Source organism: Chiroxiphia lanceolata, chromosome Z (assembly GCF_009829145.1).
Source record: "Chiroxiphia lanceolata isolate bChiLan1 chromosome Z, bChiLan1.pri, whole genome shotgun sequence".
Classification (NCBI taxonomy): domain Eukaryota; kingdom Metazoa; phylum Chordata; class Aves; order Passeriformes; family Pipridae; genus Chiroxiphia; species Chiroxiphia lanceolata.
In genome coordinates this window covers 49,100,945-49,173,033 of record NC_045671.1, presented here as the reverse complement: position 1 = coordinate 49,173,033, position 72,089 = coordinate 49,100,945, and the positions used below count along the sequence as shown (strand labels likewise).

The 72,089-nt window shown below is 37.7% G+C and overlaps 1 protein-coding gene across 1 annotated transcript; it reads right to left on the bottom strand.

Annotated features, from left to right (window-relative positions):
• Positions 1-13,007: 13,007 nt before the first annotated feature.
• Positions 13,008-68,965, bottom strand: ST8SIA4 (ST8 alpha-N-acetyl-neuraminide alpha-2,8-sialyltransferase 4). Its single transcript, XM_032676232.1, has 5 exons — positions 68,485-68,965; positions 64,027-64,158; positions 53,604-53,861; positions 42,864-43,157; positions 13,008-17,808 (listed from the first exon to the last, which is right to left on the bottom strand). The coding sequence occupies exons 1-5, from the start codon at positions 68,595-68,597 to the stop codon at positions 17,526-17,528; spliced, it is 1,080 nt and encodes a 359-aa protein (XP_032532123.1). The 5' UTR covers positions 68,598-68,965; the 3' UTR covers positions 13,008-17,525.
• Between the last annotated feature and the right edge of the window lie 3,124 nt (positions 68,966-72,089).

Genomic DNA, 72,089 nt, shown 5'->3' with positions numbered 1-72,089 from the left:
TACCCAAGGAAAAAGAAAATTAAAAAATAGATACATAATCACAGACGATTCTTGCATGATATCGCCTATATATCTGATCATACAAGAGTCAGTTATAGCTTCTTTAACTAGATCATTAGTTAAACAAAGAGCTTGTTGAGAAGAAAATAATTTTCTCTATATATTGGCAGAATATGTTTTTTTCAATTCATGGAGTTATCTGGATAATAATAGCAAGACAAAAAGACGTCATTTTTAGAAGAATCTGGAGTTTTGCTTTGTTTCTTAAAGTTCATACTATTATCTAAATACAGTTTTGTTCACAATTATCCCACAGAAAGAGGATCAAGTTAGAACAAAAATTAATTTGTTCTAACAAAAAGGAAATCTAAGTCCAAACTGTTTACTTTGTAAATATCATTTACCTTAAACTAAGGGTAAAAGAAGCAGCTTTTCTAGGTGAATTTTCCATTTCATTACTTTTGCGTGAGATGGAGAGAGAAGGAAGTAGGTCTGAGAGTGGGGAGAGAGTCAGAACATGAGGGAGAAAGGACCAGAGACAGGTGTGAGAGAGAGTAGGAGAGAGAAATAGAGAGGCAGCATGAAATGAGAAAAGGGTGAAAGAAAGAGGGAGGTATGGATAGATAAAAGGAAAATTGGGGGTGAGTAGAGAGAAAATGTGCATGAGGAAGAGAGAAGCACAAGGGACAACTCTCTTTTGTTTTATTAGTAAGACCGAGAAGGATTTATGACATCTAATGAAATGTAAACATAACTTCTGAAGAAAATTAAATTTTGTTTTCCTGCCATAACTTTTTCTATTTTTCTGAATTGGATTTCATCTTCATTTTTAAAATCTCCTTCAAAAGCAAAACTATTCCACTTTTTGACATCAGTGCCAACCAGCTGTAATCCCAAACCTTACACCAACTCCAAGGTGTTGTCAAGGGACCTGATCTACCCTGAGACTGGTAGATTTGTACTAGAGTACTGCAAAGCTGTAATATCAGATGATTTTTTTCAAAAATTCCTTTCTACAGGTAAGCAGGTGAGGACTTGTATTGCTACTCCAGGCACTGTGATCTACTCAGCACAAAAGCAGTACCTCTGTAAAACACATCTGATGATCATTCAGTATTAAACTGGGATGACAAGAATCAGAAGTTTTATTGTAATTTGAACCCAGAGTACAGAAGCAAGAAGGAAAAAACCAAAAATCCCCACAGACAAAAGCCCAGACCAACTCCCATATGTCACCTGCCAAAGATTTAGTCTGAAAGAGGCAGTTCATAATATTCACTCTGCATGCTAAATAAAATAATCTCTTCTGATTAAAATGAAAACAGTGTTTTAACAAGATGTCATCAGCTGCAGCACTTCAGCTGGGCTATCGCTGCTGTCTCTGAAAGATTTTGATTTGCCTCATCACAGGCGTTTTTTTGGCATGTTAACTACAGACTCCAAGTAGAACATGTTCATCTCTGATGGTGCCTCGCCATATGCAGTGTGGAGTAATACGAATGAAGGTCTGAAAACTGTGACCAATATGGAATTGAAAGCCTCTGTCAGAACAACTGCACAACCTGTACATTAGCAAACAGAGATGTGAAGGGTTATTGAACACTTCCCGGTGAGTTGTCACAAGCTCTGAGCAAGTGACCCTAAATTAAATGCTCCTTCAATAATTTTATTCATGTGATTTGCATACTCTTTTCTAAAGGATTTCTCTGATTTCATCTTAAAATATTTGCTAGGCTGAAAGCAGAAAAGACATGTAAGATGCCCTGAAAATGATAAAGAGATTATATTCTGCTTTAATCTAATCCGATGTCAAAACATGGTTAATAAAAATGAAAATGGGACAATTTCTCTGTCAGTGTTCATATACACCTTCTTTCATCTTTGTAGGTGGATGCACAGGCTATTCTGGGAAAAAGTCTTCCCATGTACTACTGTGCTACTGCTCTCCATGTTGATACATCACAGCAGCTTCTGAAGAGGCCAGGATGCAAGAGACCCATGATGCTCAGGCAGTAAAGCTCGGTTTGCTGTCTGTGGTTTATCAGCTCAACACTGCTTGAACTTCCTCTTCTCTGTGCTAATGGGGGGGGAGAGGAAAAGGGTGTGGGGTTACAACAGGGGCTGTGCAGTATCTTATCACTTGGATCTTGCATCATGCTAACCCAAACAAACTTAAAGTCCAAAATAATCCCCACATGAGATTAATCTTCCAATTTTTTTTCTATATACTATTTCAGACAAATTTCCAGTCAGGAGGAATGTAAATTTTTGAAAAACATTGCTAAGAATTAAGTATTTTCTTGCAAGCAATAAGAAGCATCAAGTCATGATGCATTCCTGTAATTCTTACTAGTAAATATGGTTATTTTAAAAACTACAAGAATGCCTGCCATGTATAAACCTGACACATTCACCTACAAAGCACCATGTTAACCTGAGGGCATTTAATGTCATAAATGTTTAGCCCAGAAGTCCACATCCAGGTACTTTTCAGAAGATATTAGGTCTCTCAGGTTATCAGTGCCAAGCGCTTTTCCTATAAGTACATCCATGTCAAAAGCAATTCACACTGTAGGTAGAGAGACCAAGGATTTTTCTAGGATTTGCCCAGGCCTCTGCATGCAGCTAGCTCTACAAAGATTTTACTTATAGCTCTCTGTTATATTTGGGTGATATCAGAAAAAAAAAATAAAAATCGGGTGTTGGGTTTTCCATAGTGATTCCCAGTTAGTTTATTGCAGATAGAGTGTGCACAGATGACAGGATTTCTTTTCTTGTAACAGTTCAGTGACTGGCAGGTCTCTCAAGGCCACTTCAGCTCAGCACAATTCTAATATTGTTGAAGGGCCACTCCACAGATCAGACAACACAGAGATGGACAAATACAACTTTACAGTTCATTGCTTTTATCAAACGCAAACTGAAGATACTAGAGCTACAGCCATCCCATTAAATGATGTACTTTTGAAAGTTATTGCCTTCTGAAAATTTGCATAAACATTCCATGCATATCTTATAGAAAAAACTGACAAAACACTTTCAAGGAATAACTAAATAGTTTGGGGAAAAAATATGCAGACAAATTATAATCACATTCACCTAATAATATAAGATAATGAGTTATAAAAATGGTGATATGAATGTTATCTGCTTTTCAAGGATAAAGTATGAGAAACCCATTAACTAGTTTTTTCTTTTTTTTGTAAGACCTTCAGAATAAAAAAGTTACAATTTCCCTCAATGATAATTGTTTAAAACATATATGCCTTGTAAGGACTATATTTTTCCTTTTCCTTGTGGGTTTGTATTGTTCCTTGAAAAACAAGCAAACATGTACAACTTTACCCCACTGTCTTCCCTTACTCAGGTATAAAGTAAGGGTTTAAAATAATTTTTTTAATAAAACGCAAAATAACATACCTTCCACTCTCCACCTGCTTTTTGTTATGCAGTTAAGTACTGGTTTTTTACTTTGTTCTTTAAATACTCAGAAAAATGAGAAGAATGTCAGAAAACATGACATTTCACAGGTCTTTAAAACCAAGCTTTATTTTAAGCAGCACTTGAGTAAGGAGCTCCTTCCCCATTATATTTGAAGCATTTAATTAATTAGTCATTTGCTTTTTTGCACAACCTGTGCTAAAATATGAAAGCAAAAAACAGATTTTACCTGAAATATGCATAAACAGCCAGAATGTATATCTACAATCCTAAAGTGGGGTTGTTTTACTTCCCCAGGAACGACTACTACAACAGCAGGAAGTGTTTTACATTCCTCCCGAAGATATCTCACTTTAAATATTGCTACCATCAACACACCTCTGTCAATGTGTGATTTGCATCTCTATTGGCAAAGTCTCTGTTACAACTCCTCTAGAAGGCAGATAGGAATGCAGGACTTGAATTTAATTGTCTAAATCCAAAAATCAGAAAACTCTCCACTCAAAACTCATCTAATTACACCTTACCTTCCTACAGAAGGAAACAGTATAGAAATCACACTGCTCAACAAACAGAACACACTGCTTAGGCAGATCTGGAGATGCTTTGTTCTGTAGTTGAGCATATATTGGGACAGCATGTTAATGACAGCTTAAATAAATTGGATTGGCCATTTTTGGTATCAATCTAAAAAAGAAGAAGGGTAAAAGATTAGGGCAATTGAGATCTTAAAGAGAGTCTCACTCAGGATGAAGCATGTAATTTTTAGACATTTCAGTGCATAAATTACAGTTACATAAGTTTTCGAGACTGCCTAGAATCGTGTCATATTCTCACTATAAAAGGTCTCCCTTCACCAAAGTGGAGTTTGACTGTTGAAAAAACAAAGGAGTTGGTGGTTCATTCTGGGTCCTATGCTGTGACAGTATTCACATTTCTTTCCCCTATCACTGTTAAAAATAATGCTACCTTCTCTGGTGCATGTTGTTTCCAAATATCAACTGCCTTTACATAGAAGTTTATTTATATTTTCCACAGAAGCAGTACAAAATATACTCATATGTCTCTTCACATAGTAAAATAATTCTTTGTCAGGAATGGGATTCTACTTAGCAGATGTTAATTTCATTTGATTGCAGATATAAAAATAGATGAGTATACAGACTTTTCTGAGAACTTTTTATTCATCTACAGTTGCTTTGAACTAAAACTTTCATCAGTCATTCTCTGTGAAAAATCATCTGAGGACATGACCATATGAAAGTTTGTTTTGCTCATATTTTCAGCTAAACAGAAGAAGCCTGCAGAAAATCAAGTTAATGAATTCTCCTTAGAGGCAGAAGATACTAATGGAGCAATGAATTTAAGCTAATGCAAGGTTTGAGGTTTAGGCTGAAATTTGACTTGGATTCTGTGCACTCAGAAAGTGGGTTGCAATGATGTAATTTCCAAAGGGTCTCTTACATTTCTTGCCTATGTATTAGGGCAGTTATTCTCTTTGTGAAGCTTTTGCACATTACAAATTTAATCCCCTTGGTGCTGAAAGTTTTTAACCGCTGTAGAAGATCTTGTAAAATATCAGTGCAGAATAGTCACAGGAGTAAGACCACAGCAGCCCATGTTTCTCACAGAGCTCTCAAGATGAAAGAACTCAGCAAAGCTATTTGGAAAACATATTAACTGTCATTTTTCATTCTCATTTAAAAAAAACATGTAATGTTAATTTTTTTATAATGGTGGTAATTTTTCTGAAATAAACTAGAGATTATAGTTACCTTTATTCTAGGGTGTTCAGTGTGATGGATTTTGAAAGGTCTGTATTTTTCATTGAGAAATGCCTCATTCATCAAATTCTGAAGAGCACAACTTTTGAAAACATTTCAACTTGAATATTAAACTTCTGTAACTGGTCAGTTTGGGAATATTTCACTTTGAGTATCTTTCTATATGTGAGTTTAAACATCAAAAGTTTTCTTAATTTAGCAAAAACTTTATACTATATGAGTGAAGTGGAATAGACTTTGCTAAGGCCTATGAGATTCTTCTAAACCTCATGAAAGTCTTATTATGATTGACATATTTTTCTTGGGAAAATAAATGTGACCATTCACTGTTCCAGACAAGCATATGTGTGGAATGATAACACTTGAAAGAAAAGAGGAAAGAAAAGAAAATACAGAATGCCAAGGATTATATGTAAAAATAAATGCAACTTTACACCTGAAAGAAGGAAGACAAACAAGTTTTATGTTGTAGACACTTATTTTCAGCAAGTGATGAACAACTTTGCTGGTTTTCTTTGCTGACCATTTTAGTTTGATAACTACTAGAGAGAATTTGTTTTAAAAGAATGAGGTATCCAAAAAAGGGAGACAACTATATATTTGGAGAATGACAAAAAAGTTACAGTAACTTCTTACTTCCTAAAATTAGGAGCGAGGTAAGCCTGCCACCATTATTTATTTCACATATATTTGACAGCTAAATAGCTTAACATATTGCTCTTTTACTGAAGAAATCATTTGTGTAGGCTTACAGTATTATGAATATAAGAAGCCTGAAAATCTAAATCATTGACCACTTAATCCTTGTCTAATATCTGGGAACGTCAAAAGGATTGATAAAGATTCTACTGACTTTTGAGCATTAAATGGTATCTTTGAAGAGATGTTCTATCTGCAACACAAATTTCATAGCAGTACTTTGCTAATTAGAGCTATTGTCTGAGACAACTTGTAAACCTGTCACATGTTTCCATGGCTCTTCTTTTCAGGATACAGTTACCTATGCCTTCTCTGATTTACCTCCCTGGTTGAAGCATTATTGGGTATGTGCATCTGGAACTTCATCACAGACCAGGTCAGACACCCATTAAAGACTGTTGGGCAATGGAAGTTACTCAAAAGCTCCAGTGCAGTAGCTTTAAAACATTAGTTCCCAATTTGCAGTAACTTTTGCACAATAATAACACTAACAGTAACATCCCATGCTCTGTAGTAAATCCATCTTATACGCACGTAAATTCATGAGGATTTTTGGGAAGTTCCCTTAAAATAAAGGGCAAGAATTTGACCACTGAAATATAACAGAATTGCCTGCCCATTTCTCCTTCATAAGTCAGATATGATTGGGAAAAAAAAAAAGCAAACATCAAAACCCCCACTTTATCCTCCTGTGTATACCTATGCAAATTAAGAGTAAATATTTGCATATGTATATATATGCAAATTGAGTAAATATGCTTCCTGAACACTCTAAAATTCAATCTAAAATGGCATATTTCATGATGGTAAGTATTTTGCAAGGTCAAGATCATTTGTTCTCTTAACCGAAGACTAATACGACATAAGAAATGTTGTATTACATGTAAAAAATATTCATCAATGTCATAGAATCATTCACTCAGAAATTTTTCCTAATACATATTTATTAGAAATTTACCATTAAATTAAAATGTTGTATTTCCTTCCCCTACTGACCTCACACTGAGTTCAACAAATACAGCTTTTAAAGGCACTCAGGTGACTTGTGTTTCCAGTTCTGAGATAAAATTTCACAGGGGATGGAAAAAAAGTAAAAGAGAAATCACTTCAATATTACGTCTGTAGTACTTTAGAGGTGGGATACAATAGGCTGCTGTTAAGCTCATGGCCCACTCCTAGTCCTGTGAGTGACCATGTAGCCCAGTAAAATCCCATTGCCATTGGAGGTAATAGGCCTTTTGTATTGAGCCTGCAAGTCCTCAGCACTGTGACTGTGACTTGTCTCAGGCTTGCTCTGTTTGAGTTCTCTTGACCTGCCAGCAGCTCTTTGTTGCCTGCGTTAGCTGTGGCAGCAATTACTCCAGCTGACAAGCTGTCCATGGCTAATTTGTTCTAACTGTTGTTTTTCTTTGCATGGCACAGAAATATCTTTTGTATTTATAGCAACTAGCAACAAGCAGTCATCTCGTGTAGCATAAGATTCTATTCTGACATATTGTGTAGACCAGTACTGGTCTAGTACAGCAGCGAGTTGCAGAGAATATGTTTAGATTAGATATTAGGAAGAAATTCTTTATCATGAGTTCCTTTTCTGTGAAGGTGGTGAGACATTGGAATGAGCTGCCCAGAGAAGCTGTGGATGTCCCATTCCCGGAAGCTTTCAAGGTCAGGTTGGATGGGGTTTGGAGCAACCTGGTCTAGTGAAAAGTGGCCCTGCCCACAGCAGAGGGGTTGGAACTGATTATCGTTAATATCCCTTCCAACCTGAACCATTCTACGAGCAGCAGAAGCTTTGTAAAGTGGAGGCCCAGGATCTGGCACAGTAGAGTTTGCTGAGAGATGAATCATTGGCTTGGCCCTGGAGACCCCACCACAACAAACATCTCACTTGTAGTCAGTTAAGAAATACAGACTTGTAACTGGAAATAAAATCTGATTTTAGGGAACAAAGAAATGGTGAGCAACATACACAAATGCATCCAAAGTATGTATATAGTAAGGTTGAGTGTAACATGGAGCTGAAAAATAATGAACAAAAGCAAGATGTAAAAATGTGTTAGCACATATAAAAATGACCCCAAGTGGATCCTTCAGTGAGAAAGAAATGACCAACATAATCAACACATTCCTCCTGGCAAAGGACACTGAATGCTGACAAACTCCTATAACTTACCATGAACCTTGAGAATGAACACATTGACATTAAACCAAATGGAGCACAGAACGGACAAGCATAGCACCAGAAAAAAACTCCCAAACAAACAGAAACTAAGTGTGTGTATTACAATTTAAAAGGTATTCTTACTTTTATTAAGGGTTTTTTTACTGTTTTTTAAGTCGATTGTTATTATTTTTCTGTAATAGAACTAGACTAATAATGGTTCTTGAATTACATTGTTCAGATTTTTGTGATACTAACCATATACTCTTGGATTTACGTGTAAAGCATGTTTCCTCTTTGCCCATAAACAAGATTTGAAAGACCTTGTGCTATTATATCTTTCAGCTGGATGAAAATTCAGGAAATTCAGCCAGCAGTAAAAGTGTCCCCCAGAGACTAGAAACATAAGAACAACGAAATCAGAACTACACAGGCAAAAAAAGGCAAAAAAAAAATAATTGTGAGAAGCCCCAATGATTGTGAAGACTTATTATTACATAAAGTTTTCTACTTTCAGATATACTCTGTGGATTTTTAATTTTATACTACCTATTAAGAAATATTTAAGTTAATGTTAAAAGGGATATTCTTAGAGCTGGTAAACCAAAATTGTGTCCATCATATGTTCTAGTTATGAACACTAACATTGGTTTTCTTTCTCCTCACACTCATGATCTGTTCCTAAGCTTACTTTCAGCACTGAAATAGCATTTTTTTTTCCTATGAGAGTAAAGCAGACAAGCAAAATGGTCAAACAGTCACGACAATGTAATTCAGTGCTTTTTATACAGCGCTGGCAAGTGACCTGGCTGACAAGTGAGAGGTTTAACATGTTGGCATCTCAAGCAGCTTAATGTGGACTGAAGTATGTTTTAGTGATCATTGCTTGGAAATGTTCTTTCCTTTTCAAGTGTGTTCAAATCTCTAGTCCACTGACTCTGTTGGGTTTTTTCTCTCTTTTTCTTTTTTTTTTTCCCCAACACTTATAGCAAAAAAAATGGTGTTGCCATCAGGCAAAAAATTTTTGTCACTGAACCAACCAGTCTCAGTATTTCACAATATTCAGGATCTGTTTAAAAAGTACCTAAAGGAGTAAGGCTGCTTTTCCATCACATCTATTTCCTGTCAGACTGCAATAGACATACAAACTGTCCTCAAGAATAATTTATTTTACTTCTTTCCACCTCAAAGCTTTTGTCTGTATTCTGGTAATATAAACAGCTTCAGCATCATCTCCTGTTCTTCAAGTTTGTGTAAGAAACTTTATGTCAGAGGCAGTGAACTGTTTCAGAGAGCATGCAACAGCAGAATTGCTTTTGGCTACCCATTTTCTGAATTATGTCTATACTGAGGTCAATAACGCTTCAGTATTTAGCAGTCATATTCCAGAAAACACCATGAGAAAGGGAGAAGACAACACAGAGGCAAAGACAATGGTGCTTAAATTTAAAGGAGCTTTTCTTTCTTAAATTTAGAGGAGTTTTTATTTCTTAAATTTCAGTTGTGTGTACACCCTTGTCCAGAAGTGAACTAAAATTACTGTTGCTCAAAAGCTAATTTTCCCTGCCTAATAAACGTACAGCCACTGGCTTAATACAAAACAAAGAAGGGTAGGTAAAAGGGGCTAGGAGACATTTCCAAATAATACAGTTCCATGACCCCAAAGCAAACCTTTAAAGCTCACTTCTCTGGGGAGGTGGCTCATGTTTACCTTCCTGTAGGAACACCTTGTCATCACTGGGGAACTGCCAGGCAATTCTCACTGAACTGCTGTGGCTCTTGGGCACAGCCTAGAGAACATAGAGTGACTTGTGAGGAGATTAAGAGGCTGATTTGTAATTAAGAGACTCCTTTCAAGGGGAAAAGTTTCTTGTTTGCTCTAAAACAAGAGTACTGAGACTCAAGCAACTATGTCTCCTCTATAAAGACTCTTCTAATTCCATCTTTGTAATTTTATGTTTCTCATTGCACTTCCCTTGGAATACATTTTAGTTTCCAGGAAGGAAGTATTCTTTTTTTTTGAGACCTCCACCTCTCTGAGGGGCAACAGCACAAAATGAAACACAAAAGTTCCATTTGAATATGAAGAAAAACTTCCTTACTTTGAGGGTGACATAGCACTGGAACAGGCTGCACAGAGAGGTTGCAGAGACTCCATCTCTGGAGAGATTCCAAAGTTGCCTGGACACAGCGCTGTGCAACCTGCTTGGGATAAACCCGCTTTAGCAAGGGGGCTTGACTAGAGGATCTCCAGCGGTCCTTTCCAACAAACTGCTCTGTGATACCGTGCTGACTAACTCCCTATGCAGTTGGCAAGCTCTTTTACCACCTGAGTACCGTAAAGGGACAACTAAACTGGAAGAGGAAATTACCTGCCTTTAGTGACAGTACTCCTTTTGGCAGTACTCCTTTGAGAAGCACTCTTGCTTGTTAATCAGGTTTCTTATGGCAGCGCTTGAATCCCATCAAATATCTTTGAAGTTCTGCAGTAAGAAAATGTTGAGAACATCTCATTGATTTATATTTGCATTTATTTTGGTACATAAAGAACCAGCAGAAGATAAAAAGGCATAAACTGAATATAGAAGGGAGAGGTCACTGTCAAAGGCAGCAGGAGAAAATATGGTTGAATACTGCCAGTGTGATCAGGTCTTCATTACAGTGCAATAATTTTTCATGAACACAATTACTGCTCATCAATTATATGTTTATATTTTTGCTGTAGTAAGCAATCAAAGACTGCACTTTTCCAATAAAAGTGGATGGCAATTTAAAATTATCTAATTAATATTACAGAGCTATAAGCAGAATTCAGCAAAATCTGGTATCTTTTATGTCTGTGCCATGAAAAAGAACACAGCTCAGCAAAATATTAACTGCCATAGAATTTTCAAAGACACACAAGCTCCAACAGTGTGTGAAGATAGAAACTGCAAGTATAGATTAAAAATATCAAATTCATTATAGAAAAGGTTGGGGATGATGTTTTCTATTTTCTATAACCAGAGTGGAGTTTCTAGTTTCTATAACCAGTGTGTATTTACTCTTGCACCATGGCTGGTAAAGGTTTAGAAATCTATTATTGATAAAATCATGATACCACTGGATTTAAATATATTTAAATAGGCTTTAAATATACTGTACAGTATTTGCAGTATTATGTATGATTTCTACGTTCTTTCAAGCAATTTTCAGGTGCACCCAGAGATGAAGCTGAGCATGTGTCCCTGTGACACACAGAGACACACACAGAGAGGACACCAACACAGCTGGACACTCATGCTGGCACTGAGGAAGTTCTGCCTCTGGGATCACCCCATAAAGGACTCCCAACCACCGGGGCAGACAGCCCAGCCCCTTCCTCCTCCTGCGCTGGCAGGCGGAAGGCCCCCAGTATGGCACTCATGGAACACTCTCCAGGTCCCCCTGGGCACACCAGCAGAGACCCTTTCCTTGTCTGACACCCTGCCCCGATGCAGGGTCCCTGACTAGAAGTTTGCTGGCGATGACAAACACACACATTCCAAGCACACCGGGTTTGGAGTGGAGGGAACACAAACACTCTCCCCCCAGCAGCCACCACCACACACATGGGCTGTGACCCATGGTCCTGCTGCAGCCATCTGTACTGAGCCCTTGACTCCCTCACTTATGCTGGTGCTACTCAGCAGCTAGTTTTGGGAGCACCCAGCATTCCCCTCCCATGACAGGACGTTAAAGACTGCCATTTGCTCCAGCTGCTGGCACTGAACCATAAGGTTGGAAAAGACATTTAAGATTATTGAGAACAACTGTTAAACCAGCACTGCCAAGTCCATCACTGAACCATTTCTGTCAGCATCATATACACACATATTTCAAATATTTCAAAGGATGGTGACTCCATCACTTCCCTAAGTAGGCTGTTCCAATGCCTAACCACCTTTTCAATGAAGAAATTTTCCCTAATATCCAATATAAACGTCCTCTGGCATTACCTGAGGCCATTTCCTCTTGTCCCGTCCCTTGTTATTGGGAAAGGAGGCCAAAATCCACCTTGCAACCCCCCCCCCTTTCAGGTAGTTGTAGAGGGTGACTGAGACCTCCACCACTTGAGTCCAGTAGCCAACACCACAAGCCAGTGGTATCTACATCCCTCATCTGACTAGCACAGCTGGCACCCACTCTTCTCCCAACAGTCACCCACTGTCTGGTACTGAGTCCTTGCAAGATGCACATGCATGGGACAGACAGTGAGATTACACAGAGGAGGTAGTAAGAGAAGATTTAATAGGGAGTTAGGACAGACTGCAGCAATCAGTCTCAGGACTCTACCAGACAAGCACACTGACCTGCCACGGTTTACACACAACCGGCCCCTTTTCTGTCTATTCCTCTTCTTTTCCTCCCCTACACTTTGCCCCATCACTTTGCAAAGTCCCACTGCCTCCCCTCCAACATTCCAGACCCCCAGTCTGCATCCCATCAGTCGCAGAGTTCTGTTTGTCCACAGTTTCTTGGTAGCTGTTCAGTGTGACTGATGAGGTTGGCTTCTTGTCCTTGTCTCCATTATGATTTGCTTGTCAGGTTTGGGTCTCCACATACATTGTTTCCCCCTTTTCCTTAGTATCCCATTTGAAAAGGTCCTTGATCAGAAAATCTTACTGGAATAAAAAAATCCTACATTGCACATACCCTTACCAGTTTGTGTGACTGATCAGTTTTGGTTCTCTTTGCTTCCCTTATCATTGGTCAGACAGGTTTGTGTCCTTCTGTTCATGTTTATGGCTTCCTTCTTTTCTTAATATCCCCTTTTGTGTTGAGAAAGTCCTTAATCAGACACCTTAAAGGAGCAGACACTCTCCTTCCACATAACCTTACAAGAAGCACATGATTGAAAAAATTAACCAACACTATGTTACAAAGGAATATTGAACAGAATATAGCAGAAAAAAATGAAAAAACTTCTTTATTTTACAGTTATACAAATAAAAACCAATCCCCATAGCTGTACTTGAAATAATATTAACAGTGTCAAACATGATGATTCTGACAGAATACATATCAATACTTTAAACCACACAAATTGTATTACATACACTCAGTAGCAATAGTACTGTGCAGGAATGAAGCTCTCTGTAAACGCTCTTCCTTTATTTTATTTACATTTATAACAATTGTGCTTTTCCCTACACAAAGTAACAGTGCTCTTAAAAATAAATAATGTGCAATTTCAGAGTTATATTCTGAAATATGCTAATCTAGATCCCCATCTAAATCCTGGACATGTCTCTCCCAGGAAAATCACTGCAAAAAGTGCTCAGCACTTTGCTAGACCAAACACTAAAAAAAAAGTACTGAACCCACGCCTGATTTGCTTCAAATTGCAGTCAATTAGAGAAAAGGTACTGACCTCAAGCACATGTTGCTGTTAAACAACAGAATGATACAGTCTTTATTACACACCAGACTCTGTAAACCAGACAAGATTTGAAAGGTTCAGCAGATGTTATAACTGGAGAGTGGCTCAGAGCTGTGGGAGAGAACTGTCCCAAAGCTGAAAAGTTAACAATCAAACATTTATCTATTTTTTTTAATGAAATATGAAAGACTCTGTCACGGAAACATTAACATGTATCTTAATAAACAATTTACATAAATTTATCTGAATGAAATCAAGTTCTTTAATGCAAAGCTGCCATAAGATTTGGAAAAATATACATGTTCTGCTGTATTGACATAGCTCCCAGTTCTTATTTCTAACATACATTTAGGAACTGTAGGTGTCAATTGATGTGATTGATGAGAGGATAAATCCAAGGAACACTCTGAACAAAACTGATTGGCATCTCTCAGTTGTTCCTCACCAGGGCAGCTATTACAATATTAGGGATACTTATTTTTATTTTTACCTACTTTGTATTACTTGTTGAATGAACATAAATCAACAGAAATCATCCAAGGCAACTATGGAGGCTTAAGGTGTTTATTGACTGCTGAAGGACCACAAGGTGAAATCTGTTCCACTCTGAAGTCTCTATACAGCAGCTAAGCCTTTGCCGCTATGCTCTGGGTCACCTTTAGGGAAAAAGTCACACAGTGGAAGTGCGTGACCATTCAGGACCTGAGGTGCCTCAACAGAAATGTGCCAGGAGCCCCAGGAGGTACAAGGTAAGAAAGGGTGTCCACTGCTACAGCTTCCTAAGAGGGCAAGGGCTATCAACCAAGGCCATGTAACCTAACAGGGAAAGTCCTGGGCATTCTCACCTCAGGCCACCCTAGACAAACCTGCAGTTGGTGATCACAAACCACCTCAAAACAGACCATTTGTAGCACAACAAACTGCACACCAGGGAGCCTCCCAAGAGTGTTTGGGCTCCACATGGAGTTCTTATGTAAGAACTGTAGAGTAAAATGACTCCTAGTCAGTATTTGTGAAAACCTGCACAGTCGAAGACCACAACTGCTACTTACCTCAGAGAATGGTCTGAAACTCACCACTCACTACATCACAGCTCAGCTCAGGATACAGTGAGACAAGAGGTGTGTTGGTGAGGAGTCCTATGGTTTTGGTAGGGAGGCACACGTGGGTGCCTGTTTGAGGGGAGAGGGCTATGAGGATGAGTGTGGATGACGGTACGGAGCCGTGAGACCATGGCTCATGGTGCCAAAAGTGTGCAGTACTGAAGGTGGAAAGCCTGCAGGAGATGAGTTTAAGGCCCAGTTTTGAGAAGGTATAAGCAAACACTGTTGTCTTGGAAGTAGGTGCTATTGTCATGTCTTGAGCAACACCAAGTCAGAGAAACTTAATGGTAAAAATCTGGCCTCCATGGCTTGTGTACTGAAGTTAACTTTACTCACAGAGAATCAAATGTGAAGCTTGCAAAACAACTCACGTCAAGTTTTTGTCTGCTGACTTCTAAAGACAAATTTTCTCACCAAGCTTTCTAATTGTGTGTCATTCTTTTCATTTCTTCAATTACACAAATAAGTTTTTTTTACTGCCACAGAAATTAAGTGTCCCCACCTACTTTGCTGTCAGAAACATAACCAATTGGCATATTCAAACCTTCCCTGAGGCGAACAGAATCACCTGTCAGTTAATATAGTAGTCTCCTTGAACCTGCTTTTTGTGGATGGCCTGACACCACAGAGAAGAAGACATTCCCAGAAGACAAAATAAATCTAAGAAGATGTTTCTCTGAGCTTCTGAGAGACTGGCAACTGTGAATTTTTTATTTAATAGAAATTCTGTCAATGTATATGAAATATGTTTTAGAAGATCAAAAGCAGCAAAACCCTAACAACAAGAACAGGAATATGCCCACCTTTCATCAAGGAAATAATCTTGTCTTAAAATGCAAGCGTACATAGTGAACAAATAACAACCTCTGGCTTATCAACAACAAATTACACACATTCCTCTCTGTATGGCTGTTTAGTTCCTTGTGATACCTTGGTTTCAGTGAGTTTCATGTTAGGACCATATCCAACATATTAGCATATGGCCAAAGTAAACTGTCCTGGGTAGGAGAGCCTGGTGAATAAGGAAAGATGCTACTGTGTCTTAGACATAGCAGAACTGCCTCTATTCCCCATAACTTTTGGCAAAACTGTCTGCCAGGCAGTGATTTAGCTACCAAATTTGCATAATCCCAGATCTCCAGTCATGCATGATAAAATACATGTGAATTTAAGAGGAGAAAATGAGTAATAAATGGCATTTTCAGCAAGTAAGTGTTTGTGAGTGTGGTGATACATATGAAATTGCTGAAGCTAATTCAAAATTCAGTAGAATATCATATTTGGAGATGAGGACCTAACACAGAGATGAAAGTATAACAAGAAAATACCCATACATTGTATCTGCATGCCTCCTCTTTAGCCAAGCATGACATGAAAGACATGGAACCATGGTGTTATCCATTTATGTGCTCCTTTAGCACTAAGACATACCACAGGCAGACAGGTTTTGTTTCTTGGTGTATGTTGTACTGGCACTACACTCTCTCCTACCCTCCTCTAATTTCTTGTTCTCCTTTTTTTGAAGAAAAGGAAGTAAAAGTGAAGGAAGTGAAAGAACTCTTGGTTTTGTGGATAAACAACGATTATAAAAAGAAGACTGAGATAATGCAGCTCTGTGTTATTTCAGTCGATTACACATCAGAACATCAAGCTGATACAAAAGAGGTATATTAGATAAAGAGAGCATCCAACAGCATTAGAAATTTTGGTTTTAAAAGAACTGTGTTATCTGCAATCCTTTTATTTTCCATTTAATTGGCTGGTTTTTTTTTCTTTAGATTTGTTCCCCTGTCACCTGAGTTTCTTTAGACTGTTTTCCTTTCTACTAGGAATAAAATTGTGTGTATTTACACATATATATTTGAATGTATGAAATAACTTCTTTACTTCTGCAGATTTTTCTGAAGAATTCTATATGAGAAGTCAGTAAAGAGGCTTTTCTTTGAGATGCTTAAAAATGTAAATAAGACTATGTTCCCTTGAGCAGCAAAGAAACATAAGACTAAATCTAATTCTATGGTTCTATGATCTACACAATTTCTTCAAGGTAAGGAAAAAATGTGTATAAGAGTAATCTTTGGCACCAAAAATAAGGGCACCTTCTTGTATGTCTTCAAATCTGTCCACAAGAGAAAAATTCCTCTTTAAAAATGGATCAAAATGATCTCTGAGTGGTTCAGTGTAGTGGGTACTGACAGCGGTAGCTAGAAGAACACTTGGGATGTTAAGGGTTGTGTGACAGCAGGATACAACACAATAGCACTAGATAAAATATTTGATGTTCCCCTCTACCCTCTCATGCTTATGAATCTTTTTTCTTAAGACAATTCCAAACAGACATACTTTAGTTACTCATAACATCTTTAACATCCTGTAAGGGCTCCAATACTTAAAAGGAAAAACCCCCGACCAACAGTAGTAAGAAAAACAGCAACAAAGCTGAGGTTATAATACAAGATCAGAAACAGTTCTCTGACTGAAGGCATTTACTGATTTGTTTGATCTTCCAGACTTCACTTTCTCTACTCAAATCCAACATGATCTTTTCTGCCAAAGCCTGGTTTATCTGCTCAAGAAAATGTTCCATCCACTGGGTATTTCTTCTGTAGACTGTCTGACCACAGTTGCAAATCAGCAGGCTCATTTTATTTCTTCAGTTCATGATGAATGTGTCACTGAATCCTGTAAACACTACTGAATATACATTCAAGCTTTGTTCTTAGTGAAAGTGGCACTTACTTGAACCCTTGCAGTCAAGATAGCTTAGTTATATAGCACTTTACAGGTATAACAGCTGGTTATGTACTTCTGATAAAATTCCTTTTTCCAATGGCTTAGTGGGTATTGAAACAAATCCCCACTGTGGTCCCACTGCCATTCCACAACATCTATATGATGAAGTGTGTATTCTGTATTTATTGTACTTTACATGTGCTTTATTGCTGTATGCATTTCCCTGTTGTTAATTTAAGTGCCCCTCTATTATGTAATACATACAATGTTTTAAACTCTAACGGCATCCTATGAGGACTGGCATTAGAAAAATACCGATACTTCAGGTCATCGTAATAGTGATATTTGACTGGTTTTCCACGTAAATCCTTTGGGAATGGCCAAAATCCATATAGGTGAATTTCGTCACAAAATCTGGTGGCAAGTGTATACATGAGGAGACCAGTGCTGGGTCGTTTAATGTGGACCTTGTTTGTCAGCCAATAGCTGCAAAGAAAGAAAACGTACATTAAGAAACTATCACACAACCTCACATGAATAAATCCTGTGAACTTATTTTATCTACTATACATTGATTTCACTCTATGAAAAGATGAAAGTTTCATTCTTTTCTCTAAACTGAGATCGTAAATGATGACACTGTTCTGGTGCACCTTTATTCCTCTTAGAAGAGGATAAGTGAGGCCTTATTTAACATAGTGCTGAAGAAAAGCTGACAAACTAAGGGTTTTAAGTTCAGTTTTAACCCTAAACAGAAGTCATGATGTCTGCAGATGCTAGAAAGCTGTAGTTAACCTCCTCAGTCAAACCAGGGAACAATCTCTTGCTACAAACTCCAATCCCTTGCGATATCCAATTCACCTGATCAAGTCAGCCCCACACTGAATATTTGATCAGCCTAGTGATTACTCCACAGATTGCTTGTCTAAGTAAAAAGCAAATGGAAATAATACACATAACACTTTAAGAATGTAACTTTCACAAGTAAACAGAAGTTTTAATTACTTGCTTGTGATTAAGCACATAAAGCTTCCTGGTTGCTACCAGCAGTCTTCAAAAAAGCAAAATCTTACACTAATGATTTTTAAAAGTCTTTGTTTTGCACTTAACAGGTCTGACTGAAGCTTCAGGACAGTTTCCCTGAGCCAGTAACAACATGTCTGGTTATGGGTTGAGAAGCAGCAGAATGTTTTCAGAGAGGAAAATGGGAACTTATCTGGATTGCATCATGTAGCTCACATTGGTACCTTCAAAATCTGCCACCAATACTGTCCTACATCCCTAACCTTCAAAAACAGAACTACATTAAAAGAGTGTCAGCCTATTATTGGTAAAACACTTCTTCCAAGACTGATTCAATATAAAGTTTGTTTAGCATTTTTATAGAAATAAAAAAGGGTATTTAGATTCTTAAACATGGTCATTCTGTTGGTTCTGACAAACAGCAGCCATGCACACAGTTGAACTGGTCAAACTGTGGGAACGTGCAATGCCAAGTAAGGAAGGTAAGCATTACACAGTGTTACCACACAAATATAAAATTATTGCAATGTGTCACCACACTCTTAGTTGTGGGCTGTGAATGGCTTCTATCATAGTCTAGGAAGGGGGTCAAGGCAGATAAACCTCATTAGACCAGAGTTAGCCTTGCTTAAACAGGGTTGCAATAGGTTGGAACTTAAAGTATACAAACTTTAAGATTCATGTAAAGGAATTTAGCAGTGTAGCAAGAGGAACACCTCCCTCCCCTCCATGAGACAGGATAGCAAAACTATGTCTTTAATCAAAGCTTAAAGTATCCTAAAAGCATCAGATAATGAGCAACAGTTAAATTAACCATCCCATTGAAACTGGCCTTTTTAGTCTCATTGTTTGCCAAAACCGTAGCCTTGAACCACAGATACCTATGTATGTGAAAGCTAATTTATTTTTGAAAGCTAAGGGCCTCTGCAAGCAAACAGCAGTTCTAGGCTGAGTGATTGCTTCTCCAAAGTGAAGATAAGGAAAGACTCAGAATTTTGCTCAGCTGTAAAAAACAGGATGGTAAAAAGCATACTTAAGGAACAAATGCAATTGGAAATGGTTAGGAAATTGAACAATTGTCATTGTCTTCAAAAACACAAGTTTTCAGACACAGGATGCTAGGTAGTTTGCTTCTTACTCTGATAAACTGCAACACTGTAAAACAAGCCAAAGAAGAGACTCCAACTCTAGAAGATAAACATTTACTTATGGAAAAGTTATTGAAGAAATCTGAACACTTTTAGCACTTCATATCACAGAAACAGCAAAACAGATTAAAAGTGAAAGCTAATGGTTGTAGCTGCTTTAACTAATGAGAATTTTTGTACCTGTTTTCAGTTTCTGGAGTCTATTATAACTTCAGTTTAAAGCCTAAAGGTACTCTTCTGACTTATTTTTCTGGGATGAGCTCATTTTCTGTATAACTAAGATTACAACATGAAGGAAGCAATTTACCATGGAACCACATGAGAATCTCTCTTTTGACCAATTTGTTGTTTTCCAGCTGGATAAAGAAATAAGCTTAATTGAAAAAGGAGTAGGTGCATCTTATCATATTAGAAAATGGGCATCACTGTGAACACTGTCACTGGAAGGCTGCAGCCACACAGTCCACCACTACAAGTGCTCACTTGTTCTCAACACTAGTTGTTCTAAAACAACTAATTTGTGGGGCCTGAAGGCTGAATTTATCGAAGATTTCCAAATTTATCAAAATGTGCCAGCGCATAAATACACTTCAATTCTATAATATTGGTGACTTGAGGCTGAGTAGCTTGAAATCAAAGAGATTTCACTTCAAATTAATTTTAAATACATGGCTGATGGTAGTGTAATAGAAACACTGGCAACGTGTCATGACTTTCAGCTTAGTAGTAAAAAGTTAAAAACAAACCTCCAGGAGTAAGGGAAAAACACAGCACCCCCAAACATATAAAAAAGCCCATGCAAGAATAGAGAGTATGTTGAACTATCTGCAATGAAAGGAAGGTCAGATCAGTACTTAAACAGGTTCATGTATTGTTTTTTTATAAAACTAGACTTTATATATATCATGTTTGGAACAGGTGACTAAAGAAACCCACACTGTAAGATTAAAGCTCACCCTGCTGACAGCAGGGGACTGCTAAAATTCTCTCTCTCATGAAAAGAACATATATTCAAACAGGTACTGGTTCTTCTAACAGTGTCCTTCTGCTTCCTCTCTTTGTTTGGGTTTTTTTAATATCATTCTGTCTATTTTCACCTCAGCTCCTCATCCCGAAACCAAGCATCTTGTATCTCCAAAACGTTTTACTTGCCTCAGACATATCAGACCACAGCACACAGGTGAGACCTTCTCTTTCATCCAGTACAACACGGATCTACTTTCTGCAATCTTTTCTCTTACGGGGTATACACACTTCAAATAGATTTCACATGATTTTAAAATCTGAACAGTGATCTCTTGCATGTTTCACTGTATGTTACAGACAAAAGGGAAATAATCAAAAGACAATGTTGGTATTTCTGTTAAGACTGGAGATAAGTACTGTCAATAATGGATTTGCACCAGCATTATTTTAACACTTTCTGGTGCTTCCGAAATAATTTTTTTTTCCTTCCCTTTTAATGCTATCTTCTTAATGAAGCCTAGCTCTTACATGCAGTTCCACACCATGAATAAAAGACTTAGACATTTTAAAACTCTTTATGTAAAAATGTAATTTTTTATGAAAGACTTCTTTGTCTCTACCAAGATAATACCAAAATCTATAAAAGCTATATAACAAAAAAATTGATTTTAAATGGAGACATGGGTACCAAAACGAAACATCTCAGTAATAATGACTTTTACAAAAATCATGAGATTATTCCTATTGGAAGGGACATAAGCAGATCTCTAGCCCAACTTCTTTCTCAGAGTACTGTCCCTCAGCCCCTGCTAACTGGGTCTGTCCTCCAGCCCAACCTCCTTTGTAGTTCCCAGCTCAACTTGCTTCAGCTGGGCAATATCTTTCCTGTTTAGGGGGGCCCAAAATAGACCAGATTTCTCCCGGTGTGGTCTAACAAGTGCAGAGTAGAAGGGGGGTAATCACTTTCCTTGCTTGACCAAACTGTATTTGCTACAGTCCTGACAGTATAGCTCCAGATGGTTTTGTCCCTTTGCTGACAAGGACCACTGATGGCTCATGTTCTTGCTGCCTGCCAAGATGTTCAGGTTTCTTCCAGCAGAGATGATTTCAGACACTCAGTCAGCCTGTGCCTGTAAGTCTGCATGGACTACTCCCTCCCAGGTGCAGAACTCCACATTTGTCCTTGATGAGTTTTCTCCTGTTAGCCTATGTGTCCTGCCCCATTATCCAGCTAGACTGGATATAGACATCTAATTGTCCAGTCATCCAGACCACAACATCCTAACTTGGATGCAAGAATACTGTAGGAAACAGTGCCAAAAGCCTTGATACCACTGAGACATATGACAATCCATTATACTCTCCTACACACAAAAAAATGGACACAATTTAACAAATAGAAAATGTAAGTTATGAAGAGAATAGCCTGTCAAAGTTGGTAAAAACTTTTAAAGTGGTACTTGTTCAGAGATGCATGTGGAGGTTAACATGCAATTTCAGGTATTTGCATGCCAATTCCTGCTCTCCTAGAGCTTTAAGAAGGTTTTCCCTTTCAAGTAAAGACACAGAAAGCATAAAAATTCTCTCTGTCATGAACATCAAGTCCTGTATTTGCTGTACCTCCATCAGAACCAATGGGATTATACTGGAAAGTAAGAACATAAGAATTTGTTTCTGTTGATGTCTACAAATTCTCAGTCTACTTGAGCTTTGGACTTCTAAATACACATTTGAGTTTGTTTTTGGTTTTTTTTTTTTACATTTTTCTGTGTTTTCTGATCCTCACAAACATTCATCTTTTCTTAACTTCAGCTGACCTCACATTGTTTAACTCAACCTTGCATGAAAGAAATTTTAAATAAAGTGAAACCAAATGAAAAACAGAGTGTTAACAGAATATAATAGAAAACATTCCTTCTTTGGTCAGCAGTAACCTTCTGGCAAAATGATTGTCTCCAATCACTAGTACAAGACCTTAATACTTGTAACCAACTCTTTGCCACTGGGGTCCAAAACAGCTACAGGTTTACAGATCAGGTGTACTATGCACTGCTCTTAAGCCTTGTGTCAGCAGTAAACTGGTATGTTTTGTAACGACCTGGAAAAATAAGAGGAACCACGAAGGGACAGAGCCTTAGGGGAAAACTCCTTCCACACCTGAAAATAAGCAATTAAAGATGTCAAAATCTGCCCTGATAAATATGTGATACATTTTTTACAGCCATAAGCACTGTCATTGCTTTGACACTTAAATTTGTCTTAGCGTTTACAGAATTTCAATATTCTGGCCTATAAAAGCACTGAACCTGCTTCTGCCAGATCAATATATCACCTGTGGTTTAATACTCAGTTCAAATGCACCCTAATTTCACCTGTATCTAGCTAGATAACTTTACACTTATGAAAATGGAATGTTCTACAGTCAGCATGATTGCAGAAGAAATGTTAATTGAATAGCATGTTGCTACCTGATAATGACTTCCTGTAGTTATTGACAAAAATTAAATTCAAATAAAAAAATAAAAAGCAGACATCTGTTTTAAAAATAGTTAATGTTAAAATGATCTTCTGAGAAAACTCTAATACAATGACAAATACACACAACAATTTATGGCAATCATCATACCCAATTGGAGACTGGGGAATTCAAATTATAATTGTTTACCCTGCTACTGAAATAGATGACTTCAGGCTAGATTAAAACATGAGATGTGCTCACCCACTGCCATACTCAAAGTGTCATCTCAGACAAGGAAAACCAGATATGATGGGCTACATTCAAATATCAGATATTTTAGCGCACACAACATCTTTACTTGCCATATCTACAAATTCCATAAGATGTCTATGCATAAATAGACAGAATCTGGTTGTGTATATTTCAATGGATTTTTAACTCCTTTCTCTGGACAAGGCTGAATCTGAGGAAAAATATATAACCCTGAATAGGTTCAAAAGATTATATACCAAGCTCTGTTCCTTGACTGGTAAGCTGATCTCCAAGTAAACCCTCTCAACACACTTACTTGTCACTCAAATTTTGTTCCTTTTGCAGCCATTACACAAAGCAAATATTTTTAAAAGAGCTTTCTGAGAAATCTTACATGACATTTGAGAAGTTAAAATATTAGCATTAATAAGAAGATAAGGGAAAAAAGATTTTGAGAAAGAAGACAAAACATTTCAGTGTTACTCAAGAGCATCTGTGGAAGTGTAAGAAGTTAGAGGATATATACTCTCTTAATTACACTTTCTCAAAAGTTACTTTAGAACAGGACAAGACACAGAGTAAAGCAACACAGGTTATCAGAAGAATAAAGTGACTTCTGTATGAGGAGAGAGTAAATAGAGTAGCTTGAAAAAGACACAACTAGGTAGGGAGATGGCAGAAGGCTCTAAAATTATGTAGTATGCAAAGACGGGAAATAGGGATTTAATTACTACTTTAACACAAGCACTGTAACACAACAAACTATTGACCCAGTGGTGTCATTCAGTGGTAGGTCTGAAATAAACAGATAAAAGCAATTTTTATACAACACAACTGGGAATTCATTGCAACAGGATGTTTTGGATGCCAACAGCGAACCGACTAAAAAGATACAAATCCTTAACGTTCACAAACACCCGGTGCTGATGAACCTCCTTCTCAATGGTTTGCTAAACTGCTGGCCATGAGTGCACATATCAGAAGGTAAGCTCTTGAGAAGCTTCTCTGTTTCTAACTTTTCTTCTAAGCCTCTCTGTTGGCATCCAGCACTAGTAAGACCACAGGCTAAAAAGGGATCTCTTAAACAGTCACTTTTATGTACTAGGACTCAGCATCTGCTTTCTCTTGAAGGTGCTAGCGCAAATATCTTCTTCAAACTCAGGTAGAATAAAGCCTTGTCTTCAACGGGATTAAAAACACCAATGATATGAAAAACTCTTCAACTGACACTCTAAATTTATGTCAATATTTTAATTAAAAATGCACTATTTGCCCTTTTCTTACTGAGACATGCTTTGGGCAGAATGCTGCACAAGGAATCTAGAGTGTGAAAGAATTAAAGTATGAACAACAATACTGAGAATGTGATGGCCAGCACAGAAGCACCAGTAAGTGTTTACGCAAGATCTAGTTGACAGTTTTCAACATACAATATTTTGAAAGAGCATATACAAAAAACTCTTTTCTTTAAAGGAATAATGCCCTTTATGAAGAGCTGAACCACACCCAAAAACTGTCATTTACTTTTTAGCAAACTTGATTCACTACTTTCATGTTAAGTGTTGGTTTTTGTTTGTTCATTTTTCCTTTACCCCTTCACCTATACTGTCAACTGAATTAAAATTCTTACTTATAAAGAAGGTTTCAAGTACCACTTGAAAAACTGGTCTCCGTCTGGCAATCTTTCTTCAAGAGAAAGAAAAGACCAGTGATATCAGTAGTAGATGCAGTCATGTTACATATTTTCCAGTGCCACAGCTAAGTGAGAGCATGGTCAGCAGGCTGCTCTACACTGTCACTGCCATGGTAGATAATTTTAACCACTGTGAGTATAGCCTTTACTGGCTATGGAAAAATAATTAAGAAAATATTAAAGCTCACTTTCACCTGTCTTAAAATTGTTTAGCTTCCCTGGTGTAGGAGACTACTCTGCTTTGCACCATTATCCTGGCATGATCTGCTTCCAAAGGTGCTTTAGTCAACTTTTGGAAAATCACCTCTATAGGAAAATAATCTGCTAAATACAAAAAAGTATCAAAATAAACAAATATTGCTCTTAAGAAACACTTGCTAAACTTTAAACTAATTAAGCTCATGAACTCTTCTAATACATAAAAAGGCTTTAGTCTAATAACTGTAATCCTCCACATCCTCATGCCCTACATAACATTTAAAGGGAATGGTAGAGTGAGGACTATATATGAAAGAGAAAGCCTTCAGAGCTAAGTAACAAGATATGTTTAAGTCTGGGAACAAGTCTCAATTTCTGTCCCACTTCTGCAATATTTCCAAACTATCAGAGTACTTTTATTTTAACCCACACTAGCTCCTTCTGTTTTCATCTAAACAAACAGAAATTATTGACTTAGCTTTAGAAGGAGATAACAGGATGAATCAGTCTCTTTAAGTATTTGATAAAAGCATTCACTGAAAGAAAACGACCTATGCTTCAATCCTTGATAAACCAATGGCAACAGTTTTTTATGTTAAACCATCATTAATTTCAAAGCATAAGATAACCATGATCCAGTCCTAGATCCTTTTTTCATAAACACAGACTTTCAAAACTGTCCACATATTTTTTTTATTTTTTTATTTTAAAGTAGAAGCAGGACAGACAGATGGAATCCCTTTCCCCAGAAAGGCCCCCAGCAGATACGAGGCACAGTATGATGGCAGGAAATGAGGGGTTTGATCTGCTCAGGTGGGGAAGAGGACAAGTTTAAGACTGTGCAGGTGCTGTGTACTCTGTGCTGCAGTGCAAAAGTAGAATGAGTGTCATCATCTTCCATCTGCTGAAGTAACTTCTGAAAGAAAACAGTAGTGCAACTGCGTGAAAACTGACTGGTAATGGGCACAGGGCCTCCTACAGAGCACACCTACAAGACGAAGCTCTTCTCTCAAGCTGTCCACACCTCTACAAAGCTTTGCTAGCAATGAGGTGCCTGGTATCCTGCTCACTGCCACCATGACCAAGGTATTGCAGAAGAACTGAGCATTCCATAAGAGTTAAACTATGTGACCAGAATTCCAAATTTTAGCAAAATTCAAGCTGTTTCCCTGAACACATATGGCTGTATGTAAATCAACTTGTGCATAATGTATTTCAGCTGAGGCCAGATCACTCAGCCATTAAACACTGGTAAATGCTCTTTTATTTTCACACTGTTATGAGATACACTATATCTGTGTATGGTACATGGCTAATGCCCCTGTACCTGAAGGGATATAAAGCCGTTCAAAACTAACTAAAATAAGTAGAGTGGTGACTCAGTCAAAAAGGAAAAAAAAATTTAAAAGATGCACTGAAATTTCAAATAAATGTTGAGATTTTTACTAGAAGTAAACTGTTTAAGAAGTTTATGCCTTGCTTGGTTTGTCCCAGAAGCAGATAGTAAAGACCTGCAGAAGAGACTTTAAGCATCAGGAGTTGCAAATCTTACAAAACAAAAAAGAAATGAAAATGAAATAAAGTTTAAGAAATAAACAATATACATTTATTCCTCTTCAAAACAACACAATCCAACTAATTCTATAAAGATCAATTAGTCCACATCCCCCTGTCATGGGTATGGACATATTTCGCTACACCAGGTTGCTCAGAGCCCCATCCAACCGGGCCCTGAGCAATTCCAGCCATGGGGTACTCACAACTTCCCTGAGCAACCTGTTCCAGTGTCTCACTATCCTCATCATAAAACATTTCTTCCTTCTGCCTAATCCAAACCTACCTTCTTTCAGTACAAAACTCCTTTCCTTTGTCCTATTTCTACAGACCCTGGTAAAAAAAGTCTTTTCCTCTCCAGCTTTCTTGTAGGGTCCCTTCAGGTACTGGAAGGCCAGAATGAGGTCTTGCTGGGGCTTTCTCTTCTCCGCAGCAAATAGCCCTGACTGTCTCAGCCTTTCGTCATAGGAGAGGTGTTCCATCTCTCTGATAATTTCTGTGACCCGTCTCTAGGCTCAGTACAACAGGTAGATTTCTTTCCAGTGCTGTGGATCCCAGAGCTGGATGCAGCACTGCAGATGAGGTCTCACCAGAGCAGAGCAGAGCAGAGCAGAGCAGAGCAGAGCAGAGGAGCAGAATCACCTCCCTTAACCTGCTGCCCACATTGCTTTGGATGCAGGCCAGGATACACTTGGGCTTCTGGTCTGTGAGCATATATTGCTGGCTCATACACACATGAAGATATGTTAATGTTTCATTCAGGTTAAAAAATTCTGACCTGCTCAAAAAACCCTTTTTTGTTAATCAATTTGTGGCCATAAACTAGAACCCATCAGTGATAAATAATAAAATTGCATCAATTTATTTTTCTTCTACTCTACCCCATCATAAATTAATGAACTACTTTCACACTTATAAAAGGCAGTCTGTAAGTTCAAATCAATCTATTTTTGATTAATATACACTGAACCTGAATCAAATAAGTTATTTTTTTTGTTACACATTTGTTAAAAACTGCTAGCATTACTGGCCTTTTTTTTTTTTTTACACTTTAGACAGTCTCTTTGCACTTCCAACAGTTAAATGACTATTGTTTCTTATATTTTTGTCTTGCTTCACGGAAAAGTTTAAAAACATGCAAATATTAAGGGCTAAGATAAAACCTTAAAAAACAGTGGAGAACACTTGAACAGTGTCACCTGTAGGTGTACAAATTGTGATCAGGAAGCATGCATGTGAATTTATGAGAATTTGAAATATAAGATGGGAGATGTGTTTAGATGGCACATAAACAGTCAAATCTAAGCTAATATGAAACAAGTGGCTGTAGCAAAGTACAGTAGCAATGATAACAAAACACAAGAGAAAGTATTTGATTAACTAGGGAGAAATAGAACCAAGTGGAATACCAACCCACACAACTATTTGCCATAATTTTGTAGTCCTCCTTTTTCCTTTGTTTCATTCTTTCTGCATAAAATCTCAGAAGATAAACTATATATCTATGTCTATAGATATAAAGTACAGCTGTAATATAAAATAAGCTAAGAAAAAAACTTTGGTAGGAGACGTTGTATTGGATTTCCATTCTGGGAAGCACACTGAGCCCAATCCTAACAAAACAGTTATAAATGGAGGCAAAAGAAAGCAATTCCATTTTAAGTACACAGGACTACAAATGAAGCATGTTTTAGAGGGAGTCAATTGCTTTTTTTCCTCTAGTGTATGTTGTAAATATTACTTATTTTGTCCTCTAAAAAAAGGATACTGGCATTAGTTTGGATTAAACAGAAGCAATGAAGCAAAGGGGTGAATCATGAACACACTGAAGATGGCACAAGAATACTTTATTGGCTTTAAAGACTAAATTTTCTACTCAGTAAAATAAGACTACTACCACTCTTGCACACACAGAATCATATGGGGGGGAAATAAGATTGGAAGTAGGAAAAAGTGTCACACACACAGAGAAAATGTGTACTGTACAGAAAAAACCCAGCATTTTCTAACAGCAACATGAGAAGGCAGTCATAGGAGACAGATATTTTACTTCATTGAGATTTTTCAGGTTTTAGGACATTTATAGCCTAAGCTTATATTTTGACTCATGACCATGCTGTGTCTGTTTTTGAAGCAGACTCCTCCACTGAAAAAGAAGCTTTGCCCTGAGTGGTAACCATGGCTGGAAAGTTCTTTTCCTCTTCACTCATCTTCTAGGGGCTCCCTTTCCATTCAGGAGTGGCAAAAGAGACAGCATCACTGTTCCCTACTGCTGGAACATTCATGGACCTACGGGTAGATCCAGACTAACTGTGATGGCTGGCTGGCTTCTTGGGCAGAAGTCTGGTCTGTGGCATCAGGAGGGCTGGTACCAGAGGTCAATCTCCAGCTGAAGGACAGAAACACAAGCTCACTCTGGGACCCCCCTACTGCTGGAGCTAAACTGAGAAATCAGAACCCAAGAGTGTACCAATTTCACGTGGCCCATAGGGGTAATTTTAACAGGCAGAGATCAGGCAGGGTGATAAATAGGCTCCTTGCTTTTGACCAACCATACTCCCTTCCTGAAAGAAACTTCATTTATATTTCTCAGAGTAGCTATTTAGGCCCCAGAAAGACTACTGAAGGAGTCGCTTTGTAGGAAATTTGACAATGGCTTGAGTCAGCAAAGGTACTGCAGGCAAGAAATTAATTTGACCCATGTTCTGCCAGTAATTTGGTTATACGTACCCAATATTCATGTTAATCTTGAAGTTCTGTGCTTTGTAAACTGTGCCCTGGGGTTCTGACTTTTTTCTGGGAATTAGTGAGGGCATGAAAAAATGTTCATTAAAGATTACGACATGCAAAGCTGTCTCCCATGTAAAAAATGAGAGGGAGACCTAACAAGACCATACTCTGCCATGCTTGAAAGTTGATTGCTGATGTGTGACACGATCAGTAAACAGAGATGGAGAAGAACAGCAGTGCTTTTGAAGTGAAGTGAAAAAGGAATTTAGTTTGTAAAAAGAGTGGGTCTGATTGGATAACACTCTTCAACTACATCAACCAAGGCTTCTCTGGGAAAGCCCTGTTAAATTAGGAACAGGAAAAAATCTTCTGTTGGAATAAACAATTCAGTTGAAGGATAGTAAGCTAAAAAAAGAACTATGAAGTCTTACTACAAAGTTGTAATAGTAAGATGCATCAAACTGGGGACATTACTAAGTGCTTTGAAACACACAGGCAATTTTGGATTAAATTTATAAGATACACCTTTCAAAAACCTACAGAATTCTTAATATTTTATGAAAGCATTACTATAATTTACAATTGATCAGCATTTTTACCATGAAAATTTCATTAGAATATTACTGGAGAGGTGTAATTAAAATTAGTAACTTGCCCTAATTCTAGCTTTTGCCATTAGATCTAGTGTTTCCTACTGATGTGAATATCTGTTCTTATGCTAATGCCCAGTAGATGTATTTCTGTAACAAAAAAACCTCTATCTAATTTTGTCTCTTTTCAAAACAATGCAAGTGAAGTCATGTTCAGAAAACAAAACAAGAAAAATCAAATATATGAGGAATAAGAATAAAATGCAGTGTGTCCACTTTGCATATTAAGGAATTAGGAACACAGTAATGGAAGAATCTACCCAAATTGTAAATTCTGCTTTCGTCACTTCAAAAAAACCTGTAATAATTCATTTGTTGCCCAGAACATCTATTCCATAGGTCTGTATTCTTCAGAGGCCATTTTCTAACAACTTACGAATCTTAAACCTACCCTAAAAGGACAAAAAAAAAAGAGAAAACTATGGGAAATTCTGTTCCCTGCTATGGAATATTATATGCTGTGTATGTGCAAGGGGGGAAATTTATAAAGATGATTCCAGGATGAGGACTATGCTCTCTACTATGAAAGCATTTCATTAATGGCACTGATACTGAAGCTGATGTTGAAAAGTGCAACCTGTAAATTTGAGCATATGTTCAGGATGCTCCTTGCTTATTGGACTATAAGCACGTTAAAACTGCTTTCAGCTTATGCCTGACTTCCCCTGATATCTGAAGTCAAAAATGCCTAACATCAGCTCTGGACAGATATAGTAAAACAACATGTTCAGTGCTATGTTACTTGTTAGACTAAATTCAATTATATAGAAGAAAACTGGACCTCTTTTGATTTAATCAATACAATCTGAAGTTTCCTTTTTAGAGATTATTATAGAAAATATGCATTACAGGTCCTTAAATTTGATCAGTGTAATGAACCAGAGCAGATTAATCAGATATAAAAGCTATTGATTATACCTTAATAAATCCCACTGTTGTCACTGAACTACTCAACCAGAAGAGAGTCTTCAAGCAAATAAATGTAAACTACTTCAGTAAATTAAGAAGGCAGAAGTTACTCCTCAGGATCAAGATTATACACAAAACCTTTAATCAGTCAAAAAGCATTCACTGAAGCATGTGCAAGCATGTGTTGAAGAACGTGTTTGAAGAGAAACAATTTGCTTCATCACAACTTAATGTAGGGCTCAAAAGTGAGAGATTGCCTCAGAAAATCCATTAAGTATGAAAAGCACACTTAAACAACACACTGGAGTCCACACATTGCCATGCCAGCATCTTCAAAGAATGAATATTGCTCACTTTTCACATCCTATTAAGCTCTAGCTCCACTGCAAACAATGCCAACCAAAATGCCAATTAAACAGCAATGAAATGTGACTGGAGTTCTGCCAAGCCCACCAACTGGTTTCACAAGGATATGCAATACAGCAAGGAAAAAACTGTTTTCAGTCATGGCTACACTCAGCCAGAAACAAATATATGATACCTATGTGAAAGGCTGCATATCTCACTACTGATTTTACAAGCAATAACTTCCCAAGAGAAATTTCTGTGGTTTTTAAGTAGGGAGATTAATGGATGTTTTTACTCCAAAACGATTTTCTGTCTTTAGCTTGCTTTCCTCCAAGATTTGCTGATGACGGCCTGCGCATCAATTTTTCTTTTTACTATGTATGTCAGAGAGGAGTATGGAGAAATATGACAAAAGACTGTCATTATTGGCTAGTATTTGCCAAAAAAATTAGAAATGTGTCCTCTCCATTGTACAACTTGCTTTATTTTCTTTTTGTGGGTTTCATGCACTTTAAAATTTATCAATAGAGGCATGTAGCAGGTAGGTGTGTACTATTTGTCTACTTTATTATTGCTGTTATAAATCAAATACAGAAAAAAAAGAATTATGATTATGATAATCCCTAACACTTAGTTCACTAGACTGTAAGATTACAATAAAATAAAATTTTAAAAAAGAAAAAAGGAAAAAAAAGACCTTGTAAATGCATTTAAAAATTATTTTAAAAGGAAAGGAAATAGTTGTCACTTTCTAGAGTAAAGCCTTCAAACAAAATCTCAACCGTCTTACTGTTATTTACTATTATGCTACCACAGTATTTTGCCAGTGGCTTTACTAAGTTACGATCAACCATGTAATTAACAGTAATTTGAAGTGAGATCTTCAGTCTGAATTCAAGCTACTCAACTTCAAGTCATCAGTGGTATAGAAATAAAGTGTATTTACACATTAGCACATTTTCCAGATATTTTGTGCCCGGAATTTGCTTTGCATAACACAAACAAGTTTATAGGATTTGAAAATGAACTCAGAAAGACAGATTTACTCTTCTCTTTCACCTCTGCTTTAGAGGATGATCATACACCAAAATAGCAATGATGTCTCAGCAATCTCATGAGTTAAAGCAAGGAGATTCGATGCACATGCTGTGCTCTTCCACAGTCTTTTTGCATTATCTCCATTGGTGAGAATGTTCTCTAAACAGATTCAGTTGGAAAAGTCAGTTTGCTACTAACAACATCAGAGAGCAGACATTCACAAATGCATGAGTCAAATCCTCCTCTACTGACATGCTCTCAAACCTGTTCTTCTCTCTCTCCTGAATTCATGCAGTTCACCACCTACTGAACTCCAGAGGCAGTGAGCATCATCTCTCTGGATCTGCTCCCACCATAAAATATCCCTGGGGGAAACCCACAAACTACAGCAAATCAACTCCTCTATGCACACCCATGCCAAACTGCTTGCAGGCAGCAGAAATCCTAATTGCCATCAGGGATCTATGGGTCAAGCCCTGCATTTTGCTTCCAGTGCCAGTTTACAGGTCTCCTCCTAGAGCAGGCCATGCTGCCCATCTCCTGGCCACACAGTCTCCCCAGCAGGGTTCACAGCTGTACTCATGAGGTCTCATGCAGCAACACAGGTCCTCATCAGGAGTGCACACCTCGCTGTTTAGAGGGAATACACTATAGCATGGAGGGACTACTTCCCCCTTGACCTTCTCTCTATCAGACCTTGGGGTTTCTCTTTAGTGATTTATTGAGATTATTTTCTGAAAGCTCCTTGTCACTGAGAGCTATGTTCTGTAGACTACCTTCTTCTTATTCCATTTGCTGTGTTCTGACCCTTAAAGACTAGAAGGTGAAAAAGGCAAGGCCTCACCCATAAAGTTCATGCCACACATGACTCTTTCAGAGACAACTGCCCTCTCAGTCCTTTTAACATATGTCCCATTTCATCTAAGGCTAAAGAATTTGATACAATCAGAAGCTGTACCACCTGCTGGTTTCAGTATGACTATGAAACACCCACTACTACTTCCTCTCTGCCAACTCTTCTAGTAAGTGTGTCCACACTTGTACTGAAATGGAAAAAAACCCACAAACCAACAAATAAAATCCCCCTTGTGAGCCTCCAGAATGTTCTGAAACCAGGAGCTGCACTTGTTCTCAGTAGGCTCCTCTCTCATATCCTTTTATAGGTCTTCTTGATTACTCATTTACTTTGGAAAGTACCCTGTATCCCAATGCTAGACAATAAAGTACAACTAGCGTAAAATCAAAAAGCAAATCTAGAAATAACTTTCTCTAAGTCAATTTTCTTTGTCTACTTCACTAAATATATGCTTCAAAAAATGCAAATTATGACACTTTCTCCCACTAAATACAGAATAGAAAACATCAAGAAGCTGTTTCTACAATGCTTATTAGGTATATCAACTGTATACAGAATATTGTTTGAAAATAAAAAAAGTAGAAACAAAGGTTTACATATATATATATATATATATATATATTTAGAAGTAGCTGTTATTCTCTTAATTTTTCCTGTGGCCTACTAATTCACTTGTTGAAGACTGAAGGCCAAACCTCAAAAAAGGATTTCAGTACAGCAACCTTACAGTATTGAACTCATAATGTGAATCCACAAACCACACTAACCTCCCATACATGTACAGATACATCCATATGTCTACAAATGAGCATAAGGACAGCAGGACACCTAAAACAGGATTCACTGGAACAACCTCTACTGGAAGCAAAGTGTAAAACAGAATGCAGAGGGACAGACTTCAGTTGCAAATGGGACAGAAATGAGTACTGGTGAGAGACTTAAATCTCATTCCACCCAAAACACAGACACTAGCATCTATCTAACTTAACCACAGTGTGCCTTCCCAACACAAAAGAAGTAGAATCCAGACCTGTTACCTGAATAATCAGTTATTTTCTTTCAAAACACATTCTATGTTTAAAACATCACCAGGTATCCTAGCACTGACCTAACCCTCCCACGTGTCTGAAATACAGCAATGCTCACCCTTTTTCTCACTTTTTAATTCTCTGATGCAAACTGAAACAGGCTAACAGGCTTCCCTTAGTCTCTGAAAAGCTTATACACGGCTGATGCATCAAATAAACACATTCCTTCCCTCACACGGTGGTTTGACAGTGCCCAGATGCTTTCCCATTCCCCACCTCAGTGGGATGGGGAGAGAATAGGAAGGGCAAAACCAAGTAAACTTGAGGATCAAGATAAAGAGATAGATTACCTAGGTGAATGATGGTATGGCATGGCACAGCATGGCATTGCCCTTTGGTCAGTTCAGATCAGCTGTGTCCCTTCCCAGATTTTGCCCACTACCAGCCTACTCTCTGGTTTCAGGGAGAGTGAGGGAAGTTTTGAAGCTGTGCAAGTGCCCTTCAGGCACAGCCAAAACACTAGTGTGTTACTAACACTGTATTACCCACAAGGGGACCCCTGGTGGTCTAGTGGTTAGGATGCAGCACACTCACCTCTGCGGCCGGGTTTGATTCCCAGTCAGGGAAACTCCCCTAAGCAGATGGAGCTCGTCAGCCCTGTAAGGCCATCCATCTAAGAGAAGGTCACTCTAAACAAACCTATGTCCTGAGGACCTCGCTGCCACCATCCCAGCTCACTCGGCCCCGGCAGATGAACCTTAGGATTAAAGGGTGGGCTCAGCTCAGCGCACACTGTGTCTCACCTAAAAAATCCACTGCGCAGGCTCGAAGGGAAAAGACCTTTCCCAAATCTTTGTTCGCAAAGACTGACCATACATTACCCACAAACACAAAACACACCACCTTACATTTCAGGACAAGTGTTTGGGAGGAAGGTAGTCATAACCTTGGCATTTGGTAACTCCAGACAAAAAATGCTCAAATGTTACTCAGTGCTTCTGAAACACTTAAGTCTCTCTCTGTATACCAACAAGAACTTGGAGACTTCAAACAAATCCATTAAAGCATTCTTGAAGAAACTCATATGCATTAAAAAGAAAGGCTACAGAAGATTCTTAACCAAACTGCTCCTCCCTATACTGACACCACTGTAAAGACTGTGCTAGCATACTATTTCACCAAAGCACTATTCATTTTAACAACCCAACGACTTGAACTGACCAAGGGGAAACGCCAAACCATACAGTGCATAAACCTACAGCTTTGTTTACTTATTTCCATGTTACCTCAGTAACTAAGCATTTGATGAAATCCACTACCAGCTGGATGCTTAATACAACTAATCCTCATCACAAAAGCTCAGTAAGATCAAAACTAAAGGCACATATCTTTGAAAACTCTTGGTAAGCATTACAATCAAAACAGAAAACCATAGAATTTGTATTATTGTCTTACCTTAGAAATATCACTTTAAAAACAGGAAGGAAACCTAATAGAATTTTCTCATGTACACATGCACCATCCAGAATCAACAAATCATCTCACACATCAAAAAAACCCCCGAGAAGCTACTCTCGATTCTATTAATACTATCTGGCCAACATGATTCCCTATGGACTCCAGTCCTCTCTGTTATTTGTTCCTCAAAGACAGACTACAAAAACTGTTTCTAGTTTACTTCTCAGTTGCACAGCTACTGATATGTTCAAATAAGAGTTAATAAACATATTTTTATAGTTTTCAGAAACACAGATTTTATGTAAGGGATGATAAATTAAAAAGAAAAAAACCACCTAAAATTGAAAAATAATAAGTAGCAAAATAGTTTCATAATAAATACAAATCTGCAAACACATGGTATGAATGTTACTTATTCCCTGCATAGCTGCTAGCAGTCATTAGCATTAAGTACAGTGCTGTTGCTCATAGTAGTTAAACTAAGCAGCAAAACTTGAAAATGGGAAATTTCATGACTATTTTTTCTTATGACAAATCCTGTTGCTCTCTGCTAGTTGAAACCTGAAATTCAACCTTAGGAGACTTTACTTAGTAGTCTAAAGAATACACATTGCTGATAATAAGGAACAAAACAGCTGCCACAGCAAAAGAGTTGAAAAATCTCTCCTCAAACAAAAACTCACCGAATTTTATTGTTAAAAGGTAAATAAAAATAAGAATGGTAAAAGAAAATAAAAATAAGCATAACGGTTCTCTTCCTACTATCATGATTAAGCTTTTCATGGCCTACCTGACAGAATGGACCAGGCAATGAAAAATATAAAAAGCAGTCAGTTTAGTGCACATTCAGTTTCCCCTCGTGTCCTCCTCTACTTAACTGTATTTGCCTCCACTGAAAATTCACCCCCAAATAGTGAGATATTCTCTTGACAGACCTCGCTAAATCTTTCAGAAACAGAATAAAATAGGAAAGCTTGTGCAAAGGAGATAAAAGCTTATCCTGAGAAACTTTGAACGAGATGAAGGGGCACTCTCAGGAGGTGCAGGGGTGCTGCAGCCCTGGTAATTAGCTGCTGGACTGAAAGATCAACCCTGGAGTGTCTCCACTTCAGGAATGGGAGCATGACTTCCTGCTCTCCTCTTAGGACAGAATCCTGGCATTGGAAGAACAACTTCACACAATAGATTTAATTCTTAAAATCTAAACTAAGTGGTATCCAATTTGTTTGCATAACTTACCAAACAAATCCAGCTCTAAGGATATGTTAGGGTACTATAATGTAGAACTTCTGTTTTTAAAATCCATACAACATGTAAAAGGATTGTACTCCACTGAAAAGATGGGAAACTAGTGCAAATTTTTTCCTAATATTTTGAATATTTTAATATGTGATGCATATGGTCATTTCATATTTAGAATTCTATTTTAACTTAATTGCCATTTTTGTAACCTTTTATTTTTTGAGGTGATTATTTATTCATCCATGTATTGCAAAATGTCTTTTCTTCAGAAATACATTTTAGCAGTAAAGAAAAAAGAAGAGTCTGTTAAGTAAAATCTCTTAACAGTAAGAAAAGAAACAGAAGTGTTTACAATATAGGTTGCTCACAGTAGTTGTTTTCTTAGCACAGAGTCGCTGGAGAACTACTTGATTTCTGCATGTCTGAGTTTCTGAAAGTATTTTCTCTGTAATTCCCAGAGTAAAGGACTCCGGACTCTCGTGGTACAGTTGTGCAAAAGGTCACTACATTCAAAGAACAGCTGTTTGCTCTTACTAATTTAGAAAAAAAAGACCCTGCACTGAAAACTGACCATAAATAGGCACAGCATACTCCTTACATAGGCAAAACATGGAGATTTCAGTGGGAGTTCTGCCACGTCTAATGCAGGATAATACCGCTCTTTTACAGGCAGTATCAAGGAGGAAATAAGCGGAGTACAAGCAAATCCCACAGGATGTCCACGCAATTGTTCCGTACCCAAAAGATCATAAAGAATCTTATGTTAAGCAATTTCAGTGATATTGCTGGTGAGTGACTAATAGTTCATGGGATGGTTCCAGTAGGAAAAAAAGCCAAGAAAACATTCTCACACATACAGACGAGCGTGAGAACTTTGTTTTGCGGAGTTAGAAAAGGAAATAGGAGAAAAAATTAATGTATTGTAAGACTGTATTGCTTGGCAGGGTAAGGAGGTGGTGGTGTTCAGCCCCTTCAGAGGATGCCTTCAGATATTCATTAGCAGACGCACAAAAAAAAAAAAGAGCTGTGCAAACCTCTGGGAGTTAACTCTGACCTCCACCTAATGCACCAACAACATGGTTAGTCTTAGGAACCCTCTTTAATTCCTCCACAGAACCGCAAGGGGGGGGGATCCACAGCAGAATGTGTCTGCAGATCCTAGTTTTAAGTTTGGTTGTCTGCCACCACTGGAAGTAAACAACATGATCTGGACTCTAATCTCAGCAGGCTCAGTTCCTGTTTGTCTGCTGTTTAATCCATATTCCATCACAGTTCTGCTACTGAGACATGACTCTGTACAGACACTGTCCACACCTCAGAAAGTATCACTTCATTTTAAAAATATTATTACAAATAATCCTAATGAAACAGTTCAGCATTAAATCTCAGGCTCAAGTTGTGTTGTTTGCTCATTATAATCACTTTATAATTAATCTTTTTGGCAGGGACATTAGAGAGCAAGTAAATCCTTTTAATCATTTAACATTTTAATTTATAGAGCCTAGTTCCACCTTGAACTCTGTTACGTATTGATTACCTCAATGTTTTGTCAATAAATGCACAATTACATTAAAAATTCTGTAAATTAGAGACACTTTGTGAAAAAATCATGCAACAGCTCCCAAATCACTTCTCAAATCTACTTTTCAAAACTTGTTGATGAAAAGGTCAAAAAGTAAAATAGAGACAAATATTAGCACATGAAGCCACTTGATCTAAATCTAATGAAGAAAAAAATCTGAATCCAATGGCCATTTATTTTATGCTACTGATTAAAAAAGTAGTTATCATGTTAAGACTCTGGTTTTAAAACCTAAAATCCTTCTGAGATTTTAGAGGAGTGGCCATGACTTACAGAAGTTTAAGGCATGAAATCTGAAAAAAAGTAGTTTCTTTTTCCAACACCACATTACCTTTTTTTCCGACCCAAAAGTGTACTAATAAAAAAGTTTAAAAAAGTTACTTCACAATGCAGTCATTATTCTACTCTCTGATCAACTGCAACTCTGAAATACTACATACTGCTCATAAGGTTTCTTTCATTAAAAGAGAAGGGAAAATATGACTGAAAATTTAAGTACTGTATGTGATTGCAGCAAAACTGCCCATTATTAGATAAAACAAATTCTAAATTATCGATATTAGAAATATAGAATTTGGCCTCAGGTAGATCAGAAGTCTAAGAAACTTCATGTTCTGCCATTAGAAACTGCCTACACTGTATGTTTTAAAGAAGAATGATGGAAAAATTTGGCAGTGTAATATACACAGAAAGAAACAGAGACAATACTTTCCAAACCTTGAGGATGTCAGCCTGCACCCTTCAGCATTAAATATCCTTTATTTGCATTTAATATGTCAGGTTGGAATTATGAACTTTACTGATGATTAGGTACTAAATGATTTGGCCCACAATACACTATCTTTCCATATTTTAATAAAATTTTATATGCATTAAATGAAAGAACTCTTGATATCAATTTAAATTTACTCTGGGAATTTACGTTAAAGATGACTTTATAATTGTAACTTTTTTAGGATGGTCATCTTCTCTTTTAGGCAGTTTTCATTAGCCAAGTGTTTTATACTTTTAAAATTAAGAAGACATAATACATTAAAGTTTCAAGTAAAAGCCTCATTTCAACCAGCTGAATTATACTGATATGATACAGCCCTGTGGTGTACCACATCTGCAGGTATATCTGTGGTAAAAGAAAAACAACCCGGGAGTGTAAGTCTTATGAAACAGGTTAAAGGCATATTTCAGCAAACAGAAAATTACACCTTGTATTCACCTCCATAAGAATATGCTTTTGTGTTGCAGACAGTTCTTCAGTAGATCCTCCTGGTATTATGTCTTTGGTATGGTCTAACAAATATCTTATTGTGCTTAGGTTGTTACCAATCTGTGAGGGTTTCAAGATATAAAAAGCACCATATGACCCACAGTGTCTTTCTTGACTGATTCTCCTATCACTAAAGTCTAATTTAAAGCAGTTTTAGCTATCTTCATGTAAATTATTATGTAATAAAAATATGCACATTCAAAGAATTAAACCAGAATGATTTGGAATTATCAAGGCAAGAAACTGTAAACTAAAGGAGTGAATACTTACATGTATGGAGGTTAAGAGTAGTTTGGGGATGTTACAAATACTCCTACAGAACAGTGATTGCAAATGGTACTTGTCCACCTGTCTTCTCTAAACTTTTGTGGCATTTGATGAAAATCATTAGCTACATTCAGGCACAAAGATATAACTACCTGAGAACACTCACAATCTACAAAACAAAGGTTGCAGATGCAAGTAATTCTCCTGTGTAAACTAAGACAGTTTAAAAAACCCACTTCCTGTAGTTCACCTTTCCTTATCATGCTTTCGTCAACAAACCAAACTCCATCTCCCTTAGACGCTTAAGAAGTTGCAAGACAGCATAAGCCTTGCAATCTCAGTCTAGCACGTTTTAGGCAGCCTGACAAGGAGACTAGATGCCCTGCACAGGTCTTACTGTGTGTTTTAATACGCAGGTTTTGTGGGTAGATTTCCTGCTTTTGCTCCTCATTTAATTAACAGCAATCTTCACATTCTGTTTATTTTATCCTTTCCATTTTGCAGCATCACAGGCCTCAGCTGGGTCATCACTCTTAACTGCCACAAAGGCTTCAACTTGCAAGTGGAGAGCTTGCAAAGGCATCAAATATACAAACAAATATATCAAATATATATAAAAAAATACACAACAGTTGCTCAGATTCATAAAACAAGGAGTGTTTTGTAAGAATTCCTTATTTCTCCAGAGACTCATACATTATCAAATTGAATTTGAAATAAACATAAACATAATAGATAGAATACAGTATAAGGAAGATTTTCCTTAAAACTAAGTATGTAAGTTGCATACAGTTCTAAATGGCAGCAGACTTAGCTTCCATTATTTTCAAAGTGAAGTTAGCAGCTGTAACTTGCTTAAACTTTCACAATCTTACAATTCAAAATGGACTGATTTCATAACCAGGGTATGCAGCTTTACATTTAACTTTATTTTCTAAGATATTTTTCTTATTTGTAGAAAATATTAATTTTTATCTCAGGCACACTTTTCTTTAAGAACAATTTTTGCTTACTGGATTCTCATACTACCATAGTATTCCATTTGATGTACAAGCCTAACAGATCCTAGGGAGATGTAATCCTACATGTAAAGAGATAGTATTCTTCCCCAAGATGTTTTTTACTTTACTGTAATATAAAGCTCATTATAATGGGCTGGTATCTTTAAGACTGCCATGTAAGACATCTAAGGAATATTTGTTTCAAATGTATTACTGCTAACTGTATCACTTCCAAACCAGACTCACCAAGACATACCCGCCCACTCTTTATAAAGTCAAGAGTTAGACCAAAGCTAAATTGGACTTCTTGTTTTGTTTTTATTCAAATTACCAAAAAAGATCGGTAACAAAGATATTAGGTTACTTTCTGAAAGAACAAAAATGGGAATGCAAGTTGATTAAACAACAAGGTTTGAAGTGGAGAGTCTAACATTTAGAGCACAGATTCAACAACTCGACAAATTTCTGCAGTCATATCAGATGACACTGCTAAGTATAATGTAAAGTACAGCACTGTCTAATTCAATTCTGATGGCAGAGCTTTTGTTGCCTCTTTCAGAGAGACAATGCAGGTGCTAATTCTTTTTTTAAGACAAAGCCCCCTAAAGGACCTACAAGTTGGCCAGTTTAAAGACTCCACATTCTGAATTACCGTCCACATTTGATATTTTTTCCCAGATTTAGCAGATGGAAATTAGAGGAGCTGTTTGTAAACTGGAAGCAATTTTATTTATTCAGATTTATACACACACACACACAAACCATTACACCTACCCAAGTGCTATGGGCATGTTGAATACGTGAAAAGTCAACACAATCAAGGCCTATAAAATAGCTAAAGTGTAATTCTGTAACAAAACTGAGGAACTTGGTAAAAAATTAAAGGATTTCCAAATGATTTTCAAATTTTTCTAGTGCCAGAAGCGCACCACATGGGGAATGCAGCAGTTTATCTATTTGAGACATGGCAAAAGGAGAAAAGCATATTCAAAGTCCTAATATCCTGAAGGACAACTTATTTTTAAGCTTTATTCTCATACTAGATTGAGGCAGCATTTTAAACATCCCTTCTAAACTTATCTCAGACAGTACAGTTCAAGGAACTCAAGCTGAATACTACCATATGGTTATAATTTGCTGCACAAATGTATTGCACCACCATCTTCTTCTGAATCTTTTTTCAGGCACAGGCATATACTCTTACTTGTAGTGACAAAGACATTGGAGCCTTCATCTGACAGTCTTGTCTAATTCTGGCGTTAAAAAAAAAATCTCTGCAACAAAGCATGGATGCGTTTTTTTTTAACACGTGGTTACATTAATGTTTTCAGTGATTCTGATGAATGTTTTTGAATTTCCCAAGTATCTGGCCAAATTCAAAAGGAGAAAGATTGCTACAAATCCTAGATGTTGTATGAAGGAGCTCAGTATTTTCAGATCTGCCAGAGTTCATTATTTACATGGTTGCTACCTTACCCCCCCATACTACTTAGATTGTATTTTTTATCTCCATAGTCTTGACCCACAGAAGACACATTGCACTTTCACTGTATGCTGATTTGATAACTCACAGATATTCTTTAAATTCAGACTATTTTTTAAATTAGCTTATCACTGTAACGATGATACATTTTTACACATAAAGTGCAACTAAGAGTTATTGTCCTAATGCATTTCAGTTGTTTGCATTAGAGCAGGCTAAATGAGTGGATGACATTTATTACTGAACAAACTTATCATAAATGCAATCCATTACATCAATAAGGGAAATATCATATTCCTTTTAACATTGACCTTTTTTTTTTTCTGCCTGCTAGGAATTCTAGTTATGAGTTTCATTGCACTAAGGACAAACCAGTCTTTTCCATACACTTACCCTCTGACAGCATGAATAAGTCTCAGTGATGGATAGGCAGTTCGCACTTTCAATTTATTCTTAAGGATTAATGCATTAACCCACTCCACATGCTTCTCTCCGCCTTTGACCATGAAAGCTGGGATCCAAAGGACACTGTCATTCAGCATGGATAGTCTATGGACAAATTTTTCTCTGTCACTCTCATTCCGAAAGCCTCCAAATGCTCTTTGTACAACTGATGGGTTCATGGTAATAAAATCAGATTTAGTTCCCACATCGGCAGCAAACTCCACCACAGGAGCTAGATTGCACCTGAAGAGGAAGAAATTAATGGAAAAATGAAAATAAATATGAAACATTAACTCAGAAAAACGTGTGCATGAAGGGAAAGCTGAAAATGAACATGCAAGTCCAATTCAATTTAATGTGAGAAAAAAATACCAGAAATAATAGATGTGATAACACATAGCATTTTACTCAACTTGGACGCTCATCAGACAAATTTTTAAAGACATTAGGTGTACATAATGCTGTGAGTAAAAAAAACCCTCTTTGTACATTAGAAAACCATGTCATCATGCTCTAGAATGCATCAGCAGCTGAAGCAGCATTTGTGAATAAGGATACACTTTCTTAAACCTATTACCCCTCCTTAATGTTCACTTGTCATGATATTACAAAGAGTTCACACAAAGAAAGCCACAGTAGCCAAATAAAGTATAACTTACACAGGATTAATCAATGCATTTTTCTTTTTTCTTTTTTTACAATGTAGTATTTAAACATTATTTACAAACTAACATTACCACATGTTTAAATGAGTTTTCGGTACTTTGCTTTTTGGTATTATCATTGCAGTTAACTGGACGTTTTGAAATTTAGTATTTTTATTTGACTTAGAACTGCAATTTTTGGGAAAATGTATCAAATTTTCAATTTTTCCTTCATATCTCATTTTTAAACCTTGTTTAATTTTTCAGTACCTTTGTGGGTTTTTTACGGCCTTTGTTCAGCAGATTTTTACCTCAGTTATATAAATACATATATATGTAATCACACACCTGAATGCAGGTGACAAAATGTGATTCAGAAATCATTTGTGATTTCAGTGCCCAGCATTATCTGACTGAAACAAATTGCCTCCACAACATCCTCAATGAATTAGCCTGTAGCTGGTTTGCCCCAAATATGTATTTTGACACCACAGTATTTTCATAATTTAACAGACTGCTCTGTTAAGATAAAGGACACTAAGAAGCAATGCCAGAAGTAGCTCCTTCAAAACATTTGTACATTACTATATTCCTAATATAAATAGTACTCCGTTAGTTCTTCAATTTCTATTTTTTTTTGTGCAGTAAACTTTTTACTTAAGCTTATCCACCAGCTGCTTCTAACAGCCAGATGTCCAATGACATATAAAAACAAGTCAGTATTGCTTAACATCAGTTGATGATCTAGTCCTGACTGATACTATGAATTACTCAGAATATCATTTTCATTCTGGAATTATCAGCTAAAGAAGTGGTCCTATCTTCTTCAGAAAGAAATGTTCTGTAAAGCCTGTATATTCCTAGGAGATAAAGAAGTACAGCTTTCTGATAACGTGGGCAGATGTAGGCTTTCTTAGGAAATGGATTTACATTCTTCATTATCTTCATACATCTATTCCATAAACAATCTGCATGCATTTCAGGCTGCTAAGAGAAATAAACGGTAGGTAGTGCACAAAAAAAACTTCCGCTGAATTCAATACTGGCTTTGAAAATTGTTTCTGAAAAGCTTAATGCATGAACCTGTAACCTGTAATTATTAAAAGTCTGTTAAAATCTAAAAATAATGATAAAAAATTCAAAGTACTTAAAATCAACCAAACAAATTCATTGAATTACTGCTGCTCTTGAAAATACCTCTTTTAAGGCCAGACTGCACAACATAATGAAGGATTCTTGCAAAAAACCTGTAATTATTAAAAGTCTGTTAAAATCTAAAAATAATGATAAAAAATTCAAAGTACTTAAAATCAACCAAACAAATTCATCGAATTACTGCTGCTCTTGAAAATACCTCTTTTAAGGCCAGACTGCACAACATAATGAAGGATTCTTGCAAAGCCGGGTTTTTTTGGTAGTCACATATACGCACATGACGACATCTATTACTTAAAAATGTAAGACAGATATTGACTCTGCAAATCCTGCTCCCTCTGAGAAGCAGACCATGTATGTAACAACACCACATCATTTAAAAAGCTGTACACCATATGCACAGTGTGCACACATAACACAGGTCTTATGGTTCGCATTTGATTTTATCCCTTTTGACAGCTCTTTTCTGAGCTGCCAACAGCATCAGTGCCTAAACCTCAAGAGCGTAGTTTTAAACCAGCTTATAAATGTAATTTCACCTAAATCCTGGAAAAAAATCATCATAGCCATACTAAATACAAAGTCTCCTACTTTGCATGTCATTAACTGCTACATCAGTTATATACTTAAATACTGTATTTTAGAAAGGTATAGAGTGTAAGCAGTTCAAATGCTTAGCATACTGTATATTCACATTTTTCAAGTGTAACTTCAGAAAATAATGAGCAATCCAAATGCACGCAGTAACTGTGGAGTTACAGAGTTTTACCGCTCTCATTGTAAAATTTCTTCCTTAAATCTAGTCTGAATTTATCCTCATTCAGTTTAAAACCACTGCATCTTGTCTTATTGCAACAGACCTTGCTAAGAAGTTTATCCCTGTGTTTCTTACGTGCTTCAAGGCTCATAAAACTAGCTATGTGTATTTGTATATGCCCTGAATATACCTAAATAGGTTTTACCTGTTCTGAAGATTTTACTGAAACTCTAAGGCATCTTTATGCTATGCCTCGGTTTCATGCTGTTGTTAGAATTTTTAAGTTTATTTTGTGAGCAAATGTCAATGATCTCTCATCAATTCCCATGATTCTTTCAAGAAAACTCTGCATTCAGACAAACATAAACATACACTAATTTTCTTTATAGTGAAATTAAGAAGCCTATTAATTGAACAACTTCTAAATAGTAATTGTAATACCCTTACCTTGTTGTAATCTTTAATTCTAGCTAATTTGCCATAAGGTGCAGAATGCCAAATATTTTCACAGCAGAGGTGAGGAGGTGACAGGGATTCTACACCAAAAGCTTTACCATTATGCGCCTAGGGATTTACACACCATAAATGAAACCATATTTTTGGGGGGTTTATTTCAGGAAGAATAAATAGAGGACTATAATTTACTGAATTTCCCCTTCCTCACATGCCACATTATTGATACCTTGAAACTATATGCCTGCTTAAAATTTGATTCCAAACCACAAACTTCCTGCTACATACCATCAAATACCATTCCTTCTAAAAACTCCAATGTTGTCTTCACGTTAATGTGCAGGTAAGCAGGCTGCAGGTGGAAGGTGAGCAAGATAAACTTGTTGTGAGATTACTGACACCAAGAATATGAGAACAGATTGTAATTAACAGTCACACATAGCACTGAAGATTGACTTAACAATTAAGCAAATAACTGTAAATTTGAGCACTGATAATATACCACATTAGAAAAAGGTTTGTAAACCTCTTTCTCCTAAAGGTTTGTAAACCTCTTTCTCCTGAGACCAAGCTATTGACTGTTTCCAGAGAAAATGATAAAATGCGTTTTGCCCCAGCAAAAATAATTTTATTAAATAATGGTTTTCATGAGTTCCTTTGTCATTTTTTTCCCATAAGAGAATCACTTCAAGTATGTTATTTGAAACAAAAATCTTATGGCTATTTTTTCCCTATATAATTGTACTTAATCAGAAGTTCTACTACTTCATCCTTCCCTTGCATTAAACTAGCAAATAATTAGTGTTATTGTTTGCTCCCTTACTACTTCTAACTGCTTATCTACAGCAGAAGTGTTCAGAAACTCGTGTCATGAGACAAAGATTTACACATTTGGGAGAGGGGGTTAGAAAAAAACCTAAGTGGGAAACATTCATAATTGGCGATTGGTAGTATCTTAGGCAATAATACGCAAGGTGCCTCAAATTAGTGCCACAGTCCCTGCTCTCCCCATGACATCAGACCAGACCATAGCTAAAACCTCAGCACACACATTTAAACAGGTTAGTTAGTCTAAACTTAGTATTAGGCATATATATATATACACATATATATATAATATTCATAGTAAAAATGCAGGGCTCCTACAAGTGAGCTTTCAGTGCAATAGCAGGAAGATTTGCAACAGGAAGATGCACTGCAGTATTATCACTAAAAAGAGCTCTGGGACAAAAGGGAAAAACTAGATAATGTCTGAAATATCACGTGGTATTTTGGACACATGTAGAACAACTGCAATGCTAAGATACACAGGTCAAAAAGTCTCAGTGATTGAAAACCCTCTTCTTCCACAACCATCTCTTGCATATATTAGTTACACTGGGATATTTTCAGAAAAAGCGTAGGGGAAAAAAGCCAAAGTGCCAATGGCTGAAGTTGTATGCCATGAGAAAAGACTGAAGAATGGAGTAAGCACTCCTATACCACACTTACCGCAAAAAAGTGCTTCAAAACCATTCATTGCTTCATTAATATCCTCTTTTTGTAGAACAAAGCCAAAAATATCAGTCACACAATATTAACCACATACAGTCTGAGAAGCCAAAATATGAAAAGCCAAAATATGTTGCTGGCAGACATATTAAACCTCCCTGAAACATAAGGCATTACCTAGACTACTGTCAATAATATATAGTCTCTACTCAGCCTACATGCAAGAAGCACATTGCCCTAATTCCTGTTTGTATGCAGCTCATCTTCTAACGTGGCTCTTCAAATAAAGGTGTGCAGCAGTGCCGTGATCACTTTCACACACACCCAAAAAAGGGAGATTTACAAAAAGAGCCATGCATCAACTTCCTATATCCCCTGAAAAATCTAATAATAAAATGTATGGTTCTCACATGTTCTGCATACTTGTTTGGCTACTGAAAAGGCTGAAGTTGCTTCAAATTAACCACAGGGATCTAGATTAGCAGAGAATCCCCTAACATATTCCACTTCATCCCAGTCCTTATCCATGGCACAATAGAGAATGTCTCGTGAGAGCTGCAAGCCTAGAGGCTCAGGTACAGCATTATAGATTCTATTCACACACAGCAATCATGGCTGCTTTTTAAGATGTGCCATGTAAAATATAATATTATTGACCTGATATCCCCTTTTACAACAGAAGTCCACAAGAATACTGAATTTATGTTTGATTTCACTTCAGTATGAAGATGTTTTTTGTAACATCACCTGCTACTAAACTTCATTAATTCTTATTGTCCAGACTAGAACCTATACTGGTAACATGAAATTCTTTCTTCCTAGTATCTTCTTTAATACCAGTGACTGAAAGGCAAGTTATCATCAACTGACATAGCATAGTGAACTGCCAGAGAAAGCCTAAGTGGTATTTTAGAAATAGTGGCAAAACACATTATTGACTGTGTGTCCTTGCTGCAACATTACACACGAATTAGAGTTTTACTGTTCTTCCCAACAGCATTCCTTTGACAGTAAAATAAAGCAAGGAATTTCTATCATTGAAAGTTTGTTCATATATATTAAAAAAAAAAAGAAACCACAAAAACTACAGCAGTGAAATACTGAGAATGATATTTTAATGCAAGAAAAGCTAAGAAATGGAACTTAGTAGTATCCTGAATACCTGCATCTTTGCCTTTTTATGTGAAAATACTTTACACATTATCTATAAAGAGGATATTCTATAAGGTAATTATTAAGATGCTGTAAAAGTGTTGTAATTCTGATAAAGAAAATTTTAGAAAAGATCCGCAATATTGTGAGGACAGAAAGGGTTGAAAAACTTTTATTACTCTTGCAATAAATTCAGACAAAATTATAATTTTCATTGCTTTGGAGAAGCACTTTGAGTTCTTAGTACGGAATGTAGGAAGAAGCAGTAGTTTGAATATTCCAAAATGGAGAACAGCAAAAAAGGCAACATCTAGGCTAAAATTGTTCTGAACGTTGTCACCTCTCAAAACAGTCAATGCACAAAAAAAGGAAAAGTTTTCCTGAGTTTGTAGCTGTTCAGAAAACTACTAAATTAAAAGCTCTGTATTATCAACAGCAGGAGTAAGCAACTTCAAAATAATTTTATCTTTTTATAGATAAATTATCATATTATAAAAAGATTCAGGCTAATCCCGCGTGCCCTACATTTGGATGCTCATAGGATACTATTTAAGCAGACTCTTTGGAATCCTGGATCATTTGTATATGGGTGTACAGAAGTCACTTTTACTGATATTTCCTGAGCCTTCTAGACTTCTGTCCTTAAATATCCTCCATAGGAATTAACTTCCTTTAAAAAAAAAAAAAAGAGTGGCCACAAAAATTCAGGCCTTCTCAGAGGCTCCCCTGACGTGGAGACCACTCATATCTAATTGAGCAATTGGCACTGAAGACCTACACTGCTGCTCCCCTTTCTCAGATACCCAAATCACCGAGCAAGAGCATTGGAAGATAACGGCTTAGTTCTTCTTTCATTTCAATGTAGTGTAACAATTTTTGGGAAGAGACAGAAGGCAAAAAATAGAGCTGCCACATCTGAGATCTGAAAAAGGTCTAATGAGCTAGTCATGATGTATTCATATGTTATTTTTAAGAGAAGACTCATGTTTTAAAACATGTCTTTTAAATTGGCAACTTTGCTTTCTACAGATCTGCTGTCTCCAAGCATTCAGCTCTACTCAGCACAATGGCTATCGTCCAAGCAAGGGGTACTAAAAAACATTTGGACATAAAAGCTGATACAAATTTAAAAAAAAAAGTTCCAGAATATAAGTAAATTAATATTCTAAATATCTTTATTCTGCCAAATGTATGATTACTTTTTTCCTATCAGCTGAAGGAACAACACAGATTAAAGAAGCTACTACTAATCTCTTCATGGTAATTTAAATTGCTCACCTAAAATAAGCAACCACAACTCCATGGTATGGTTAGGTCTGTCCTTCTTCCTCACCATAAATGCTGTCTTCTGCTCATACCACATATCATGCTTACTTCTGCATATCACAATTGTCCACAAAAATCAATACACTATGGAAAGAGTCAAAACAGACTATCCTCCTCTGTGCAAAACAAGACATTTATTAAAGGACATATTCTTCCTTTCTAAAAGAAAAAAGAAAGACTACAAGTTTTTCCACGTCAACTTCACTAACCACAAGAATTGTCAAGTTAAAAAATGAAAGTCAAACTACTTGGGAAAAATAAAGAGCTGCATTTGCACAGTAAAATTTTATCACCACTGATGGCAAAAATATTCAATTTGATTCCTTAATGCTGATACAAGTTAGCAAGAGAAAACTCCAGTGAAAAAAGAAGAGTTGTAGCACATAAACTAGGCACTTCAATTCAAAGAACGAAGCAATTAATATCCTCTCATGGCTGCTCCTTGTCAGAGCAGCCCTAAACTATTCAAACAGCTTCACTCAACAGGCCTGTTCTCCACGTAGTCAAACTAAAATTAAAGGGACTTTTCCAGACATGGTGTCACCACAGGAAAATACACAATATTACCTACTAGGTCTTAGTTTGTTTGTCTGGTTGGTTTTGACCAAATAAATCCAAAATTAAATTGGCCTCTGCTTTTGAATACTTCTCATGAGGAATGTTGAATTATATTAATAAAAAAAAAAATTAAAAAAATATTTATTCTCATCTTTGACATTGCTTGAATTCTGAACCCACAGCTGAACTAAATTCTTTTTGATACTGATTAGCTGCCAGAAGTAATTCCAAGTTATTACTCGGCAAGGTTTAGCATTGTTACTTTATACTTACCTTAAAACACAGTTACATTTTCCAGGAAGTTCAGTGTAGCTACTGCATTTCAAAACATACCACTTTCTATAACAAGTTCATCTGCTCTGTAAGATGCAACAGCTAATTCAGCTCTGGCATGAGAATTTCGGGACAATGGGGGAACAAGATGTACTTATTCATCTTCCCAGAGATTTAGGAATGCTTGAGACCCTCTCTGGGTCTCAAAATGCAGGATGCTTTAGCTCACTGCAAGAGTAGTATAGGCACACAGTTCAACAGTTACTTAAAAGGATATAAAAGCATGAGAGGTAAAAAGGAAAAGAGTATGGGAAACAGAAAGTAGTTTATAGTTGCCACAGTTCAGGATTTTTTTAATAGCAAAGAGTCTCCTTCTTTTGCATTTTAATTAGATCGAATGCATTTTCTACTGTCAAAATAGAGATGACTTCACTAAACTTGTGTAACTTCTGTGCATTTGTTTGTTATTATTAACACCTTCATGTTACCTCTGTAGGCTATTGAGTTTATTGTACTGCAAATACTGTTGGATATCTGCTGTGTCCTCTTCACTTTCACAGACCTTCACTATCAGTTTGACCATTAAATTAGTGGTATTGTTTGTGTTAGCTCTAACATTAGAACTGCTGCTCTAAGAAACAACTCAAAGAGACAATTTTCCTTCAAATTTAAAAAAAACTCCCACAGAATATTATGAAAATGACTGGATAATACATTTACCAAAACAGTATGACACACTGTCACAGCACATAGGCATAATACACTTGGCATCAGAAGATTCTACAAAAATGTTGTTCACCAGCCTACACAGCTGGATGTATACAGTAACTCCTTTTCAGAACAGCACCAGGCAGCAAATAGAATAAGTGCATTTCACTTCTAAAGAGACAGGCTGAAAGTAAAAGCATTAACAGAGTGTCATGGTATGTTTTAATACCAGAATCCTAACAGCAACAGAGGTTGAGTACTTATGAAGTACATCAGAACATCATAATTACACCACATGATTACATATTGCTTTGCATATAACTTTCTCTAAATGGAGGATGAGAAATGTGGGAAACTAATTCTGAAGAATGCTTTTTTTTCTTTAACTTGAACTACAAACAAATTATTGCTATTTAAACAGATTTTATGCACATATGCATGCATGGAGACTTACATAAATATCATATAGTTTAACTTATGAGATATATGATTTCAAAAACATATTAACTTTGATTTGCAAATGAAAAAACAATAAAATAACTGTGTTAAGATTCCCTACAGGGAGCAGGGCCAAGCATGCTATTCCCAGAACCTTAGAGATTATTAACCATGATATTGTCAGACTAACTAATTGTTATTTCAATCACTTTACTAGTCATATACCATATAAGAGATGTTTCATGGACAGGTTGCTCAAAGCCCCATTCAACCTGACCTTTAACACTTCCAGGGATGGGGCATCCACAATTTCTTTGGGCAACCTATGCCGGTTTCTCACCAGCCTCACAGAATACCCATATGTTTCTCCAGTCTAACTGATTAGCAACAGTAACCTCCTACTGTTCCTATTAAGCTTCACCAAATATTTAGGAATATTATCATTCTTCCATACAGCTTGCATAAGTTAAAAGCTATCAGACATCATCACCTAGTTTCATGGCTAATTAAAACATCTGGAAGACCATGCAGACAACTTCAAAGAAATTCAGCACATGATTTAAATAAAAGTATGTACCCTGCCTTCTGAAAGAAAATTTTCATCTAGAAAATCTAGTATTTAAATTTTTCTGTAGTCCTGTTAAATTAATCATATTTAATCTCAGAGAGAGTATAAAAGCATGCCATAGGCTAAATATGGTTTAAAAATGTGGTAATTATTTTTGGATTCCTTCTGCAGTAAGGATGCTAATTTGAATACTTAGTGGTACAAATAAAAGAAATAAGGAAAATGAAAGAACAATGTGTTATTGCTTCAGTTGCAGTTTGCTGGTACACCTTTCAAATGAAATACAAGTTTCACGTATATCCTGCTTGATTTATGTACTAAAAACCTATAATTTTTCTTTTTCCATGTCCTTTTGATATTTTTTTGCCACCATCTTTCTTTAAGGTGAGAAAAGAAAAAGCAAATAACTTACAATGACAACTATTTCTATATTGTTTTCTGTTACTACCCTCCTGTTTTCTGCCCTTTCACCCTCCTCAAACCAAACCAATTGCAACTTTTACTTCAAAAGCAGAAGACCTATCTCCTGCTCAACATTCTCTATATAATGCCAAGCTGTCAAATGAGGTCAGTTTTCCCCTTTGATACATGAAATCCAAAGGTATTCTACTGTGCATGTTTGAAGTATGAATAAAAAGTGATACATATCAACATTTTTGTCCAAACTGCAGAAATGTGTTATTAGAGCAATGTGAAGGAATATAGATGGGTGACTTCCAACTACCTGAATGGCAGCCTGGTTCAGCATCAATACACCACATCAAAATTTTACTCCATGCTGCACATAAGTAATAAAGTAATTTACAAAAGGCCATCTGTATTGACTAAGAGCTAAGAAAGGGTATTTTTTTTGAGAGAAAACATTTTGCATTTATTCTACCAAGGCGTCTGTAAGAATATTTATATAAGAATAGCAAAAAGCAAAAATAAGCAGCACAAGCTTCTCTCTTTGGCCCTTGTTTTATTTTCACTTAAAAATAACCTTGTCAATAAAACGGGCATGTATTTAAACATGCGGAATCACACAGTGATGAGTATTGTTTCAGATTAATTTCAGATAATGCCTGCAGTATACACCTGTGATTAAAACATTTCTCCTAGCTTTTCTCCAAGAAACATATTAGCCAAGAAACGTATTTCATCTTCAACAGCAGATGAAAACTTACCTTATTACAAAGTCATGGCTATCAATCTCTTTTCCACAGCCACTCTTCAGAAGGATACCAGAATTCCCAACAACTGCACATGTTTTAAATCGGCGATTCTTCATCGGGGAAACTTCAGGGAGAAGGCTGTGCAAATCCTGAGAAATGTTTAGGGTGCGACGCCTGTCCAGTACATAATGAATTACATCTCCTGGCTTGAAGCTGGTTTTGACCACTGAGACATCTCTTTCAGCATCCAAGAATTGAAGAATGTTCTTTCTGCGTTGACAGAAAAATGCACAGATAAAACCCAACGCTCCCTGCTCGAACTGAGTTTATCTAAACAGCAATACAGACTGTACAAGGCATACGACATAAAGCAGAGGGGAGGCAGTGTCAGTCATACTAAGGTCATTTCCCATGCTCTAGGATGGAGTTAGAGAAAAGCTGTTAGGAGGGAGTTCAGATCATGGTTACAATATAACACATAAATATTACAGAAATAGAGCTTAATGACTTGTACAGACAAAGGCACCGAGAGACCAAGGGAAGATAACTTTGGAAATTAGAAGGCATACGGTTTTTGACTACCTTTACAAAATTATGGAATAAACACATTTTTAAGAAGGACTGTGGCATTTGTTTTCACAGAAACACAGTTGAATATATGAAGTATTTATGATTTAAAAAATATTATCTCTTAGAAATCAGCTTGGTTCAGAAATGGCTGTGTCTCTTATGGATTCTTATTTCACCATAAGAGGAGCATACTCAGTTTAGCATAAACTTCCTCCTAATTAACTGAAGTTCAGCTAAAGTTATCCTAATTAACTTGAAATGAGAACACCCACAGTCTTTTGTATCAATTTAAACAAAAATTAAACTAAAATTTAAACTGCAAATTAAACTACTGCCACTCAGGGTCTAGTCAAGCTGTTAGATGAACTCAAAACCACTTACAAACTCTTCATCACTTTGAACCATTTACTGTGCTTCTCTGCAACTAATTGTTTCAACTGTTAAGACAGGTTCAGACACATGTGACCAAAACACTACCATGGATCAAGTGAACTATGGTAGTTAAACAGTTATATACTACCTGCCTACAGCAAGTAACAGGTGAAGAATGGTTGCTTTTATGCCAGCTGAAGAAGTCAAGTCATGGTAACTGTACCTCCTTATGGGGCTAGTGCATCGGGATGCTCTGCCTAAGTGCGGGTAAAACAGCTCATACTGGACTCTAACTGCAAAAGTTATCAGTAGTGGATGGAGAAGGGTGGATGACCCTACTTTTGGTTTTGAAGAATGCTGAGACTGCTCTGACTTGTCAGATCTAAAGTTAAACATTTTGGGGATGTGAAGAATAATCTTTCCTGACAGAAACTGGCACTGGTGAGGATGCAGCAGACAAAGCCACTGATAAAGGAACGAACAAGATGATAACTCACCTAAAGCTGCTGAGTTGACACACCTGGCCTGAAGACACATGACTGACAGTAAATCACTAATACTACAAAAGCCCATCATCTCTTTTTAATGGTAGGGATTTCTAACACAGCCCTTCTTGGAAAGTGTGTGGAGATTCCTCCTTCAGGAGGGGACCTCTTTCAAGGTTACTTCTCAAGACTGAGCAAAAGAGACTTGCCCACAGTCACCGGTATGCGTTGAGTACCATCAATTTCTGCTCAATAGTTTTGCTAGCTTTAGCATCATTGCTTCAATATGGTTTCAACAAATAGTGCACTATATTAGTAGGTATAATTCTCTATATACTGTGTCACAAATAATTCTGATCAAAATCTTTTAGTCTAATAATTATCATTATGATCATCAATAAATAATTAATTTTATTAATGTAAGTATATTTGGGTTGCCATCCTTAATCTTCCGGAACAAAATTAGGTAAAGGTTCAATTGCACCTATACAATCCTTTAGACATAAACTGGTGACCAAGTCTGGGGCTAAGACTGGATCCAGCCATTCAAAGCCTCCATTCTGCCAATGACAGGTGGGTACTGGGGTCCAAAAACTGGCACACTTTTCATACATAAGTTCAAAAGAGGCACTTAATAACTGCAATGGAATGACTAATGTATGAGATGACTAATACCTGCACTGATAGCACTGAGCAGTTTTCAGTATACACGCGACATAAAAAGCAGAGAAGGACTCCAGGCCAGAGCTGCAAGAGCCACTGGCAGCTCAGGAATAATAAGCAAAGCCTTAAACACTTGTGTCCACCCTTGCTCTGTGAAGCACATATGGGTGTGAAAAGACATAAGACCACATTTGAACACAAGTACAATACTCTCAAGGAACTGAGCAGTGCTGAGCTGGGGCAGGGTGTTCAGCATGTGATAATTCTTACAAACACTTTTGCCTCTGCAAATCCAACAAAAACTTTATATTTTCCACTGTTTTCAGCAAGTAAAGTCGAATTTGAAAGAGAACAGATATTTTGTTAAGAGAATGTTATTTTTACATATTAAGTTTTTAGAGCGGAACTTCCTTGGAGAACATCAAAACAGGAAAACGTAACTACAGATGCCACTCTAGCAGTTGCAACACTCAGTTACAGCCATAAAGGGGAAATAATCCCCCACAAGTTAAAAGGGATGAACTATAGAAACATCCATGCTCACGAGCCAGGTCTTGTGTCACTGCCTCGAGAAGGAAGAATGTTTGAATCTTGCAAGCAATGACACAAAATACTCACCATGCAACAGATCTTAAAAGCCACAGGGGAAGTGAAACATGATAAAAATATTTTTCAAGTGATTCTTCACATTTCTTAAACTAGGGCAGAAAAAAAAAACGGGAAAGAATATCTGGTATATCTTGGGCTATCAGTTACAGCTGTCATGTATGAATGAAGCAGTATCAGAGCAAAGACAGTTTGCACTGAGCAGGATAGGCAAATCCTAAGTGTTGCTTTTGGTAAGACCAGGTAAAGTATTTCCGTAAAAGGAAGATGACTCAACTTCAGCCTTTAAGTTGAATGGGTTTAAAATCTCCATGGGTTTGATAGCTTTACTTAGTGGGCACTCTGCAATAGATACATGAATTGCTACACAATGAAAAAGAGCAAGAAAGAAGCAACTGCCCAATCTAGAAGTATTAAAATCTACTAAAAGTATTCATTACCTAGGAGCAGAGTTACTATAGCTGGGTCTGTAAAGGATATGACAAATGCATCAAAAGCTATGAGTAGCATCACCTAAGCTATCCAGAGACTCATTTCACATGCACTCTGACTTGAGAAGGGGTGACCACAAATGTGTCTCAAAAACCAAAAAAAATTATGTGAAGTATACAGAAACCTAGAGTTCTGACTACAAAAAGTCACATGTGATCACCAGAAGATTCGCTTTAGTAATTTAAAGCACTCATCCATGACACCCAGAATGAATGGTCCTAAAACTGTTTCTTGATAGCAAAACAGTAGCAATGTTTGTGCATGAATATAGTATCCAATGTATTATTTAAAAAAGAGGAAGGCAGTGAAGTTATGCAAACAGTGCCAAAAAAATAAAAGCACCTTGACTTCCATTATTAATTTGGTTATTTACATTCAAAACTTATTTATCTATATGCTTATAGAAGTCCTCCAAAAAGAGTTTCACGTGGACCCAAATTAAAATCAGATAATCAACCACTTACTTAAACCAGCTGAACTTTCTAAAATGTCTCAGGAATTTATTTTACAAAAAAATTTTGAAATGGGCAGAAGTCACTGAATCTTAGTATCTTCTCATATTTTTAAAAATGTTTTCTTACCTGAAGCTGTCATTTGCATATTCAATTAAAAGTACACACAGATATTACAGTACACAATAGAATCCTCATGTAAGAGATTTGCTAACATTAAAATGTTTTTATTGATTTGTCTGACTCTATCCAGATATCTTTTAATACTGAAAGAAATATGATAAAGAATGCAGAGTTCATGCTATTGTTTTAAGTTCCTCTGTGCTACTGACTCATTTGTACCGTGGGGATAGCAGTACTTCCCATTTTCACATAAGTACTAAGAGGAAAAAAAAGTCTAAGGGATGTGACAAAACCTGAACACACATACATGAGTGTTTCAGTCAGTCTAGATGCTGATTAATAAAAAGAACTTGTTTAAACGTCTGTTCTGTCTCACAGAATAAAAAATAGCACAACAAGGTTATTCTTATTAAACAGACATGACAAAATAATGTCAAATAAGTGCTAATCCACTTCAAGCTGCATATAAAATTCAAAGTAATCTCAATTCCACTAAGGAAAAAAACTATGATTTTTAGCGAACCTTGCAGCAAAGGCGTTCTGCAACCTTAAGCTAAGATGTATAAACAAACAGTTTTATTTGAGGTCTCCAAGTTTTGTTATGACAAATAAAACTCTATCATGGGTGTAGCCTGAACCCTTTTGTGGGCAGGTGAGACAGATGTGGCCTGCTCTTATTTTAAGCCAAGCAGTTGTTTGCAACATCTTTACTTGACACACAAAAACACAGTGTCATAATCTGTGGTTGACCTAAAGTTTTATTTCGACAACCAGAAACAAATTTTCACAATATTTAAGTACATACTTAAACTCCCAGTTATCTGATAAACTTCATGTAACAGACAGTAATGTCTCTGCACAGCTTTCCAAATGTTGTAGCTATGTATTGCTCTGGGGCAATATGGTGATATTTTTCTCCCTTTGTTCCTTTTTTTTAGTTTTATTTTGTACTGTAGCCTTTCTACTACAAAATTTTTACAATGTCAAACTATTCTTCATCTGCCGCAGAATTGTGTGGATAAAGGAAAGAAAATAAACCACTAAATCATTTGACTTTCAAGATTACAAATAATTTTATATTTTTAGAAATTCTCAAGAAGATTGATGTATGACCTCCAATGCTTTTCCAGGGAAAATCATTTCTTTAGAGGAAGGCAGCGCCAGAAACCCTTGCTGCTGGGGCATTTGGGCTCATCTGGACAGTAACTATGATGGGAAGCCCCTAAAGGGCATCCTCAGTGCCCAGGAAGCTGGGCTAGATCACCAGCAACCACATTATGGAACTAAGTGTTTACCTAATCCTCTCTGTGTGCACTGAAGATGTGCCTCTATGTACAAGTCTTCCAGACTGTGTTTATCTAATACGTTCCTAATAACCTCTTGTGGTGGGGACTTGGCAAACTCCCCATGCAGCCTGTATCAGTGCTCCCCTAGCCTTATCAGAAGCACAATACTTCTCATGCTAGCACTTCTCCCACAGTAACTTGCCTGTGGATGGCAGGCTACACTCTTGGCAAAATCCTTCATTTACTTGAGAATAAGAAGCCACTCAAATTTTTTTTAAACTTTTATTTTTTAAGCTGTGCAGGTCATGCTGTAGATTTCTGATTCCTCTTCTTGCTCTCCTGAAGACTTTCTCTAACTAAATCACACAAGTCTAATAAACAACTCAATTTTCTAACCCTAGGAAGTCCTGACACTGCTTCATGTTCCCCAGCTGGAAGGCAGAAAGTGGGTCTCAAGTCTTTGAAATCACCAAGGACTACAGCCTAGATAAAGCATGTTTTTTGTCAGCTAAATTAGTTTTAAAAAAAAACAAAAAAAACCAAAAAAAAACAACACAAAAGAACAAAATCTGTGGTCACAAAACGTCACAGCTTGCCCCTGTAGATGGCTGCAGTTCCAGCTCCTGTTGGCTTCCTGAGGACGCAGTGAAGACTGTGGGTGTTTGCACCTGTTGGGTTTCGCTTTAGTCTGACTGAAAGGAAGTTTAAAGAAAACCTCTTCAAGGAAAGCAGATTTAGAATCATGGAATAGTCTGGGTTGGAAGGGGACTTGAAAGGTCATGTAGTCCAACCACTGATTTGGATTCATTAAAAACACACCTAACTGCAAATAACCTTGGGACAATTCCTGGCAGCTCCCAGACAACAGAGGCCACACAAACAGTAAAGCTGGAGAGTGGGCACGCAAAAGGAAAAGAGGACTTTTAAACAGACCATGATTCAACTTAGGCTTACCATATGCCAGCTTTTCATGAGGATAAGCAAGGTAGAGTAAGACAGACAGGCAAGCAAAAATCCCCTGAGGTTTACTATGACTAAACCAGACCAGAAAGCCCCAGTTTGCACGGAATCTTTGACACACAGAAGATCTGAAGGAAATAGTGCAAATGGCCCCAAAATGTTGCTCCAAAAGATTCAGAGCAATTGTAGTGCTCCACTGCCAGTTCAGTAGATACTGCTTGCACTTCAGGGACTTATCGTAGCTGCTTCATGTAAATTTGAAAGACAAACAATGATAACAATCTCAACCTTTCTAAGGAGGAAGCTGCCCTTATTTTTTTCTTTAGATGTTTTTAACATCTTACAAGTTCTCACACTTTTCTGACAGGAAATATTCTGTTACATTGCAGAGATAAATACATCCTCAATGTACTTTTTTTAAATTTTGCCTTCCTGCAATTCAAAACCTTCTGCTCCTTCCAAGAGAAGTGCCCATATTTAATAAAAAATAAGTGTGAAAAAATCACAGACTGAGACATAAGACTGTAGTTCATTTCATATAGGTCAGAGATGTGCTGGCATCAGTCCTGTGTGGAATTCTTCCCCAGAGAGGTTTGCACCATCTCAGACACATCCCTCCTTTCTGAAACTATGGCTTCCAGTACAACTGAAGTTTCCTTATTTCCATAACCATAAGGAAAACCTCCACATTGCTACAGAGAGTAGAGAGGACTTAAGACATAAAACCTTAGCACATGATGGATTCTCTTCCTCATGACTGAAATCATTCAGACAGAAAGGGAACCAAGAAAGCAATCTTCCTTCCCTAGACACAAGAATTATCTATTATTCTTCAAAGAAGTTGTAAGCAATCAGAAGGTAACATCAGCTGGAAAAATCACTCGCCCACCAGACCAATCATGACTGGCAAGGCATCAAATTTCCCACAGTCTCAAGTAATTAATAATACCAATAACGTCCTCTTCAATTACAGAAAGTTTAGCTCTTTCATCTTATGTCTGCTTAACATCTCCAGAGGACTGCTGCCCTCCCAGGAGAGCTGCTACACTCCTCAGACTGCCTTTTCTGGCTGCAAAGTCCCAGAGCACCAGAAACCAAGTGAAAGCTTCCCATCCTTCCATGGGGTCCTGATAAAGGAGCTTTTTCATTCACTGACTCCTATCTGAGCCTGGCCTTGCCAAGAATTCACCTTTGAGGCTGATAGGCTGGTCACCATCCTAAGCAAAAATAAGTGGACGGAGGTGATGCCCACAGTCAACAAAGCAAATAGCAAAGTATAATATTCTAGATGCCAGCCAACTAGGTTCAACATACTATTGACCAACAGTCCTTGCACAAAGCAAGGCTCACTATCAAATATTTTCTTCATTCTAAAATTGTTAATGCAGGTGTAAAGCTGATATAATACATAAAAGTAGCTGTCATTTATGGGTGATTGTAAGTTTTATGAAATATCTTTATGCTGTACACTAATGGTTTTACAAATTATTTCCCCACTCCTAAGAACTAAAAATGTTTTATGTATAATTCAACAAGCACTAGCTTGTTTTTTATTTCTCTCTTACCGTTACTTCCTACGGTCAACCTCACACCAGAAGACCACCAACCACTGTTCATGTTAATAGTTGCAATAATAAAGCTTGAATCATCTTCATGGTCTACACAGTGCACGTAATGTACTTTGGAGGGCTGAACAGTTAGTTAAACCACAAGAACACTCTAGGAATTCACTAGACACATTTGAAGTTAGTCCTGGTAGGTCTGTAAGTGTAAAAATACAGCCAAAATGCTTCTTACTGCTTTAACAGGGAAGAAAGGGGTATAGCAAACCACCTGTAAAAGTGAGAGAAAGCAGATCATTTAGTCAGCATCAGATTGAAACACATCTCACAAGGGGCTGCATGTGGCTTCCTTAGTGAAAAGCTTGCCAAATGTCCCTCCCTCACTGCTGAGTACCATAACTGAATATGCCATGCTATGTCAGCAAAGAGGATTTCTGGAAAGACTGGGACTGGCTGGTAGCACTGGTTCCTTTCATAGAGTTCATGTCAACTTTTGGCCCTAAGTCACAATAATTTCTTTTACTGGTTCAGTTAAAACACTTGCTCCCTGCCTCAGTGTTCATGATGGTAGCTATTTCATCTCGAAACAGGACTGGCAGTGTGGACATAATCTCAGTTTAATGCTCTCTACTATACAGAAAATATTAAGATACAGTAGAACCTCTACTGCTTAAGTTAGTGTACAAGATACACTTTTTTCTTCATTGTACTTATGAGAGCCCCCCCAAAAATTAAATCCTTTCCTGCACAATTTTTTTAAAAAAACATATTATCATGTCATGATGCTTCTTAAGCGCACAACAGCAATTTATTAAATGAATGTTCCCCTTCAGCCAACAGTAAAGAAAAAATTATTTTGCAACTTGTGATTTTAGTACATTGAGATGATACACATGTACTAATAGGCTGGGAAAAAATCTAAACCATTCTCTATTATTTTACCTCTTTCTCTGAAGGATGTATTTTGCATTTGAAATAGGTGGAAAATTAGCATATCCCAAGCTCCACTTTATGTCTTAATTTTCATCAAAATAGTTATTGTAATATTTTTACTTTGTTGCTTGGCTTGACCAGCAAGGCATATTGGATTTACATGGTTCTGAAATAAGAGACTCAATTTTTCAACAAAATGACTGAGAATAGTTATCTGTTTCTACTTATAGTCACTCAACGACTTTCAAATCAGTTTACTTCACAAATAAAAAATAATTGTTTTCTTCCAATTGTCAGACCCATAGCCTATGAAACAAAGTTTCAACAGTATTCCTCTAAAGTTACTTAATATTTCTCCAACATAAATTGTCAGTTATATGCATACAAATTTTAAATACCATAACTGATGTTGACAATCTGCTTATCTTTCCTAGACTGTCCTGGAGCAGAAATCAGCCTTTATGGAACAACCATACACTGGTCAAACAGGCTGAAGGATGGTTCTGGATCAAACTCCATTCCTAAAATGCACCTCAGCTGCATTTTAGAGTGCCCACACGGTCTTCATCAGTAGGAAACACAGCTAAATGACTGAGGTCCTTTAACCTAGGCAGTCAAGGAGTGGGGACTCCACAGAGCACTTACCAAGCAGCTGAGTGACAGCTACATCCTCCATAGTATTAATTTTCTGCCTACCCAAATCCTGCTATGCTTTCCATCCTTTATGCTGCTCCTTGGCTTTTTGCAATGGGGCTGCACTATGTCCATCACACCACAAGGCTTCCAGAACATCAGTCCTTTACTACAGCTCCATACATTTCTGAGCTATCTTTATCTTCTGCATGTTTTAGGATTAGGGACATAAAATAGCAGTCATTAAAAAAACCCCTCAAGTTCCTCATTCAGAGAAGCCATGCTTTCGTACACGGAAACAATGCATGTTTAAGGAGTTTGGGAAAAGTCCTTTAATTTACAAAAAAACAATTACAAAACTCAAAAATAAGTAGAAAGGGAAATCACACAGAAACCACACTTTAATTAGACCAAATGTCTATTCAAAATCTTAACATTCAGAAAATCAAGTGTAGTCTGCTATGTGATTGTTGCTAAAAATAGTTATTTTCTCTCATTTTTCACAGAATGCAACATTCCTAGTCCTCCACACTGCCAAGTCACGCTCCACATGCTTCTTTCACTGGCCACCTTCCTGATGAAGATGGGGAAGGTATGACAGAACAACATTAAGAGGCATCTGCTTGTTCTTCTCTCAGGGTGCACAGACCCACTATGAATACTAACACATATCAGAACTATCCACTCACTCTAACTCTGCTACTGAGTTGCACCAGCAGCAGCAGCCTAAAGCTCTTTTTGGCCTTTCTGACTTCAAGAAAGAAAACTGCCTAGGACATGGATATTTTCAGTGCCTGATCTGCCATGTGGACCAATCATGGCCAGTGTTGGATTCACAGCACTTGATGCCCTGGCTCTTGACTCCTGCACCTAAGCTGTCTGTCTAAGCTCCCTCTGTAGTCAAGGGAGGAAAACTGCTATGTTCAGGATACTTTCAGCTGTTCTATTTCAAACCTTTAGGATAAGAGGAAATCATGTCCTAAAAGTGTCAGATTCTCACCACTGACTGTGGAAGAGTTCTAAACAAGCAGCTTAAATGTGGACATACATAATGTAGATGCTGATTGCACAGGTCTGACTGCCACAGCCAGATGAAAACATTTTATTAATTCTTATGAAGGATGACATGACTTTGAAGTCTAATGCAATGCAACTGCATTTAACACTGAACCTAAATATATACAGTCATAAACCATCCACCTGCAACTGTAAATCAAATTACTGTTTCCAGACTACAGAAATTATAAGTGACATGAATGAAAATAGGAAATGAACTGCTTTTCATTTAAGACACTCACCTGATTTCCATTACTAAAGAAGAATTGATTTTCCAACCTTCTACAGCATGCTGGAAGATTGAGGAGCCACCCTTTCGAATTATCTTATCAGAGCTATTGATCATTGATCTGCTCAAACTCAGTTCACCATCTCTGCAATGCAATATATAAAAGACACAGTTACACCCAAGGCTAACTCCAGTTTTAAGTAATTTACATCCCAAGCACCAGCAATATATCCTTTTATTCACCACAAAAATAAGCAATTCTCTCTCTGCTTTCTAAAGAAAATGAACTGTAACTGTGAAAAAAAATCTATGGGACAGCTATATCTAAGAGTTGAATATGCAATTTAAGAGCCTAAATATGTTTATATTTGTAATAAAATAGACATAAGAAAAACTACAATAAGCTACAAATTGTGAACCTGGATGAAACTTTATTATGTTTGTGAGGCAGATTCTGCACTTTTAGGTTCCAAATTTCTAGTACTAAATTAACAATTAAGTGCTAACTTTCAAGCCTTTGCCCAGCAATTGCTGCAAATCTGCAATACTGGCCTAATAGATTTTTTTTTGCCTCCTGTTGATACTTAAAGACTTTTATGGACAAAATTCTGGAATTTAATGGCACACAAACCACAAAATTTCCCCATCACTTCCTGAAATTTGTATACACACATCCAAACCACCCCAATTGTCTTATCGTGTCCATCAGACTTGTAATATTCATAACTTTCGGCAAGGTAACCTTAAAAAATAAAAAACTACAATAAGTATTTGGTGAACCACTGAACACCTGATGAGCTATCATAATGTTATCAGTTGAAATATTAGCCAGTAGGGTCAGATAAATGCGACAGAGGATCGAAAACACTGCAAGAACGACTTAAAGTGTTAGCAATAAAATGCATTTTTGTCTCCATATGTTTCCATTATCTTCCATACCACTCTCTTTTAGGTGCCAGAGCAATGTTCAGCTGAGTTCAAACACAGTTACTAATCATAAATATATCAAAGTTGTTGAATATAACATTCTACCATGTAGAATGTCTTGTAACACAGGAGTACACAGAACAGTAACGTACAGAAATCTCCTTCTCTGTTAAATCAGCATGCTCTGAAATACTGCCAATAACCATAACTTAACTTGCAAACAGAACTTCTGACCACAGCCCTTCAAACAATGAAATGGAAAAGACGTGAGACTGTAAGGTTTTCAGGGAATTGCTGACTCTTGTTTTCCTGTGGCTGTAAGTTCTTAAAACAATTGGGTCTCAGCCCTCAATAAGAACTACAGCAACATTACTGCAGGATATATAAAGCAGTAATAGCTGGTAAACTATAGAGCAGGCTAAACTCAAGCTAACCTGCAATGAGACATTAATTAAGCTAAATTTAGAAAACTGGTAACATGCAGTAATTTCTAAAAAGATCCATCATTGCGAAAGCCTCTATAAGTAACAAACCGGTGTTATACACTTCACCAAAACCAGCCCTGTATTACTCACGGCTCTTTCTCCCTCACCATCCCCTCCACCAACACCCCGCAGCCCTGACGTCTCTCCGATGCAGATGTAAGGCTGCCACCTATCGAAAACCTGCAACTTTAGGTACAAGACCTGCGGCAAATTATCTAAATACCACTAACTTGAGAGCACGGGAGGATGATGCACAAGTCCCTAAATTATTAATGAGAATGCAACTTATACTTTTTGCTATATTAAATTTTATTATTCCCTAAAATTTTTCCATAATGGTTGTAATAATATTTATTACATTTATACTCCTGCATATATTTTCTAGATTCATTGAGTGCACGCATCTAAAAGATTACCAAAATACATCCAAGTAAAGTTCTCAGTCTAAAGGTACTTCAGAGATGTCTCTAGTTTATTCTGGGTTAAATATTATTTAGCAGACACTTGAACGTGAGATAGTTGACAAAACTTAACAACAAAACACATTGCCAACACTTAAAGCACCATGGCATTTGAAATGTCGTTTTCTTCCATATTCACAATTTGCATCTGTAGTGAGCCATATAGCTCGTACATTAAAACAGTGTTAAAGTATGTTCTTATGAGCTAAAAGAAGGTCCCAGGCACTTTGTGTTAAAGTACTACTATGAACTCAACTGCACTCACTTACATCTTCCTCTCCCTTTTATTGGCATTGTTCTATTTAATTTTCACTTAAAGTAATATTAAATAAACCAACACATAAAAAGAAAAAAATTTCTCCAGCTAACTCTTCATTGTGTAAATAACTGTGAAATAAAGTTGGGTTACTCTGTGTCTTCTAGAATCACTGCAAATCCTGTCATGTAAATAAAACAGTTGCCATAGCGTGACAGCAACTTACGGCTTACAGTGTCAGCCTTCACTCTGAACTACCTTGCCTTGGCGACCAATCAGACCAATATCATGAGACAATCTCTTCTCCTGAAGATAGTTCATGGAATAAAGTAACTTCCTTCAAGCATATTCCATATCAGTGGAAGATGATACTGTTTAAGAAACACTGCATTGCACGCAACCTCTGTGTTTCATTACTTGCTTAACCTTTAAAGGAACATTACTGTCTACTTGAATCAGGGGGTGCTTTGCAATTATTGTCCTAGCAAACTTTGCTATGGAAGCACATAGTTGGTTTAAAGTTTATCATATAATTTGGAATTGCATATTGTCCATTTTGGAATATCTGGAGTTTACCTGAGGTTTCACTGACAACCATAAAACACACCATCCTAAGCATTCACAGTTCTGTATTAATGGTACTTCTGAAAGTAAAACATCCCGCAGAAAAGTGACTTTGCTCGCCCACATGGCCAGTCAAAAATAACCAAATGTCATGAACCCCTAGTTCTGGAGAAAGGCAAGTGTAACACCAATATTGGCAGTAGACAGTAGTAATACACTTAGGGGGTTTTTTCTGCTTCAGACAGTAACGAATGGGATGACAGGCTGTGAAGAGAAATGATATTTCAACAGCGAAAGTGACTAGCATCATGCTGTACAAGAAGTCTCACTGATAACAAAGAAATAAATATATCACTAAATCATCTGGCAGAAGTACATTGCATTGCATTTTAAAGTGTTTGTTAAGAACACACATATTATGACAAATTACACTTATTTTCTTTTATTTAATATTAAAACATCAGTTCATTTTAGTACCTTCTCAATTGTGTCAAATCACGTGCAGTAAGCTGGAGGGGGCTTTTTCTTTGTAAACTTATATATGGTAATTTCTGAATAATTTTAACAGCTACCTCTAGTCCAACAGGAAGGAGTACATACTAAGAAACATGGGTATCTTTAATGACAATTCTGCCTCACACATTGATTTTCACGTGTGTTTTCACACACGTGTTTTCACACACCTATAACCCCAAAATTTTAAACTTCTGTACATCTCCTAAGTCTACAGATAGCTTTGTGGCAGAAACCGGGGTTACACCCAGGCTGAACAACAGGGAAAGATACCAGCAAGTTGTGAAAATCTTGAATAACATGGGAAGCAAACCATGCACACACACAAGTGAGGCAAGCCCCTGCTCTCGGGAAATCCGGAGCCACTGCTGCCCAGCTGTGCCCAGCTGCCTGTGCCCCGCTGTCGCACTAGACTGCCTGAACAGGGAGAAGGGATGCACTTTAACTCTGGGGCCAAGCGGGGACTAAGTAAGCTATAGTTGCCGCAGCTTCCTCCAGGTCTGTACGGGTACTTAGAACCTCCTTATGCCTACTCCTCAAATTAAGGCAAGGGCTTACAAGAAGATGAAAATCTGCTGTGAATGGCATTCTCCCCCACAGTCGACTTGCAAAAGCAAACAGAAAGCGTGAGCCCCTACTCAGCTTTTGCTGATTTCATTAAGCGATCAAGACATTTATGCAACCCTCCAGTGAAAACAAAATCTTATACTCCTCCAAGGAGAAACCCAGCTTGGCTGAAAACCCAAGGTCTCCATAGGACAGCTGCAAGTTGGGAGAAAAATGAAGAATACTGGGAATACTGGCATTCACATACATAAACCCAACGACCGACAAAGAGAAAGCTGAGGTGCAAAGAGAAAAATGGCAAGGGACTCTTCGCCTTTTGTTTTCAGCCGAAGACAGGCAGGAGGGGGAAAGCATGTAACGGACGGTTTCAGCGAGGGACCAGAGTTTCCAGCGGAGGAACCTCCGGAGCTAAGCGGAATGACCCACACCCTCCCTGCGCAAGTATCCCTGAGGAGCACTGAAGTTATGTCGAGCTCCCAGGCAGAACTCCAAGGACGGAGGCAGGAGTCACCTGCACCCTGGCAAGCTCACACCTCCCCGACAGGCTCCCAAGGCAGGAAACGAGGCACAAGGCGGTCCGGACCGGGGGGCGCCGGGGCATCCACCGACCCCGGCGGGGACGCGGAGGGGACCGCGGGCAGCGACACGGCCCCGCTGCCCACTCGGGGAGCCCTCCCGGCGCGGCGCCCCGCAATTACCCGGCGAGAGGTGCCTCCTGGCGCTCCTCGGTCCGCGCGATTTCCTTCGTCTTATAGAAGATGAGGAGGAGACTTATGGTGCACACAGTCCACCTCTTCCTGACGGAACGCATGTCTTCTGCGAAACGTGGGCCCCCTCCCCCTTTTCCTTTGTTTGTCAGGGGTGTGCGGGAAAACAACTCCTCATGCAGCAAGAATTGCCAAAAACACGGCGATGCCTGGGGTTTTTTTCCCCCTGGAAATAATTACAGCAGAAAAAAAAAATTAAAACCAAACCAGGCGGGCGCAGAGCCTGGGGGGCTGTTCGGCGTTTAGTTTGTCTCTCTTTCGCCCTGCCCAGCAGCCGGGCGTGCAGGCGGCGGCTCGCTCGCCTTGAGCCGGGGAGACGAGCCCGCGCCGTCGCTGCTGCTGGCCCGCCGAAGCCAGAAGAAAGCTCCGCTCCGGCTCCGCGTCCGGCTCCGCTGCGGCGCCGCTCGGCCCCGGAGGCGCGGCCGGTGCCGCCCCCGGCTCGGCGGGGCGGGCGCGGGCGGAGCGCGGCCAATGCGCGCCCGGCGGGGGCGGTTCCTTGGGAGCGGCGAACAGACGGCAACCGCGGGTCCGGGGAGTGATGGTGAGTACGACCGGGTAGCTGTGTTTGGGGGAGGCGCGGCTTCCGACCCTGGCACATGGCGGGAGTACCCCGATTGCCTGTTGGGCGTCAGAAAGTTAGAGCGGAGGAGCGCCAACGCGGTGCCGATGGAAAGGAACGGTTTTTGTTAATTTTTAATTTTTTTTCCCCTCTCTGCCCCAATGGACGGATTGAGGTTGAAAAGGGCACTGGAGGGTTTTTCCCGCCTTGTCAGCTGCCCCAGCCGCGACAGGAGAAGGTAGGCATGCGGGAGGGGAGCGACGTGGCCCCCGCACACGCCTGTCGGGAGTTCCGGAGCCAAATCCGCCGCCCGCGCCCCTTTCCCCGGCGTCCTGTTTCACCCACGCGGTCTCAACATATACATTATTTTCCCAACTTCTGCTGGGGCGGTTTCTCTGCAACTCACAAAAAACCCCCCGAGCCCCAAACCGAAACGAAACAAAAAAATCTTAAAAAAGCATCATGCAACCTGAAAAAATAAATTGTTAGCTATATCTGCTTTTCTCAGTATTGTTTTACTCTCTTCAGAGTGACTGGGCTGCCCTGGAACTATGCTTGTGCTCTGCCCACAGCTCTCAAGTTTGCATTTGTGTAGAAGGCAAGACCAACATCACTTTTCTCCCACGGGGATCCAGGAGGGGTTTGTGACAAATCTAGTGTGACTTCCTTTTCTTGGCTTAGGTTAAGAGCGGGAGCTCATGGGATGACAGAACCTTCCCTGGCTCTATTTGCTCTGGTATCTTGTGTCCAGAACTGTTCAGTAACAGACATTTCACAGAAAGATGCAAGGAAATTTGGTGATGTGCAGAGTTTTCTATCCCAAGAGAGTATTCCCTCACAGGCATTAGAAGTGAAGAAAGGTTAGAGAAGTTGCTGCTAATAGTTGTTATATTCTGAAAATCAGTTTTGTGTAATAGGAAAGGCTTAATTGAGCTTCAGTGGAATGGAATGGAAACTGCAATTTCCTTCCACACAAACCAGATCAAGCTGCTCTTTCTATGCTTTTCTCTGCTATGGCTCTGATAACCTAGTGTCAGAAAGTGACCTCTAAAAGGCATTAGCAGCAAAAGGAGAAAAGCCCATTTTATCTGTGAGAGTGAAATTCAAATTATAATATAATTATACTATAATTGCTGACATACATTCTTTTCTAGGAAAAAAATTATTCAATGCAAAACTCTGTTTAATACTACTATAAAAATGCATCACATGTTCAGCTGAACACTTAGGATTCCATCAGTGTTGTTAACCCTGTTGAACATCTGCAATACTCTTTTTTATACATTAAATAATTTTTATATATTAGATTATTTTTGTAGTTAGATGGACTCATCATCAGTAGGTGTTGAAAATGAGGATCATTTGGGATACAGAGGATCCCAAATTCACCTGCCGTCAGAGGTGATTTTGCTGGGTTCCACCCACAGCTACCAATGGCAGCTTACACTGTCAGCTACAGCAGCCCTTTGCCAGGCCATGTGCACATTCAGAAAGCAGTGTGCCTTCACCTTCTTCTTCTCCACCTTCTGCTGCACTTCCTCCTCCCTGGAGATTAAAACCCAGCTCCCCTGTTGCTTCCTAGGAGCTAATCCTCTTCCCACACAAGGAATCTCTGCCTGCATCCAAGGGACTTGAGAACTGATGGCGATGGTGGTCAAGAGGTGCCTCGCCCAGCAGTGCACTTTTCTCTCTCTGCTCACTCTGGTTGCAACCAGTCTGATTGAATGTGACCTCCATCACCCGTAGGGGCCAAAAAAGTTGACTTCAATCTCCAAACCATCAAGACTCTAAAACTTTTATTCAGTTACTGGAAAGCAAAACTATCTACGCTTGATTAAAATATGGAGAAAAGCACTTCTCCAAAAGCACAATGTGCTCAATAGCCTGTGGCATTTTCCTTAAAATTCGTGCTGTTCCCATGCCTGTCCTTCTACTATCATGAAAACAGACTTGTGGGTCAAAAGCAAATGTGGGATCCTGAGGGAACCCAGATCATCCACTGCAGTGATTCAGCGTCTTCATCTTCTGTGCCTGCTAATCTAAGCTCTGAAGTTATCTGCATAGCAGGCTCCCAGAGTCACAGGAGTTGCTTAAAAGTGGATCCCGGGCAAGTTCCTAATTTCTTCATTGCTCTCCAAAATCAGTACCAAGTTTTAATTTGGGAATAACCTTACAGCTGTTAACTGCAGTGAGGAAGATCCCTCGCTTAGCTGCTCTGTCTCTCATAGGGCATTATTCCTGATATAGTCTTACATATAATCTCTGTAATGTACTCAAGTAACAGGCAGACACATATAGTGTACAGGTGTATACATTTCATTTGGTACATTTCATTTGTAATGATTAAATTTATTATTACACAAAATGAGTTTACTGTACAGAGAGTTCAAACATTCATCTAGTACTTCACCAATTCCTTTAATTATCTTTCTTTAATGCATCATCAACAGCACTTCATAAGTCTATAACAGGCTATCTAAATTATGCCTTGAAATTATTTCCTCTCATACGGTCTAATGATATTTAAATAATGAATGGCATTTATATCAAATAATATGGTTTATTTCACATAAATTGGAGGAATGGTTTAGCTCTGTGAACCCAGAAACATGTTCAGTAAATACTATTTCATGGCAGCTGGTGATGACAGTAAAATTTCTTTCATGAAGACTACTGGAGGAGCAAAAATGTGAATAATACAAATAATCATGCATTTAAGCATTTCAAATTTCAGAGTGCTAATTAGTTCCTACGGCAAAGAGTTCTTGAAAGGCTGCATTTCATGCTGAAGAAAGTACCTAGAAACTTGAAACATTTACATTTGTTAGTGCATATTTCCATATAAAGTCCTTTTTGCATTAAGAGTATTTTGTGTTGTTTGTGGGTGCCCAGAGATATCTTCTGAATTACTTCAGTATTTTTTTATCACTGAGGATAGAGAAACTCTAGAAGAGGTTTGCTGGGGAGGCTGTAGCGT

What these genes read in the sequence shown, in the direction of transcription:
- ST8SIA4 (XM_032676232.1), bottom strand. Translation starts at nt 68,597, where the DNA reads ATGCGTTCCGTCAGGAAGAGGTGGACTGTGTGCACCATAAGTCTCCTC. An exon ending in TCTTTAGTAATGGAAATCAG is followed by an intron (nt 53,862 to 64,026) that starts GTGAGTGTCTTA and finishes CTGTCAACGCAG; the next exon opens with AAAGAACATTCTTCAATTCT. An exon ending in CTTATTCATGCTGTCAGAGG is followed by an intron (nt 17,809 to 42,863) that starts GTAAGTGTATGG and finishes CTTTCTTTGCAG; the next exon opens with CTATTGGCTGACAAACAAGG.